Genomic DNA, 72,089 nt, shown 5'->3' with positions numbered 1-72,089 from the left:
GTCAGTGGAAAAGAGGAGGACCCTCAACAAGATGGATTGATACAGTAGCTGCAACAATGGGCTCAAACATAACGATTGTGAGCATGGTGCAGGACTGGGGAGTGTTTCATTGTGTTGTACAGAGGGTTGTTATAAGTCAGAAGCGACTCAAAGACACCTAAAAACAAATATATATATATGTATAAAGTACTCTTAGAAGTGAAAAATATGAGAGGAAATATAAAAAATCTTAATGGAAAGGCTGGAAAATTGGAATATAAAGTTGAAATAATGTTCCAGAAAGTAAAACAAACATGAAAAGATGGAAAATTAGAAATATTTTGAAAAATTAGAGAATCAATCCAAGAGGTCCAAGATCTGACTAAAATGGATTCTGGTGAGGAGAAGAAGGAGGAATGAAAACAGAGAAAATGGAATGAACAAAATTAACAACGGAAATTTCCCTGAAATTGAAGAGATTGATTTCCAGATTAAAAGGCCCACCAAGAGTCCACAATGAATACACACATCATGAAGATCCTAAAAGCACATCCTGAAGAACATAACTAGAAGATTCTAAAAATTTTCACAGAAGAATCAGGTCACCCACAGGGGATCAGGTTTCAGAGTGTAATTTGACTTTTCAACAGCAACACTGGATGATGTCTTCAAAATCCCAAGAGAAATTTATTTTTAGTCTAGAATTCTATACCTAGCCAAATTATCAATCAAAGCTATTGAAGGATGTGCTCTGCCAAAACAAGGAAATAAACAAAGAAAAAGAAAAGGCAAGGGATCCAGAGAATAGGATCCAACAGTGGAGAGGAAGAAGAGGGAGGCAAAGGAAATTCCCAGATGGTAACAGAGCAAAGACCCATTATGTACAACAGAATGAAACACTGCTGGTCCTGCGCCATCCTCGTGATCTTTTTTATGCTTGAGCCCACTGTTGTAGCCACTGTGTCAATCCATCTTGTTGAGGGTCTTCCTCTTTTTTCAATGACCCTGTACTTTACCAAGCATAATGTTCCTCTGCAGGGACTGATCCCTCCTGATAACATGGCCAAAGTGTGTGACACATAGTCTTGCCGTCCTTGCTTCTAAGGAGTTCTGGCTGTACTTCTTCCAAGACAGATTTGTTTGTTCTTTTGACAGTCCAACGTCATAATTCAAAGGCATCAATTCTTCTTCAGCCTTCCTTATTTATTGCCCAGCTTTTGTATGCATATAAAATGATAGAAAACACCACGGCTTTGGTCAGGCACACCTTAGTCCTTAAAGTGACATCTTTGCTTTTTAACACTTTAAAGAGGTCTTTTGCAGCAGATTTGCCCAAAGCAACACGTCTTTTGATTTCTTGACTGCTGCTTCCATGGGTGTTGATTGTGGATCCAAATAAAATGAAGTCCTTCACAGCTTCAATCTTTTCTCCATTTATCATGATGTTGCTTATTGGTCCACTTGTGAGGATCTTTGATTTCTCTATGTTGAGGTGTAATCCATTTACTAGATAACTAAGTTCCCAAAGATCCTTACCTCCTGGTAGTCATCCTGTGTATGGTCCTCTCCCACATTAAATAGGGCTGACCGATGATATTTGTATGTGACACAAAACTACAGTGTGTGATTTGCAAGGCTAGGACACCAAGGACATTGTGGCTTCTGTCTTATTGTCTCTTGGATTGCTCACTGTGGCAGAAGGCAGCTGCCAGGTCATCAGGATACTCGATCAGGCCTGTGAAGAAGAGCACATGGCAAGGAACTGAGGCCTCCTGCTAACAGCCAGCATCAATTCACCATCCATGTGAGTGGGCGGTCTTGGAAGTGGATCCTCCAACCCCAGTCAAGCCCAGCTTCCACCTCGACTGCAACCTCATGAGAGACCCTGAGGCAAAACCACCCTGCTAAGCTGCTCCCAAATTCCTGACCCACAGAAACTGTGGGATAATAAATGTTTATTGTTGTCTTATGTTGTTAAGCTTTGGATAATTTGTTTCTCAGAAAACAAAACTAATACAATCCTTAATCTGTCATACTGGTCCCAAAAGTCCTCTATGATGGCCCTTCACCTCAGCCTCCCTTTGAACCCCTCTCTGCCTACATCTTTTTGCCCTGGCCACGCAAGCCTCCTCCCAGGCTCTCAACCTCTGAGCACCTTCTTGCCTCAAGGCCTTTCCACATGCTGTTCTCTCTTGTCCCCATCCTTCCTTCTTCCTCATCTCCTAACCTACTCATCTTTCCAGCTAATGCTTCAATGTCACTGATTTGGGGAAATAGTTTCCTGACCCCTCCTGATTTCTCTTGTTCTTTCCCCTCAAAGTACCCTGGAAAGCATTTATCAGAATTGTGATCAATTAATTATTTGTGTAGTCATTTATTTAATGTCTGTGTCCTTCTACTCCAAAGACTCTGAGCCTTCCAAGGGCAGGAAATGCATCTGTCTTATACAGTGCAAATCCACAGAACCACGGACAGCGTCGGGAACATAATAGGTCCTCAAAAGATCGTTGTTGAACAGCTGAATAGACATGCTTCCGTCTTCTAACTCAGTTTGGATCATCCCCACTACAGGAAAAACAAAGCAAATCTCTAATTAGTAGCAGGTCAGTACATTATCCTTAAAGGAGAGCACATACACTTTAAAAAAAAAAATCACTTCCGACAGTGACTCATTTTGTGACCTTGGGCTACTTGCCTTTCCTCTCTGAAAAAGGCAGAGAGCAATTGGTATAATGCTTCTCTGGAAGGCTGGGAACGGTTTTATTTAGAGAGATCTTGGCAAGATTTTCAATGCTCTTAAAGTACAATTTTCTTAATATCCAGGTGGTTGTGAGTGATTATATAAGTGATGAATAGAAATGAACTATGATTTATTGTTTGATGTATCTCAGTTATAGGTGAGTGTGTGTGTGTGTAGGCCTGTTGGTGCTACATGGCTTTACATTTGTGTGTACATATTTTGTTTTATTTTTATTCTTTAAGTGGAAATTTGAAGATCAAGTCAATCTTTCATACAAAAATTTATACACACCTTGCTATATACTCCTAGTTCTCCTAATTAGACAGCTCACCCCTTCCTTCCACTCTCTATTTTTGTGCCAGCTTCTGACCCCCCTACCCTCTCATCTCCCATCCAGACAGGAGCCGCCCACATAGTCTCATGTATCTACTTTATACAAGAAGCTCACTCCTCATCAGTATCATTTTCTATCCCATAGTCCAGTCTAATCCCTGTCTGAAGAGTTGGCTTTGGGAATGGCTCCTGTCTTGGACTAACAGAAGGTCTGGGGACCAAGACCTCCTGGGTCCTTCTAGTCTCAGTCAGACCATTAAGCCTGGTCTTTTTATGGAATTTGAGGTCTGCATCCCACTGTTCTCCTGTTCCCTCAGGGGTTCTCTGTTGTGTTCCCTGTCACGGCAGTCATTGGTTGTAGCCAGGCACCATCTAGTTCTTCTGGTCTCAGGCTGATGTAGTCTCTGGTTTATGTGGCCCTTTCTGTCTCTTGGGCTCATAATTACCTTGTGTCTTTGGTGTTCGTCATTCTCTTCTGCTCCAGGTGGGTTGAGACCAATTAATGCATCTTAGATGGCTGCTTGTAGTGTTTAAGACCCCAGACACCACTCTCCAAAGTGGGATGCAGAATGTTTTCTTAATAGATTTTATTATGCCACTTGACCTAGATGTCCCCTGAAACCATGGCCCCCAGACCCCTGCCCCTGCTATGCTCGCCTTCGAAGCATTCAGTTTATTCAGAAAACTGCTTTTGGTTTAGTCCAGTTGTGCTGACCTCTCCTGTATTGTGGTTTTCTTTCCCTTCACCAAAAATAGTTCTTGTCTACTACCTAATTAGTGAATACCCCTCTCCCTCCCTCTTCCCCCACTCTCGTAACCATCAAAGAATATTTTCTTCTCTGTTTAAACTGTTTCTCGAGTTCTTATAATAGTGGTCTCATCCAATATTTGTCCTTTTGCAACTGACTAATTTCACTCAGCATAAGGCCTTCCAGATTCCTCCATGTTATGAAATGTTTCACGGATTCCTCATTGTTCTTTATCGATGCGTAGTACTCCATTGTGTGAATATACCATAATTTATTTAACCATTCATCCGTTGATGAGCACCTTGGTTGCTTCCATCTTTTTGCTATTGTAAACAGTGCTGCAGTGAACATGGGTGTGCATATATCTGTTCATGTAAAGGCTCTTGTATGTCTAGAATATATTCCAAGGAGTGGGATTGATGGATCATATGGTAGTTCTATTTCTAGCTTTTTAAGGAAGTACCATATCGATTTCCAAAGTGGTTGTACCGTTTTACATTTTCCACCAGCAGTGTAGAAGTGTTTTAGTCTCTCCACAACCTCTCCAACATTTATTATTTTGTGTTTTTTGGATTAATGCCAGCCTTGTTGTAGTTTTGATTTGCATTTCTTTAATGGCTAATGATAGTGAGCATTTCCTCATGTATCTGTTAGCTACCTGAATGTCTTCTTTAGTGAAGTGCCTGTACATGTCCTTTGCCCATTTTTTAATTGGGTTATTTGTCTTTTTGTAGTTGAGTTTTTGCAATATCATGTAGATTTTATAGACCAGATGCTGATCGGAAATGTCATAACTAAAAACGTTTTCCCAATCTGTAGGTAATCTTTTTACTCTTCTGGTAAAAACTAGTTTTAGGTAAAGTCTTTGGATGAGCATAGGTGTTTGTGTTTTAGGCACTCCCAGTTATCTGGTTTCTCTTCTGGTGTTTGTGCATTGTTAGTAGTGTTTTGTATACTGTTTATGCCATGTATTAGGTCTCCTAGCATTGTCCGTATTTTTTCTTCTATAATCTTTATAGTTTTAGATGTTAGATTTGGGTCTTTGATCCATTTTGAGTTAGTTTTTGTGCATGGTGTGAGGTATGGGTCTTGTTTCATTTTTTTTGCTGATGGATATCCAGTTATGCTGGCACCATTTGTTAAATAGAATGTCTTTGCCCCATTTAACTGACTTTGGGCCTTTGTCAAATATCAGCTGCTCATATGTGAATGGATTTATGTCTGGATTCTCAATTCTGTTCCATTGGTCTATGTATTCTGTTGTTGTACCAGTACCAGGCTGTTTTGACTACTGTGGCAGTGTAATAGGTTCTGGAATCAGGTAGAGTGAGGCCTCCACTTTGTTCTTCTTTTTCAGTAATGCTTTACTTATCCCGGGCCTTTCCCTTCCATATGAAGTTGGTGATTTGTTTCTCCATCTCATTAAAAAATGTCGTTGGAATTTAGATCAGGATTGCATTGTATCTATTGATTGCTTTTGGTAGAATAGACATTTTTACAATGTTAAATCTTCCTATCCATGAGCAAGGTATGTTTTTCCACTTATGTAGGTCTCTTTTGGTTTCTTGCAGTAGTATCTGTTAGTTTTCTTTGTATAAGTCTTTTACATCTCTGGTAAGATTTATTCCTAAGTGGGCTACTGTAAATGGTATTGATTTGGTGATTTCCTCTTCAATGTTCTTTTTGTTGGTGTACAGGAATCCAACTGATTTTTGTATGTTTATCTTGTATCCCAATACTCTGCCAAACTCTTCTATTAGTTTCAGTAGTTTTCTTGAGGATTTTTCAGGGTTTTCTGTATATAAGATCATGTCATCTGCAAACAGATACTTTTACTTCTTCCTTACCAATGTGGATGCCCTTTATTTCTTTATCTAGCCTAATTGCTCTGGCTAGGGCCTCCCAGCTGTGTATATATTTTTTTAAAGATGCATCTGTGTTTCTTTAGAATGCTTCTGAACATCCTAAATTCTGCTGCAGACCTGTTTGAAGTTGTAATTGTTTAACTATGTTTGAAGCTGTTTCATTTCTAATTCATTTAGCTGCATTCGTGTCCAATAATAAGAAACCAATACCTACTTAAAGCTTACTATGAAGCAAGGATGGTGAGACTTCGTCTCATGTACTTTGGACATGGTATCAAGACGGACCAGTCCCTGGAGAAAGACACCATGCTTGGTAAAGCAGAGGGTCAACAAAAAAGAGGAAGACCCTGGATGAGATGGATTGACAAAGTGGCTGCAACAGTGGGCTCAAACAGAGCGACCATTGTGAGGATGGCACAGGATTGGGCAGTGTTTTGTTCTGTTGTACATGGGGTCGCTATGAGTTGGAACTAACTCGATGGCACCTAACAACAACAACATATGCTAAGTATTATGCAAAATATTTTCCTTTGCCATAACCAATCCTCATGTTAACTTTGCGAGGTAAGAACTGTTATAGTCTTGATTTTACAAATGAAGGACCTCATGCTCAGAGAAGTTATAAAAGTTGCCCAAGGTTGCCTAACTAGTAAGTGACAGGAAAATAACTAAAATCTGTTTGGCGTGTTCTTAACCTTTGGTAAAATTGTGTGTGTGTATTTGTGATTAAGAAAATAAGGGAAAGTTGGAGGGTAACAAAAATCACTATTCACTCTGAAGGATTTTAAGTATAAAAGAGTCTTCAGAATAGCATTAGTCTACGATCAAATGCCCAAGTATTGAATGGTATGGATGTAGGGGGTTAGCAGAACTGATGAATGCAAATGTTACCTGTAGTGCACCTGTACTCATGAGATAAGCTCTTGGTGCGTCCATCAAATTACAGTCCAGTTCAAAGCCAAATTGTGTTTGCATAACAAACAACAGAACAGTGTAAACAAAGGCTGGTGTTGTGATACAGCTGATCTTAGTAAAGCAATAGTGTGGAGGCACCTGCTATTCATCAAGCCCTGAACCAGAGCATGTGGGATCAAAGACCTGGCCAGAGGAGGGGATTTTGAGGCTGGCCCCATCTCCTACTGATACTGACCTCCAAGCAATCCCTCCATTTGAGCCCCTAATTAACCACATATTGTTAGCTGCTGTCGGGTCAGTCCTTCACTCATAGCAACCCTACACAATGGGATTGGACTGTTTTGAGCCATTGGGTTTTTATTGTCTTGGTTTTCAGAAGTAGATTGCCCAGGCCTTTCTTCCTAGTCTGTCTTAGTCTGGAAGCTCTGCTGAAACCTATTCAGCATCATAGCAACACACAAGAGCCTCCACTGACAGACAAGTGGTGGCTGCCTATGAGGTGCACTGACCAAGAATTGAACCTGGCTTTCCTGCATGGAAGGTGAGAATTTTACCACTGAATCACCAGTGTCCCCAATCTAACCAAATGTGGTCACTATTAATTCACTCAATCAGTCATTCGGCAAATGATTTCTGAACCCTTGCTATGTGACAGGCATTGTGTAAAGCATGAAGGTACAGAGGAAAGCAAGGCAAATGGCCTCTACCATCACGGAGCTTACAGTCTTGTTTGGAAGAGGGATATGTGTCAGGGTGTCATAGATTGAACTGTGTCACCCCAAAAGATATGTTGAAGTCCTAACCCTTTTACCTGTGAATGTGACCTTGTTTGGAAATAGGGTCTTTGAAGATGTTATCAGTTAGGTTAACATAAGGTCATACTGGAGTAGGGTGGGTCCTAATCCTATATGACTGGTGTCCTTATGAAAGAGAATATACACAGACAGGGAGAAAGAGGAAGGATGTCATGTGATGCTGCAGCTGCAAGCCAAGGAATGCCTGGAGCTACCAAAAACTAAGAGAGAGGCATGGGACAATTTCTTTCAGCGTTCTTAGAAGGAATCAACATGATTTGGACTTCTGACCTTCAGAACTGGGAGACAATAATTTTCCATTCTTATAAGCCATCCAATTTGTGGTATTTGTTATGGCAGTTCTAGGAAAGGAAGATACACAGGAATATATATATATATACATACATACACACATATATATGAATATATATGCACATATATATACACACGTATATATATTAAACAAACTACTATGCTAATAATTAGTTACATGGCAAGAAGAACAGAGTGCAGTGAGGGGGCTTCTAATTTAGTCACGGGGACTAAGAGGCAACCTGTCAGAGGAAGTCATTTCACTTGCAACTTGGAGATGTTGCCAGAGAGGGGCTGTTTGAAAAACAAACTGATGTATTAGTTATCTACATGTAACAAATCACCCCAAAACTCAGTGGCTTAAAACAAAATAATCATTTAATTACCTCTCATGGTTTCTGTATGAGGCACTGGTGGCTCAGTGGTAGGATTCTCACCTTTCATGCAGGAGACCCCGATGTGGTTCCAGGGCAATGGTCCTCATCCACAGACACCACCCATCTGTCGGTGGAGGCTTATATGTTGCTATGATGCTGAATAGGTTTCAGCAGAGCTTTCAGACTAAGATGGACTAGGAAGAAAGGCTTGGTGATCTACTTCTGGAAAATCAGCCAGTGAAAACCCTATGGCTCGCAATGGTCCAGTCCACAATTAAATCATGTGGATGGTGCAAGACTGGGCAGTGTTTTGTTCTGGTATGCATGAGGTCACCACGACTCAACGGCAGCCAAGAACACGGTTTCTGTGGGGCAGGAATTTTGGAGCAGCTCAGCTGGGTGGCTCTGGCTCAGGGCCTCTCATCTGAAGGGTTGCCTAGGACTGGAGGATCCACTCCAACCTGGCTCACTCACATGGTTGGCAAATCAGCACTGGCTGTTGGCTGAGGTCTCAGCTGCTCTCCATGGGACTGCTTGAATTCCTTCACAGCATGGTGACAGATTTTCCCTAGATCAAATGACCCAAGAGGCCAAAATGGAAGCTGCAAAGCTGTTTATGACTAGCCTCAGAAATCACACTGTTACTCCACTGTATTCTGTATTCACACAAGGCCAACCCTGAATCAGTGTGAGAGGACACTACATATACTAGGAGTGTGGATCATTGGGAGCCATCTTGGAGGCTGGCTAAGAATTATAGACTGAGCAGTGTTTATAGCAGCCAAAAAGGAGGAAACAACCCACATGTCCATCAACAGATGAAAGGAACAACAAAATGTGGCATATACACACAACGGAATACTATTCAACCATAAAGAGAAATGAAATTCTGATACATGCTATGACATGGATGAATCTTGGGAACATTATACTGAGTGAAAAAGTCAGACATAAAGCTCAAATGTTGGATGATCCCAACTAAGTGAAATATCTAGAGGAGACAAATGAGTAGAGACAAAAGTTAAATAGTGGTTACCAGGGGCTGGGGTAGGGAAAATGGGGAATTGTTGCTTATAGGGCACTGAGTTTCTGTTCAGGGGTATGAAAAGCTTTTTAAAATAGATAGTGGTGATGGTTGCACAACATGGTGAATGTAATTAACATCACTGAATAGTACACTTAAAAGTGGCAATTTTTTTGTTATATATGTTTTGCCACAATAAAATTACAAAAAGAAAAAAGAATGTAAGACACTTCCATACTGTGTTTTCCTTGTAGCCTGTCAATGGATGGCTGGTTTCAGTCCCACACTCCTCAAACCACTGGACCTGGAGTGGAACAGATGTCCTTATTTGCTCCCTATTACTGCTAAAAATAAGGTTTAGACAATATTCTGCTGCTATTCATAAAGTTTTCACTGGCTAAATCTTTTCAGAAGTAGACTGTCAGGTCCTTCTTCCTGGTCTGTCTGCGTCCGGAAGCCCAGCTGAAACCTGTCCACCATGGGTGACCCTGCTGGTATATGAATACTGGTGGCGTAGCTTCCAGCATCACAGAAACACGCAAGTCCCCACAGTAGGACAAACTGACAGACACACGGGGGCTGTATGCTGAGCAATTAATCCGAGAAGCTGGACTATATGAAGGAGAGTGGGGCATCGGGATTGGAGGAAGACTCATTAACAACTTGCGTTATGCAGATGACACAACCTTGCTTGCTGAAAGTGTAGAGGACTTGAAGCACTTACTGATAAAGATCAAAGACCAGTATGGATTACATCTCAACACCTCAACATAAAGAAAACAAAAATCCTCACAACCGGACCAATAAGCAACATCATGATAAACAGAAAAGACTGAAGTTGTCAAGGATTTCATTTTACTGGATCCACAATCAACACCCAGGGAAGTAGCAGTCAAGAAATAAAAAGATGCATTGCATTGGGCAAATCTGCTGCAAAGGACCTCTTTAAAGTATTAGAAAGCAAAGATGTCACCTTGAAGACTAAGGTGCACCTGACCCAGGCCATGGTATTTTCAGTCACATCATATGCATGTGAAAGCTGGACAGTGAATAAGGAAGATGAAAGAATTGATGCCTTTGAATTGTGATGTTGGTGAAGAATACTGAATATACCATGGACTGCCAAAAGAACAAACAAATCTGTCTTGGAAGAAGTACAACCAGAATGCTCCTTAGAAGCAAGGATGGCAAGACTGCATCTTACATACTTTGGACATGTTGTCAGGACAAATCACTCCCTGGAGAAGGACATCATGCTTGGTAAAATAGTCAATGGAAAAGAGGAAGACTCTCAATGAGGTGGATTGACACAGTGGCTGCAACAATGGGCTCAAGTATAACAATTGTGAGCATCGCGCAGGACCAGGCAGTGTTTGGTTCTGTGGTATGTAGGGTTGATATGAGTTGGATTTGACTCAACGGCACCTAACAACACAACAACTGCTAAAAGTCAAAACCCTTCTTCCCTAAAAACTTTCATGTCATTGGACCACACCACTCATGGCTCCTCTTTGCTAGAGTCATCTATGAGCCCCAGGGACCTTCTTCTTCCCTAAAGATTTTAATTCCTGTTTCACTCTTCTCTCCAGCACCACACCAGTTGCCATGGGGTCAGTTCCAACTCATGGCGACTGCATGTGGGCAGCGTAGAACTGCACTCCATAGGGTTTTCAATGGCTGGTTTTTTGGAAGTATATTACCAGGCCTTTCTTCTGAGGCACCTCTGGGTGGGTTCAAATGACCAACCTTTTGGCTAGTAGTTGAGTACTTAACCGTTTGCACCACCCAGGACTCCAGTATCACTCCTGCTTAATTCTTGGTGATCTCAGTATCTACAAAAATGATTCTTCTAACAGTCTGGCCTCCCAGTTCCTCCTCTGAGGCTCGTATCTCCCATTCTACCTTATTTCCATTGTTTGACCTTACTATTATCAATAACTACAACCTGTTATGGATTGTATTTTGTCCCCAAAAAATATGTGTTGTAAATCCTAACCCCATACCTGTGGTTGTAATCCCATTTGGGAAGAGGGTTTCTTTCTTATGTTAATGCGGTCACATCAGTGTAGGGTATGCCTTAAACTAATCACTTTAAAAAAAAATTATTTTTTGTTCTTGTTAAGAATATACACAGCGAACATAGAGCAATTCAACAATTTCTACATGTACAATTCAGTGACATTGATTACATTATTCAAGTTGTGCAAACATTCTCACCCTCCTTTTCAGAATTGTTCCTCCTCCATTAACATAAACTCACTGCCCCCTAAGTTTCCTATCTAATCTTCGGAGTTGCTGTTGTCAATCTGATCCCATATAGATAGATTTTAAAAGAGCACAATGTTCAAGGTAGACATTCTTTACTAGTTAAGCTAAGCTATTGTTTGGTTTTCAGAAGACTTCAGGGGATATTTTTGGCTTAAGGTTTAAGGTTTAAAGGTTATCTCAGGGCAATAGTTTTAGGGGTACATATAGCCTCCAGGCTCCAGAAAGTCTGGATTCCATGGGAATTTGAAGTTCTATTCTGGCATTTTCTCCCTTTTGATAAGGATTCTTCTATAGAATCTTTGATTAAAACATCCAGTAACGGTAGCTGGGCACCATCCAGTTCTTCTGGTCTCATGCCAAAGGAGGCAGCTGTTCCTGGAGGCAATTAGCCACACACTCCATATCCTCCTCCTATTCCTGACTCTCCTTCTTCCTTGGTTGCTCCAGGTGAATAGAGACCAATTGTACTTTGGATGACTGCTTGCAAGCTTTTGAGACCCCAGGCACTACACAATGAACTAAGAGAACAGAAGTATTAAACATGATATTAGGTCAATTAATAGGGATGTCCCATGAAACCATGACCCTAAACTTCCAAACCAAGAAACCAAAATCCATGAGGTGTTTGGCTATGCAAATAACTTTTGAGATATAAAATAGCAGATTAGGCAAAGAAGATAGACACAGGGGGAAGACCAGCAGTATCTGAAGGTAGGGATACAATCTGTAAGACCAGTCTATAAGCCCAGGAACTCCAAGGATGGCTGGGTAGAGAAGCAGAGACAAGCATTTTTCCCCAAAGCCCACAGAGGAAGAGCCTTCCCATAGAGCTGGTGCCCTGAATTTGGACTTCTAGCTTCCTGAACTGTGAGAAAATAAATCTCTGTTTGTTAATCTCACCCACTTGTGGTATTTCTGTTATAGGACCACTAAGAAACTAAGACAAACCCCTTCTTAATATCAGTTTAAAACATCTCACAATATAAGCATTTACCTGGGTTTTATGCCATCTCCAGCAATTTTTTGACCCCACTGGGGCCTCTAATCCTTTGATCCTATCACATTTCCATCCTTGTCATTTTCCATCTTACTCTGTTTAAATTCCATTATTTCTTGTATTAAAAAAAAGCCAAACCCATTGCCGTCGAGTCGATTCCAACTCATAGTAACCCTAGAGGACAGAGTAGAATCACCGCATAGGGTATCCAAGGTTGTAATCTTTACAGAAGCAGACTGCCCACATCTTTCTCCAGTGGAGCAGCAGGTGGGTTCAAACTGCCCACCTTTTGGTTAGCAGTCGAGCACTGAACCGCTTGTGCCACCTGGACTCCTTTCTTTCTTATATATCCCTTGTTAAATGAAATAAAATAGAGTTGTGTTGTTGACTAAACGGTGTCAGAGGTCGAATGGACGGTGCCCCTAAGACTTGTCTTTCTTAAAATTTAAGCCTAGCTTTCCTATAAACCAAGCCACCCTCTTTGACCAATGAGATTTAGACGGTGCTTCCCCCTCCTGGACCAGTGAAATTCTGACAACACTTCAATAGTAAATCGTATAAACCCATCAGAAATAAGCTTCTTTGGCTTTCACGTTTTGTCGAGAAAAAGCCAGTCACTGCTGATACTCAGAGTACCTTTCCACATTCAATTGGGTGCTACCCAATTCGAGAATCATGTGTCGGAATAAACCTCATCTAATACATTGTGTTTTTCACTGACTCTTTTGACACCCTGTATTAGTTTCCTAAGGAGCCCTGGTGGCACAACTGTTAAGCACTTGGCAGCTAACTGAAAGGCTGGTGGTTCTAACCCCCACGGCGACTCCGTGGGAAAATGACCTGGCAATCTGCTCCCAAAGATTACAGCCAAGAAAAGTTTATGGGCAGTTCTGCTCTGTCACATGGGGTTGCTATAAATTGAAATAGAAATAGACTCAATGGCACCTACCAAAAGCAACATTAGTTTCCTATTGCTGCTGTAACAAATGGCCACAAACTTGGCAGCCTGAAACAACACAAATTTATCATTTCACAGTTCTAGAAGTCAGATGTCCTAGACAGGTCTCACTGGACTAAAATCAAGGTGTCGGCCAGCAGGGCTGCGTTCCTTCTGGAGGTTCTAGGGAAGAATCTGTTTCCTTGTCTTTTCCAGCTTCTGGAGCCTGCCCATATTCTTCAGCTCGTGGCTCCATTCCTTCGTCTTCAAAGTCAGCAAGTTCGAGCTGAATCTTTCTCACATTGCCGTTTCTCTGGTTTACTGCCTTTGCCTCCCTCTTCTACTTTGTAGGTGGAAGATTCTTTTGATTACATTGGGTCCACCCGGATAATCCAGAATCATCCCCACATCTCAAGCTGATTACTAGCCTTAATTCCACCTATGACCTTCATTCTAATTCCCCTTTGCCGTGTAAGGTAACATATTCACAGATTCCAGGGATGAGGGTATGGACATTTTGAGGGTATCTTCTGCCTCCCACAAGCCCCTCAAGTGTTTTGCCCCCTCTTGATTTATTTTATTAACCTGAGAACAACCTAAATCTCATTTAATCCACCCCTCCATCGACTCCAGGCCTGTACCTGCTCAGCCAGACACAGCTGGAGAAAGGCAGAAGCTATAGCTTACCCTCAATTCATGACCACTTGTCTCAAGTCAGTCCTTAAGATGGCTGGGTAATTCTACTATATCTCCCTACTCCATTCAGTCTCCCTCTCTCTGAGAGGATTTCACACCTCTCTCTTCAACCCCCACACTTCCTTCCCTGTCCTTACTCTCAGCTGATGCTCTTGCTTCTTCATTCCCCAAGAGAGGTAGACAATCAGAAGAGAACTTCCCCAGACTCAGTGCTGCATCCACCCACCGGCCCACATCTGTGCAGGCACAGGCTGCCCTCCCTCCCATCACTGTGCATAAAGGCAGCCCCTCCACTGCTGCCATCCCTGCTCCCCTCCCCAAGACATTGCTCCAGAGACTCTCTGCTCTTTCTTCTATGTTATCAGCTTCCCCCTTCCTCCTCTTTGTTCTCGTGTGCCTTTGAGTCGATTTTGACTCATAGAGACCTAATGTGACAGAGTAGAACTGCCCCACAGGGTTTTGTAGGCTGTAGTCTTTATGGGAGCAGATCGCCAGGTCTTTCTCCTGTGGAGCTGCTGGGTGAGTCTGAGCCATCACGGCAGCCTCTTGGTTAGCAGCCTAGAGCTTATCTTAACTGTTTTGCCACCAGGGTTTCTTCTCCTCTTTAGGATAACTTTTTTTGCTTGTTTTTGTTTTTAATTTTTTTATTGAGCTTTAGGTGAAAGTTTACAAATCAAGTCAGGCTCTCATACAAAAAGCCATACGCACCCTGCCGTGCACTCCCAGCTGCTCTCCCCTTAAAGAGACAGCACATTTCTCCTCTCCACCCTGTATTCCCTGTGTCTATTCAGCCAGGTCCTGTCCCCCTCTTCCTTCTCATCTTGCCACCAGACAGGAGTCTCCTGCATAGTCTCATGTGTCTACTTGAGTCACGAAGTTCACTCCTCACCAGCATCATTGTCTGTCTTATAGTCCAGGCCAATCCCTGTCTGTAGAGTTGGTTCCGGGAATGGTTCCAATCGTGGGCTATCAAAGGCTCTCGGGACCGTGACTGTCAGGGTCCCTCTGGTCTCAGACCATTAAACCTGATCTTTTTATGAGAATTTGAGATCTGCATCCCACTGTTCTCCTGTTCCATCAGGGATTCTCTGTTGGGTTCCCTGTCAGGACAGTCATTGGTGGTAGCCGGGCACCATCTGGTTCTTTGGGTCTCAGGCTGATGGTGTCTCTGGTTTATGTGGCCCTTTCTGTCTCCTGGGCTCATGTTTACCTCGTGTCTTTGGTGTTCTTCATTCTTCTTCACTCCATGTGGGTTGAGACAAATTTATGTATCTTAGATGGCCACTTGCTAGCATTTAAGACCCCAGATGCCTCTTACCAAAGTGGAATGCAGATCGTTTTCTTGATACATTTTGTCATGCCGATTGACCCAGATGTCCCCTGAAACCATGTTCCCAGACCCCTGTCCCTGCTACTCTGGCCTTCAAAGCTTTTGATTGTATTGAGAAAATTTCTTTGGGAAAATCTCTTTGCTTTTGGTTTAGTCCAGTTTTACTGACTATCCCTGTGTTATGTGTTGCCCTTCTCTTCACCTAAAAAAATTTTTGTCTACTCTCTAGTTAGTAAATATCCCTCTCCCTCCCTCTCCACCCTCGTAAGCATCAAGGAATATTTTCTTCTGTGTTTAAACTTTATCTAGAGTTCTTATAATAGTGGTCTCATACAATATTTGTCCTTTTGCAATTGACTAATTTCACTCAGCATAATGCCTTCTGGATTCCTCCATGTTATGAAATGTTTCACAGATTCATTGTTGTTCTTAATCGTTGTGTGAATATACCATAATTTCTTTATCCCTTCATCTGTTAATGGGCACCTTGGTTGCTTCCAAAGTTTTTCTATTGTAAACAGTGCTGCCATGAACATGAGTGTGCGTATATGTGTTCGTGTGAAGGCTCTTATTTCTTTAGAGTGTATTCCAAGGAGTGGAATTGCTGGGTTGTATGGTAGTTCTATTTCTAGCTTTTTAGGGAAGCACCAAATTGATTTCCAAAGTGGCTGTACCATTTTATATTCCCACACCACCAGCAGCATATAAGTGTTCCAGTCTTTCCACAACCTCTCCAATATTTATTATTTTGTGTTCTTTGGATTAATGCCAGCTTTGTTGGAGTGAGATGGAATCTCATTGTAGTTTTGATTTGCATTTCTCTAATGGCTAATGATCATATTTCCTCATGTGTCTGTTAGCAGTCTGAATGTCTTATTTGGTAAAGTGTCTGTTCATATCCTTTGCCCATTTTTTAATTGGGTTATTAGTCTTTTTGTTGTTGAGTTTTTGCCGTATCATGTAGATTTTAGAGATCAGACGCTGACCGGAAATATCATAGCTAAAAACTTTTTCCCAGTCTGTAGGTAGTCTTTTTACTCTTTTGGTAAAGTCTTTGGATGAGCATAGGTGTTTGACTTTTAGGAACTCCCAGTTATCTAATTTCTCTTTTGGTGTTTGTACAATGTTAGTAATGTTTTGTATACTGTTTATGCCATGTATTAGGGCTCCTAGTGTTGTCACTATTTTTTCTTCCATGATCTTTATCGTTTCAGATTTTATATTTAGGTCTTTGATCCATTTTGAGTTGGTTTTTGTGCATGGTGTGAGGTATGGGTCTTGTTTCATTTTTTTTCCTGACGGATATCCAGTTATGCCAGCACCGTTTATTAAAGAGACTGTCTTTTCCCCATTTAACTGACCTTGGGCCTTTGTCAAATATCAGCTGCTCATATGTGGATGAATTTATGTCTGGATTCTCAGTTCTGTCCCATTGGTCTATGTATTTGTTGTTGTACCAGTACCAGGCTGTTTTGGCTGCTGTGGCAGTATAAAATGTCCTGAAATCAGGCAGTGTGAGGCCTCCCATTTTGTTCTTGTTTTTCAGTAATGCTTTACTTATGTGGGGCCTCTTTTTTAGGATAACTTTTCCCATCAGCACACCAGCATGCTATGATTTCTTTCATCATACAAAAAACAAAACAATCAAAAAATCCAAATGAAACTCTACTTCTTTGTTTTTTATAGCAAAACTTTAATGTGGGTTCTCTGCTTGCTCACTCTCTTGGGTCTGCTCATACCTAGCCTTGCTCACTCTCTAGGATCCTCCTCGCTCACTCTCTTGGATCCACTCATATCCAGCCTTGGCTCCCACTGCTCTCCTCAAGGTCCACAGACTGACTCCTGTGGTCGATTCTCGGTCCTCACCTTGAGTTCTCCACAGCATTTGATACAGCTGGTCACTCCCTCCTTCTCAATGCACTTTCTTTACTTCCTCATTTGGGTTTCCTCCTCTCTCATTCCCTACTATCCCTCCTTACACCCTCCCCGCCGCCCAGCCCCATGGCGTCCTTCCTGTTTCTCTAACAGAACAGCCACACCCCCACCCGGTTGTCTTTGTGCCGTTCTTTCCTTGGATAGGAACGTTCTTCAGACAGACCACCACAGGTCTCACTAACTCCTTCCTTCACATCTTTGCTCAAATGCTACCTTCTGTGAGCAGCTTCCTGACCACCCCATTTAAAACTGCATCCTCCCCACCGTTGCGCCTATTTTCTGCTGTATTTTTCTCCCTAACACTTGTTACCATCCATATTATTTTCCTGTTGGGAGGTAACAAATTACCACCTAGTGGCTTAAAATACACAATTTATTAGCTTACAATTCAGGAAGTCAGAAATCTAAAATGGCTTTGTAGAGCTGTGCTCCTTCTGGAGGCTCTAGGGAGAATCTGTTTCCTTGTTTTTTCTAACTTCTAGAAAAGGCCACCTGCATTCCCGAGCTCATGGCTCCTTCCTCCTTCTTCAAAGCCAAGAGCATATCATCTTGTCTTTCTTACCACCTGCTTCCTTTTTATAAGGACCCTTGGAATTACATTGGGGCCAACCAGAAAATCCAAAATAACCTCCCCATCTCAAGAGCCTTGACTGAATCACATCTGGGAAGTCCTTTCTACCATGGAAAATAACATTTCCAGGTACCTTAGTTATCTAGTGCTGTTATAACAGAAATACCACAAAGGCGTGGCTTTAACAAACAGAAAATTATTCTCTCACAGTTTAGGAGGCTAGAAGTCTGAATTCAGGGCTACAGCTCCAGGAGAAAGCTTTCTTTCTTGGTCAGCACTGGGGGAAGGTCCTTGTCATCAATTTTCCTCTAGGTCTAGGAGTTTCTTAGCATAGGGACCCTGGGTCCAAAGGACGTGCTCCTCTCCTGGCTCTTCTTCCCTCTCTTCTCTGCTCACTCTGTCTTTTTTATGTCAAAAGGGACTGACTCAAGACACAACATAATCCTGTAGATCATGTCCTGCCTCATTAACATAACTGCCTCTAATTCTGCCTCATTAACATCATAGGAGTTAGGATTTACAACATACAGGGTAATTACATCAGATCATGAAATAGAAGATAGTCACACAGTACTGGAGACCATGGCCTAGCCAAGTTGACACACATTTTTGAGGGGCACAATTCAATCCGTAAAAGCAGATTCCAGGGATGAGGACACGGATGTCTTTTGGGGGCCATTATTCAGCCTACTGTACCTTCTTATAAACCATATTTTACTTCTTTATTTTTCATCTGTCTTGTTGAGGGTAAGATTTAGACCTCTCAGTGAGGATTTTGTCATGCATAGAACAATGCATGGCTAATAGTAGATGCTCAATACATTTTTTTTTTTTTTTGAATGAACGTTTGTTTCTTTGGCTGTGGCTGTGTCTGCCTGTTCTTGATATATGGGCTCCCAGCAACAGCAGCTACCATTTGAAAGCACCTGCCATCTATATGGTGGGCAGTGTCTGTGCCCTGGGTGGCTTCGAGGAGGGCCGTGGGCACCCTGACTAGGAGCTGCACTCCCCTCCCATCAGCCCTTTTTTCATAGACTGCTTCAATGCTTGTTGTTGTTGTTGTTAGGTAGCAGTGAGCCGGTTCTGACTCATAGCAACCCCATGTACAACAGAACAAAACACTGCCCGGTCCTGTGCCAACCTCACAATCGTTGCTATGCTTGAGCCCATTGTTGCAGCCACTGTGTCAGTCCATCTTGTTGAGAGTCTTCCTTTCTTTCACTGGCCCTCCACTTTGCCAGGGATCATGTCCTCCTCCAGTGAAGGGTCCCTCCTGATAACATGTCCAAAATACTTGAAACGAAGTCTCACCATCCTCGCTTCCAAGGAGCACTCCGACTGTATTTCTTGTTTCAGTGCGTTTCCCTTTAATTTCTCACTTTTTTTTAAGTCCCGAGATGGAAGGCTTGGTCCTGCCCCATCACTCCAGGAGATCTCTAGAAAGAGCCTCACCTCCCTCAGACTTGAGCCAGAGATTCATCTTCAGTCTCACAAACGGTATTTTGTTACCATGGCAACCGAACTTCTAAAAAAACCACTGCAAGTAACATGAGGATCCCAGTGCTCATGGCAACCGCCATTCTGCGTATTTTTGGGAGAAAATGTGTCTTGCCTTCTTCCTGCCTGTGAGTTGCGGGGTGGGGGGGAGGTGAGATTAGCAGGACCAGGTTTCCTTTCAGAATTGATGAAGCATGTACTGAGGTTTTTGGCAATAGCAGGGCTAGCAGCCAGACCTCCCCCAGATGTGAAAACAATTCTTTTCTACAAGGCCATGTAACCAGTGCCCTCCCCTTCACATAAAAGGTCTGTCTTCTGTCCTTCTGAAACAGGCTGCTCAGCCATATTGAAAACCCCAATCAACACTCCTTCCCCCCTCTCTTTGTCTTGCTAACTACAAGCTTGTTTTGAGCAGGAAGTCACAGCAGGCAGTGGCTCCATCCACTGACTAGCCCTAGTTACACCTTGAAGCATGCACAGATTGAAATCACATCCTTCAACTGACACCACCCCACCGCCCCCCCCACCGCCCCGGACCCCCAAATATGGGCATGGGAGGGCTAAAGGCAGAAAGTTCGGGGTACCAAACCCAAACCCCTGACGCTATTGGAAACAAAAAGCTCCCCAGCCCCCTTAGTCAGGAAGCACGTGGCCTTATGGTCGCTAGACTCCACGCGCTCCTTGTATGCGCAGACAATAAACTTGCCACTTCCTTTTTCCATTGCAATCAGTGTCCATCTTATTTCAATCGGCTAATAAGACAGGACAGGAACCCGAGTGGCGTTTGGTTATACCCCCTTCTCTGAAGCTGCCCAAGTTCTTGGAGACTTGCTTGGGTTCTATCAGGGACACAGATGAGGACAGACAGACAGACAGACAGACACACACCTGTGGGCTAAGGATCTGACAGATGTGGTTATCACTATCCATGCCCCTGTTCATCCATTCGCTCACCCAATGATTCATTCACGCATTCTCTCAGTAAACAGTCACTAAGCGCCTACTATGTTCTAGGCTCTGTGTTGGGGCCTCGGAGGCAAACAGGATGCGATTCAGAAGGGGGCCTCCACACTCCAGCCCAGAGTCTTACAGAGATAAGTAAACATAAATTACAAGCAGCTTGAAAGAAAGAGGCGTCTGTACAAGGCTCGGCAAGGAACAGCGTGATTAAGTCTGGAGGAGATGTGGGTGGGGAGTGGAGATCAGAAAACCCAGCCTTGTTTTCAGTTCTGTTAAGGAAATATTGGCCAAACTATATTCATTCGAGGAAGATTTAAAAAAGAGTCTGTAACCAGTTTCTCAAAGGCATCTGTGACGACTCTGTTTCTTCAGTTCAGATGCATATTTTCCCCATTTTCTTGTTTCTGAAGGAGTCCCCGGATGTGCAATGGTTAAGCACTGGACTACTTGCTGAAAGATTGGTGGTTCAAACCCACCCAGAGGCACCTCAGTAGTAAGGCCTGGTGATCTGCTTCCGAAAGGCCACAGCCTTGAAAATCCTGTGGAGCACACATGGAGCACCATGACTCAGAATCCACTTGACGGCACCAAACAACTAACAACAACAACAACGTTTCTGAAATCAGGATGTGTCTCTGAGCAATGTATATATTTAATGAAGTGTTTCTTCCCCCACCCACAATTAAATTGATGGTATTTGGAAATACCATCAGGAAAGACCAATCACTAGAAAAGGACATCATATTTGGTAAAGTAGAGGGTCAGTGAAAACGAGGGAACCCTCAGTGAGATGGATTGACACAGTAGCTGCCAACAACGAACTCGAACATAGCAGCCACCGTGAAGATGGCACAGGACCAGGCCGTGTGTCATGCTATGATACAATATGTAAGGTTGCCATGGGTTGTAGTTGACTTGACAGCAACTAACGACAGTATCTTACAATTAGTGGTGCCTAGAATCAACTTGGAGCCCTGGTGGCACAGTGGTTAAGAGCTTGGCTGCCATCGAAAAGGTTGGCAGTTTGAATCCACAAGCCACTCCTTGGAGACCCTATGGGGCAGTTCTACTCTGTCTATAGGGTCACTGTGAGTCAGAATTGACTCAATGGCAGCGGGTTTATTTATTTATTTAGAATCAACACAGGATTTCCCCCTTTTTGTCCCCAATATTCACTTAGTAACTAAACCTGAGACCTGAGAGAATCACCTTGGCCTTGGGCTCCTGATCACATTTCCTCCCTGAAGAAGTGCAGACTTCCTCACTAGAGACAGGCTATGATTCCTATCAGAGGATTTCGAGGGGCTTCTTGGCGTTTGGTGGCAGTTGTAGTTAGTGTTTAAGAGCGTGAGACCTGGAGTCAGAGGGCCGGTGTTCACATCCAGCCTCCCTCACTTTTTAGCCATGTGGCTCTGAACCTTAACGTCTTTGTCTGTAAGACCATAATGATACCTGCTTCTAGTGTTGGTTATCCTTCAATTCGTCCACTCAACAAACATTTATTGAGCTCCTGCCTACTGTGTGCCAGGCATGATTGAGGAGCTGCTGTTTTGCAGGGCAAGGGTAGAGGCAGGGAGCCCAGTCAGTCGTCAGACAAGAGATGTACACACTCCACGGAGTTTGGGCTACCTCATTAATTCATTCGTCAGACATTCATTGAATATCTACTTTACTCTTGGCTACTTGCCAGGGCTTCAATATAAACAGAAAACAGTTCTTTGCATTTGAGGAGTTTAAAGACTAGATACAAAGATCAAAGTACAGAAACAGGATAAGGGGTAGACCAGATGTGTGGACTAAGGAGAAGGAAGCATCTCACCACCTGGAGATTTAGCCGTGGGGTGACTTTTGGGTAGGGCCCATAGGATAAGAAAGACAGGAAGAGTATTCCAGATAGAGGGAAGTCACATGTTGGAGGCTGGTAGGAACACTGGGTGGAGGGAGTAAGCAGATGAGGTGGCAGAGGCGGGCTGGAGGCAGATGGTGCTGCGCTAAGGAGGTTGGACTTCTTCCTGCAGATGGTGGAAGGTTCTGAAGTAGTAGGGTGACGTGATCAGGTTAATTTTAAGGCAACTAAGTTTGATGGGAGTCGGGAGGACAGACTGGAGGAGGGGGTGCCTGGTAGAAGGGAGATGCATTAAGGAACTGTTCCAATTGTCTATACCAGGAGAAAGAGACTGGTGCTGAGGCCTGGAAGGAAGGGCGGAGAGGAGGCCAGAATGGAGAGACAGAGGTTGTGACTGATTTGATCTGGGGGTGAGAGTGGGCCAGGGATGACTCTGATGAAGCCCTGACAGCCTGGGTACCATGTCCCAAGTGATGCCATAGTGGGCGGGGCATGGGCATGTGCTCAGCAAGTGCTGGCCACTGGCTTCCAGTCCTGGGCTGCAGACCCAAGTCCTCTTCAGCAGGTGGGCATGGCTATCTGTCTTCCAGCGCTGAGGGATGAGGCCATATGGTTTGGCAGCTTGTCAAAGTGGTTTTTCTTGCTCTGCCATACCTCTGCTCAAAAACTCCTTGTTGCTTGCAGAAAAGAGTCCAAACTCCACAGCTCTTGGCATGTATTAGGCATTCAATACAAATTTATTAAGATAATGAATTAAAAGCCCTTTATTGCTACCATCTCTTCCTGACCTGAGGTAGAATCTGTTTTTCTGTAACTCAGTAGTTGCATTTCTAAGAAATCTCAGGTTATTAAACTCTATTATTTAAAAATAATTGTTGCAATAGAAAAAAATTAAGGGCTAGAGTGTTTCAGACTTAAAATAATCAGAGGTGTCTTTATCTGCCCATTGGGCCCTTCCCTTTTCTGGTCTCAGCCTCCAGCCTGGACCATAGTGGTGAATACTTGTCCTACACTGGGCAACCATATTACTACACCCCTTGACTACTGTGATTGGCCCAGAGATGAACATATGACACAAGACAGCCAATATGAGGCCTTCCCTGAGATTTTTCCTGGGTGAAATTATTGGGAAACTCTCCCAGTTTTTTCTCCCTTCCTTCTGCTTGGAAAGGAGCCCTGGAGGTATAGTGGTTAAGTGCTCAGCTGCTTACCGAAAGGTGGGCAATTTGAACCCACCAGACGCTCCATGGGACAAAGACGTGGCAGTCTGCTTCCATAAAGATTTACAGCCTTGGAAAGCCTATGGGGAAATTCTACTCTGTCCTATAAGCTCGTTGTGAGTCAGAATTGACTCGACAGCAATGAATTCGGCTTTTGGTTTTCTGCTTGGAAGATGAAGAGCTTCACCTGGCGTAACTTGCAACTATGATCTCATTGCAAGGAGAAAGACTAACGGTAGCAGATGGGACTGAAGCAAATAGGCAGAGGAAAGCAGAGGGGGAGGAAAGAGAGAGGGAGAGAGAAAGTGGAACATGAATGAATAAATACTGGTGTATTTGAGCCCAGGGTCCACATGCCTTAGAGGCCAGCTTTACCGCCTTCCATAGTTTAAACATTGAGCCTATACATTTTCCTTTTTGACTTAAGCTAGTTTGATTTGGGTCAGAGCTGGGACTAGAGTGAGGGAAGTGGGACCTAGGGTCCCAAATTTACGGAAGTATTGTATGAACCTGTGAGCAAACACCTTCTTAAACTGGACTCCCTGGGCACCTTGCTGGCTTCATCTTAGTCCTGGCCCTGAGTTGAGTTTCAGTGACTTGACTGAAAGAACTTTTTGCTAATATAAGCTCTACTTTTATTTTGTAATTATGAGTTAACAACACCATACTGGTTGATCAAATAGGACAAAACTACATCTAAATGTTAATGAGCAGTTCCAAAGAAAACAGAGAACGGGATCAAAGTCAGTGGGTTTCTAGACTAAGAAAGTAAACTGTAGCTCATGTTACAACTGCCAACAACTGACCTGGCTATAACATAAGTTGTTAACTAGGGAACATGATTTGTGATGGTTATAACAGTCAGATGTCATCTGTAACTTCTTCAGGACTCCTGTTACACTGACTTGTCTTATGGTTGGTGGAATGGAAACTGAAAATTCATTCCTTCTCCTTGGGGTAACAGTGCCTATAAGTGATCGTTGCATAGAGGGTACTCGATAGATATTTGCTGAATTGAACTGAACAGCACCCTTATATCTGATCATCCCTCAATCCATACACATCTAATAGTGGGTGCATCACTCATTCTTGGCTGTGGTCATTGTTCGTTGCCCTCCAGTCAGTTCTGACTCATAGTGACCTTATGTGTAACAGAAGAAACCTTGCCTGGTCCTATGCCATCCTCACAATTGTTACTGTTTCAGCCCATTGTTACAGCTACTGTGTCAACTCATTTCATTGAGGGTTTTCCTCTTTTTTGCTGATCCTGTACTTTATATATTGAATGTATCATCAACTGCAAAAAGAATGAACAAATCTGTCTTGGAAGAAGTACAACCAGAATGTTCCTTAGAAGCAAGGATGGCAATACTACATCTCATATACTTTGGACAGAAGGGATCAGTCCCTAGAAAAAGACATCATGCTTGGTAAAGTAGAGGGTCAGCAGAAAAGAGGAAGACCCCCAAAAAGATGGATTGACCCAGTGGCTGCAACAATGGGCTTACGCATAACAATGATTGTGAGGATGGTGCAGGACTGTGCACTGCTGCATTCTGTTGTACATAGGGTCACTATGAGTCGGAACCAACTTGACAGCAACTAACAACAACATAACAACGTACTTTACCAAGCATGATGTCTTTCTCCAGGTCCCTGCTGATAATGTGTCCAAAGGAAGTGAGACGAAGTCTCACCATCCTTGCTTCTAAGGAGCATTCTGGCTGTACTTCCTCCAAGACAGATTTTTTTTTGTTCTTCTGCAGTCCATAGTATACTCAGTATTCTTCACCAACACCAAAATTCAAATGGGTCAATTCTTCTTTGGTTTTCCTTTTTCATCATTAAACTTTTGCATGCATATGAGACCATTGGAAACACCACGACTTGGGTCAGGAGCACCTTAGTCATCAAAAGTGACACCTTTGCTTTTTAAGATTTTAAAGAGGTCTTTTGCAGCAGATTTGCCCAGTGCAATACGTAATTTGATTTCTTCATTGCTGCTTCCGTGGGCATTGATTGTTGATCCAAGTAAAATACAATCTGTGACAATTTCAATATTTTCTCCATTTATCATGATGTTGCTAATTGGTCCAGTTGTGCGGATTTTTATTTTCTTGGCTAGTCAGTGTTTTTCCTCCCCTGGCCTCAGTGATTAACTCAGGGATGGGTATGTGACCCAAGGCAGTCTATAAGTCCTTCTTGAAGCCCAAAGAAAATCCCTCTTCCCTATGGTTGCAAAGCTGTGAGGACCTAGGCCTGGGGCTTGCATTGGTCATTTTATGACCTCCTGGGGAGCTCTGGTGGTGCAGCAGTTAAGAGTTTGGCTGCTAACCAAAAGCTCAGCAGTTTGAATCCACCAGGTACTCCTTGGAAGCCCTGTGGGGCAGTTCTACTCTGTCCTATAGGATTGTTATGAGTCAGAATCGACTCTAGGGCAATGGGTTTGGTGTTTTGGGGGAGTGTCTACCGGAGAATGGAGCCAACAGAGTAGGCAGAGAAAGATGACTCCTGATGACATTATTCGAGCCCCTGGATCCAGCCAAGCCTGAACTTTTCAGTTATTTAAACGAACAAATTGTATTTGTTTGCTTAAGTGAGTTAGAGTTGGGCTACTGTACTCACCATTCATAAGAAAGTTTTTTTTTTTTTTAATCTGTATGCCGTTAGAATGCTCTTGGTGCTACTTATCAATGGCAAATTCACTTAGATTACACAATAAGAAGGTTTATTTTCTCACCAACAAGAAGGTCAGGGACAGAGCACCTTCAGGCACAGGTTGATTAAAGCCCCGGCTCCACTTCTCTATGATTCTGTAAGCTTTGCCCTTCTCCATGTATTGGTTTTGCCCCTCAGGTAGCAGCAAGATGGCTTTAACAGCATACCACATCCAGACACATCAGCCAGAGGCAGAAAAGAGACCATCTCTTCCAGTCAGTGCTTCTTAAGAGAAGACCTTTCCCTGAAGTCCCTCAGCAGATCTTCCCTCCCATCTCTTTGGCAAGAACTGGGTCATGTGCCCATCCCTAAGCCAGTCCCTGGAAAGGGGAATGGTATCACTATGATTGGCTAAGGCCAATCTCTTCTGCACATGGCCCCACAGTGGTGCCTACATTTATCCCTTCCTCTCCAGTGTCTACAGTCTGTTTTCTCTTTTGGTTCCATCCCATCTGCTTCGAACATAGACAACTTTCTTCCATCTTGAGGGAAAGCTCTTCATTTGCACCTTTCCAGCCACCACGATGTCTTTCTCTTTCTTTCCATTGGAGTTATGTGGGCTCAGGGCTGGAGGAACCAAAGGATGTTACTGAGTGTGCAGAAGGGCTCTATATTCAGTCTTTCCCTCAGAATAAACAAAGGCTCTGGATGGCAGAACTAGGGTGTCTTAGGCTGGGTTCTCTAGAGAAGCAAAACCAGTAAAACTTACAAATATATGTATATAGAGAGATTTATATCAAAGAAATGGTTCACGCAATTGTAGAGGCTGGAACATCCAAGTCTGTGGGTTAGGATAGAGGCTTCCCCGATTCACGTAGCTGCAGGAGATGGTCAACCCAAGATTGGCGAGTCAGAAAGCAGGGCTCTTGGTCACAGGCTGTAAAGATCGACGAATCCCGGGACTGGCAGGCAAAACTGCAAGGCTTCTCTTGATTCACATAGCTGCAGGGGCTGGTGAACCCAAGATTGGCAGGTTGGAGAGCAGGGCTGTGCCCTCAGGCTGTGAAGATTAATGAATCCCAAGATTAGCAGATAAACTGATAGCTCAACTCCCAAGAACCAGAAGTCAGGTGAATAGGAGGCAGCTCCAGGATACAGAGCAAGCAAAAAGTTAGGATGTCTGCTTATATTCAGATGCAGGCCACACCTGCAAGGAAACTCCCTTTCAAATGACTGGCTACTCTCAGCAGATTCCATCATGAGAGCGATCACATATAAACACTGAGAATCATGGCCCAGCCAAGTTGACACACAATCTTAACCATCACACAGGGCCAAGGAGGTGATGTGCCAGAGATACAAGATGGCTGACAACAGACTGCCTTATGAGGTACGAGTTTGCCACCAAGAGAAGTGTTCAAGCAAAGGCTGGATGACCCACTCTTAGTCATTGTAGCAGGGCTTCTCCTAGTGGAAGTTAGCTCATGTGTTCATTAGGTTTGCACTGAACTACTAACCTAAAGGTTGGTGGTTCAAACTTACCCAGCAGCACTGTGGAAGAAAGACCTGCCAATCTGCTTCTGTAAAGATTACAGCCAAAGAACATCCAGAAAGATGCTCAATAAAGATGCGGAAAATCTAAATGCCACAATCAAACAATTTGACCTCACAGACATATAAAGAACACTCCACCCAATGGGAGCCAAATATACTTTCTTTTCCAACCCACATGGAACATTCTCCAGAATAGACCACATATTAGGTCAAAAAGCAAGCCTTAACAGAACCCAAAACATCAAAATATTACAAAGCATCTTCTCTGACCATAAAAATTGTACTCTAACCAATTTGAAAACCTAGAGGAAATGAACAAATTTCTACAAACACGCTACCTACCTAAACTAACACAAACAGAAGTAGAACAACTAAATAAACTTATAACAAAAGAAGAGATTGAAAAGGTAATTAAAAAACTTCCAAGAAAAAAAAGCCCTGGCCCTGATGGCTTCACTAGAGGATTCTGCCAAACTTTCAGAGAAGAGTTAATACCACTGCTACTAATGGTATTTCAGAGCATAGATAAAGATGGAATACTCCCAAACTCATTCAATGAAGCCAGCATAACCCCTATACCAAAATCAGGTAAAGACACCACAAAAAAAGAAAACTACAGACCTATATCCCTCATGAACTTAGATGTAAAAATCCTCAACAAAATTCTAGCCAATAGAATTCAACAACATATCTAAAAAATAGTTCACCATGACCAAGTGGGATTCATACCAGGTATGCAGGGATGGTTCAACATTAGGAAAACAATTAATGTAGTCCACCACATAAATAAACCAAAAGACAAGAACCACATGATCTTATCAGTTGATGCAGAAAAGGCATTTGGCAAAGCTCAACACCCATTCATGATTAAGACTCTCAGCAAAATAGGGATAGAAGGGAAATTCCTCAACATAATAAAGGGCATTTATACAAACCTAACAGCCAACATCACCCTAAATGGAGAGAGTCTGAAAGCATTCCCCTTGAGAACAGAAACCAGACAAGGATACCCTTTATCACTACTCTTATTCAACATTGTGCTACAGGTCCTAGCCAGAGCAATTAGGCTAGAAAAAGAAATAAATGGCATCCAAATTGGTAAGGAAGGAGTAAAAGTATCTCTATTTGCAGATGATATGATCTTATACACAGAAAAGAATCCACAAGAAAACTACTGAAACTAATAGAATATTTCAGCAGAGTATTAGGATAGAAGATAAATATAAAAAAATCAGTTGGATTCCTCTACATCAAGAAAGAGAAAGTTGGAGAGGAAACTACCAAATCGATACCATTTACAATAGTCCCCAAGAGGATAAAATGTTGTTGTCGTTAGTTGCCGTTGAGTCAGTTCTGACTCATAGCGACCCTATGTACCACAGAATGAAACACTGCCCAGTCCTCCGCCATCCTCACAATCATTGTTATGCATGAGCCCACTGATACAGCCACTGGGTCAGTCCATCTCATTGAGGGTCTTCCTCTTTTCTGCTGACCCTGTATTTTACCGAGCATGATGTCCTTCTCCAGGGACTGATCCCTCCTGACAGCATGTCCACAGTACGTAAGATGCAGTCTCGCCATCCTTGCTTCTAAGGAGCATTCTGGTTGTACTTCTTCCAGTACAGACCTGTTCATTCTTTTGGCAGTCCGTGGTATATTCAATATTCTTCGCCAATGCCACAATTCAAAGGTGTCAATTCTTCTTCAGTCTTCCTTATTCATTGTCCAGCTTTCACATGCATATGATACGATTGAAAATACCATGGCTTGGGTCAGGCACACCTTAGTCTTCAAGGTGACATCTTTGCTTTTCAACGCTTTAAAGAGGTGCTTTGCAGCAGATTGCCCAATGCAGTGTGTCTTTTGATTTCTTGACTGCTGCTTCCATGGGTGTTGATTGTGGATCCAAGTAAAATGAAATCCTTGACAACTTCAATCTTTTCACTGTTTATCATGATGTTGCTTATTGGTCTAGTTGTGAGGATTTTTGTTTTATGCTGAGGTGTAATCCATACTGAAGGCTGTGGTCTTTGATCTTCATCAGTAAGTGCTTCAAGTCCTCCTCAGTTTCAGCAAGCAAGGTTGTGTCATCTGCAAAGGGTGGGTTGTTAATGAGTATTCCTCCAATCCTGATGCCCGTTCTTCTTCATATAGTCCAGCTTCTTGGATTATTTGCTCACCATATAGATTTAATAGGTATGGCGAAAGGATTCAACTCTGACTCACACTTTTCCTGACTTGAAACCACACAGTATCCCCTTGTTCTGTTCAAACAAGTGCCTCTTGATCTATGTACAGGGTCCTCATGAGCACAATTAGGTGCTCTGGAGTTCCCATTCTTTGCAATATTATCCATAATTTGTTATGATCCACACAGTCGAATGCCTTTGGATAGTCAATAAAACACAGGTAAACATCCTTCTGGTGTTCTCTGCTTTCAGCCAGGATCCATCTGACATCAGCAATGATATCTCTGGTTCCGCGTCCTCTTCTGAATCCAGCCTGAATTTCTGGCAGTTCCCTGTCGATATACTGCTGCAATCGCTTTTGAATGATCTTCAGCAAAATTTTGCTTGCGTGTGATATTAATGACATTGTTTGAAATTTCCTCATTCAATTGGATCACCTTTCTTGTGAATAGGCATGAATATGGGTCTCTTCCAGTCAGTTGGCCAGGTAGCTGTCTTCCAAATTTCTTGGCATAGATGAGTGAGCACTTCCAGTGCTGCATCCGTCTGCTGAAACATTTCAATTGATATTCTGTCAATTCCTGGAGCCTTGTTTTTCTCCAGTGCCTTCAGTGCAGCTTGGACTTCTTCTTTCAGTACCATCAGTTCCTGACCATATGCTACCTCTTGAAATGGTTTAACATCGACCAATTCCTTTTGGTATGACTCTGTGTATTCCTTCTATCTTCTTTTGATGCTTCCTGCATCATTTAATACTTTCCCATAGAATCCTTCACTCTTGCAACTCGAGGCTTCAATTTTTTCTTCAGGGCTTTCTGCTTGAGAAATGCCGAGCATGTTCTTCCTTTTGGTTTTCAATCTCAGAGCTGGAGATAGAAGAAGATAAAATACTTAGGAATAAATCTAACCAGAGACGTAAAAGACCTATACAAAGAAAACTACAAGACACTACTGCAAAAAACCAAAACAGACTTACATAAATGGAAAAATATACCTTGTTCATGGATAGGAAGACTCGACATTGTGAAAATGTCTATTCTACCCAGAGTTCTTTACAGATACAATGCAATCCTGATCCAAATTCCAATGGCATTTTTTTAATGAGATGGAGAAACAAATCACCAACTTCATATTGAAAGGGAAGAGGCCCTGAATAAGTAAAAGCATTACTGAAAAAGAAGAACAAAGTGGGAGGCCTCACACTACCTGATTTTAGAACTTATTATACCGCCACAGTAGTCAAAACAGCCTGGTACTGGTACAACAACAGATCCATAGACCAATGGGACAGAATTGAGAATCCAGACTTAAATTCATCCACCTATGAGCAGCTGATATTTGACGAAGGCCCAAAGTCAGTTAAATGGGGGAAAAGACAGACTGTTTAACAAATGGTGCTGGCATAACTGGATACCCATCTGCAAAAAAATGAAACAAGATGCACACCTCACACCATGCACAAAAACTAACTCCAAATGGATCAAAGACCTACATATAAAATCTAAAATGATAAAGATCATGGAAGAAAAAAATAAGGACAATGCTAGGAGCCCTTATACATGGCATAAACAGTATACAAAACATTACTAACAATGGACAAACACCAGAAGAGAAACTAGATAAGTAGGAGCTCCTAAAAATTAAACACTTATGCTCATCCAAAGATTTCATCAAAAGAGTAAAAAGACAACCTACAGACTGGGAAAAAATTTTTGGCTATGACAAATTCCATCAGTGTCTAATCTCTAAAATCTACAAGATACTACAAAACCTCAACAACAAAAAGACAACCCAATTAAAAAAAGGGCAAAGGATATGAATAAGCACTTCACCAGAGAAGAGATTCAGGCGGCTAACAGATACATGAGGAAATACTCATGATCATTAACCATTAGAGAAATGCAAATCAAAACTACAATGAGATTCCATCTCACCTCCCGCTAGGCTGGCATTAATCCAAAAAACACAAAATAATAAATGTTGGAGAGGTTGTAGAGAGACTGGAACACTTATACTCTGCTGGTGGGAATGTTAAATGGTACAGCCACTTTGGAAATTGATTTGCCACTTTCTTAAAAAACTAGAACTAGAAATACCATACGATCCTGCAATCCCACTCCTCGGAATATACTCTAAAGAAATAAGAACCTTCCCAGGAATAGATATATGCACACCCATGTTCATTGCAATACTGTTTACAATAGCAAAAAGATGGAAACAACCAAGGTGCCCATCAATGGATGAATGGATAAACAAATTGTGGTATATTTACACAAGGGAATACTATGCAAGGATAAAGAACAACCATGAATCCGTGAAACATGTCATAACATGGAAGAATCTGGAAAGCATTATGCTGAGTGAAATTAGTCATGAAAGGACAAATATTGTATGAGACCACTATTATAAGAACTCAAGAAAAGGTTTAAACAGAAGAAATCATTCTTTGATGGTTACGAGGGTGGGGAGGGAGGAAGAAGGGTATTCACTAATAGAGAAGAATTATTTTAGGTAAATGGAAGCACAACACACAATACAGGGGAAGTCAGCACAACTGGACTAATCCAAAAGCTAAGAATACAACCAAACACTTGGAGGGACAGAGTAGCAGGGACAGAGATCTGGGGATCATGGTTTCAGGGGACATCTAGGTCAATTGGCGTAACAAAGTGTATTAAGAAAACATTCTGCATCCCACTTTGATAGGTGGTGTCTGGGGTCTTAAAAGCTAGCAAGTGGCCCATCTAAGATGCATCAATTGGTCTCAACCCACCTGGAGAAAAGAAGAATGAAGAACATGAAAGTCACAAGGAAAATATGAGCCCAAGAGAAAGAAAGGGCCACATAAACCAGAGACTACATCAGCATGAGACTGGAAGAACTGGATGGTGCCCGGCTACCACCAATGACTGCCCTGACAGGGAACACAACAGAGAATCCCTGATGGTGCAGGAGAAAAGTGGGATGCAGACCTCAAATTCTAGTAAAAAGACCAGACTTAGTGGTCTGACTGAGACTGGAGGGATCGCAGAGGATATGGCCCCAAGACTCTCTGTTAGCCCATAACTAAAACCATTCCTGAAGCCAACTCTTCAAAGATTAAAAAAAACAAACAAACAAAGATTAGAGTAGACATTAAATGATAATGGTGAGATGTGTGCTTCTTAGCTCAAGTGGACACATGAGACTATGTGGGCAGCTCCTGTCCGGAGGCAAGATGAGAAGGCAGAGGGGGACAGGAGCTGGTTGAATGGACACGGGAAATACAGGGTGGAGAGAAGGGGTGTGCTGTCACATTGTAGGGAGAGCAACTAGGGTCATATAACAATGTTAGTGTAAGTTTTCATATGAGAGACTGACTTGATTTGTAAACTTTCACTTAAAGCACAATTAAAAAAAAAAAAAGATTATTGTCAAGAAAACCCTATGGAGCAGTTCTACTCTGTAACACATGGGATTGCCAGGAGTCAGAATTGACTCAATGGCAATTAACAACAACTATATACCAACAGTCCCTGGGTGGTGCAAACAGTTGAAGTGTTCGGCTGCTAAGTGAAAAGATTGGAGGTTTGAGTCCACCCAGAGGCACATTGGAAGAAAGGCCTGGAAATCTATTTCCAAAAAATCAGCCATTGAAAATCCTGTGGAGCACAGGCCTACTCTGCTACACATAGGGTTGCCATAAGTTGGAGTTTACTTGATCACAACTGGTTGCTATATACCAGGTATTGTACTTAACATCAGTGATACGGCAGTTAACAAGGCAGACACAGTTCCTGGGCTCATTCAGCTTGGAGTTTAGCAGGGGAGACGGGCCTTAAACAAATATACACATGAATATATAATTACAGGCATGGAAGAATGAGGGGTCCCTGGGTAACACAAGTTGTCAAGGACTTGACTACTAGCTGCAAGGCTGGCGGTTCAAACCCACTAAGAGGTGCCTCGGAAGACAGGCCTGGAGATCTGCTTCTGAAAGGTTAGTTACAGCCTTGAAAACCCTATGGAGCAGTTCTACTCTGCACACATGGGGTTGCCATGACTCGGAATCAACTCACCAGTAACCAACAACAAGAAAACGATAATAGATTGAGACCAAATGGTCAACATTTACCCAAAAGCAAAGATGAGAAAGCAAGGAGGGGAAGGGAAGCTAGATCAATGGGAACAGAACAAACAGAATGGAAACACTGAGAATGCTAACACATTGTGAAAAATGTAACCCATGTCACAGAACAATTGGAATAAAAACTGTTAAATGGGAATCTAATTTGCTGTGTAAACTTTCACCTAAAACACAATACGTAAAATATTTAAAAAAAAAAAAGGAGGAATGACCTCCAAAGGCTCTTCTAGTCAAAGATTTATGACTACCTGAAATGTTTACCTCTGCGCCTGGCATACAGGTGTTCAGTAAATGTTACTGGGATTTCTATTTCCCTAAACACAGAGGTCTATGGTGTTGTTTCCTTCCTCTTAACGTCTATTTGTTTTTTCTGTGTTAATCATTTGCTATTCAGCCACATTATTTTATTATTAACTTTTGTTTATTTTCTAACTACTGGAAATATTTTTTCCCAGTTCTACAATATTAATCTACCCAATGACAATGAGCAACACAACTGCTTAAAAAACAAGAATTGTTCAAATTCATTAACTGCCTTGCCTATGCTTTGTAAGCCACGAACACAAATAACGATTAAAAGGAGAATTCCTAACACGTCTACAGAAATCTTCCACATGTTAGGTCATCTGTACCTCCAGCAGTCCTGTGCAGAAAGCTAGGATATCAGGCCCTTTTTCCAGTTAAGGAAACCAAGGCTCCGCCGGTGAAACGGTTTACCCAGTACCTGGAGAGGAGAACATGTTTCTTTCTCCAGTTTCCAGGTGGCTTGAATAGAATCCTATCTGGAAGACACCTGGGGGAATCATCTATTTCTATCTCCCCATTTTATAGATGAGAAACTGAGACTTTGGGAGGTGATGGGACTTCCCAGAGATCACTGGCGTAGTAAATGGTACAGCCAGCCCTTCTAGGACTCATTTGTCTGACTCCAAAGCCTGTGCTAACTCACCTTCTGCCAACACACAGGCTGCTGGTGCCTCCCCACCAACCATGCTGTAATAACAATGGGGTTCCTGCACTTTCCAGGTGAGGCTGGACGTCAAGGTAGTAAGAGGTGACAGGGTCTGGTGGCAAATAGCTAGACTGAGGCCCCTGGACACAGCCTATTGTGGGGCCACCGTTAGCCTCAGTACCCTCCTTACATCGGGAGATCTTCCTTCCTTCCTCATCTTTCTTCCTCAGACCCCAGACCCTCCTTCCTCCTTTACTAGGTTTCTGTGTCCTGTGCTTCTGGCGCCTCCTTGTGGCTAAAAGCATCTACTGCAACAATGGCTGCACTAGACAGTTCTGGGAAAATCCCGAAGACCGCAGAATGTAGAGATTGAAGGATCTTTATACATTATTTTCACAAATAATTTGCATTTTTCCCAGCAGTGAAACAAACCTGGGTCTGTGTTTGAACCTAGGAATCTTGGTTTCCAGACCAGATCCCCAAATGTGCTGTTGTTGACTAAATCTTTGAATGGGAGTAACCTGTGTCATTCAGGATAGGAAATTAACTCAATCAGCCACCAAGTTGTTTTTTGGGCTAACACCATCAACTAAATAGAAGTCACTATAGCTTCTATGTTAAAGCATACAGGTCTGGAGAGAGAAGGAGTGGGATAAATCCTGGAACTTCACCTTGCTAGGCCTCAGTTTCCTCACCTGTAAAATGGTCTGAAACTATTTTATAGGGACAATGTGAGGACAGAATGAGATAGTACATGTAAAGCATAGTGCCTGGCATGCTGTTTGCAAAAATTCACTCCAAGTGGATCATAGGAATACATGTAAGAGCTGAAATTATAAAACTTGGGGAAGAAAACATAGAAAATCTTTATGATCTTAGGTTAGGCAAAGATTTCTATTTATTTATTATTGTGCTTTAAGTGAAAGTTTACAATTCAAGTCAGTTTCTCATACAAAAACTTATACATACATGTTATGTGACCCTGGTTGTTTTCCCCACAATGTGACAGCACACTCCTCTTCTCCACCCAATACTTCCCATGTCCATTCAACCAGCTCCTGTCCCCCTCTGCCTACTCATCCTTCCTCCAGACAGGAGCTGCCCACATAGTCTTCACGTGTCTACTTGAGCTAAGAAGCACACTCCTCACCAGCATCATTTTATGTCTTATAGTCCAGTCTAATCTTTGTCTGAAGAGTTGGCTTCGGGAATGGTTTTAGTAGTGGGCCAAGAGAGAGTCTTGGGGCCATATCCTCTGGGGTCTCTCCAGTCTCAGTCTGGTCTTTTTACTAGAATTTGAGGTCTGCACCCCACTTTTTTCCTGCTCCATCAGGGCCTCTGTGTTGTGTTCCCTGTCAGGGCAGTCATTGGTGGTACCTGGGCGCCATCTAGTTCTTGCAATCTCAGGCTGGTGTAGTCTCTGGTTTATGTGGCCATTTCTGTCCCTTGGGCTAATATTCTCGTTGTGTCTTTGGTGTTCTTCATTCTCCTCTGCTCCAGATGAGTTGGGGCCAATTGATGCATCTTAGATGGCAGCTTGCTAGCTTTTAAGACCCCAGACACCACTCACCAAAGTGGGATGCAGAACATTTTCTTAATAACCTTTGTTATAGGCAACAATTTCTTAGCTGCAACACCGAAAGCATGATCCTTAAAAGAAAAAAATTGATAAATTGGACTTCATCAATATTAAGAACTTCCGCTCTTCAAAAGACAGTTAAGAGAATGAAAATTTAAGCTACAGACTTGAAGAAATGTTTGCAAATCATATATCTGATAAAGGGCTTGTATCCAGAGTGGACAAAGAACTCTCAATAACCAGAAAACAAAACAACCCAATTTCAAAAATGGGTAAAAGATTTGGACACATACCTGAAGATATACGGATAGCAAATATGCTCATGAAAAGATGCTCAACATCACTAGCCATCAGACAAATGCAAATTAAAACCATAAAGGGATACTATTACACACCCACTAGAATATTTTTTGTTTGTTTCTGCCAAGATTTATTTTTTTTCCTTATTTATTTATTTTTTTATTAACTTTTATTGAGCTTCAAGTGAACGTTTACAAATCAAGTCAGTCTGTCACATATAAGTTTACATACATCCTACTCTGTACTCCCACTTGCTCTACCCCTAATGAGTCAGCCCTTCCAGTCTCTCCTTTCGTGACAATTTTGCCAGCTTCCAACTCTCTCTATCCTCCCATCCCCCCTCCAGACAGGAGATGCCAACACAATCTGAAGTGTCCACCTGATATAATTAGCTCACTCTTCATCAGCATCTCTCTCCCACCCACTGTCCAGTCCCTTTCATGTCTGATGAGTTGTCTTCGGGGATGGTTCCTGTCCTGTGCCAACAGAAGGTCTAGGGACCATGGCCGCCGGGATTCCTCTAGTCTCGGTCAGACCATTAAGTATGGTCTTTTTATGAGAATTTGGGGTCTGCATCCCACTGATCTCCTGCTCCCTCAGGGGTTCTCTGTTGTGCTCCCTGTCAGGGCAGTCATCGATTGTGGCCAGGCACCAACTAGTTCTTCTGGTCTCAGGATGATGTAAGTCTCTGGTTCATGTGGCCCTTTCTGTCTCTCGGGCTCTTAGTTGTCGTGTGACCTTGGTGTTCTTCATTCTCCTTTGATCCAGGTGAGTTGAGACCAATTGATGCATCTTAGATGGCCGCTTGTTAGCATTTAAGACCCCAGACGCCACATTTCAAAGTGGGATGCAGAATGTTTTCATAATAGAATTATTTTGCCAATTGACTTAGAAGTCCCCTTAAACCATGGTCCCCAAACCCCTGCCCTTGCTCCGCTGACCTTTGAAGCATTCATTTTATCCCAGAAACTTCTTTGCTTTTGGTCCAGTCCAATTGAGCTGACCTTCCATGTATTGAGTGTTGTCTTTCCCTTCACCTAAAGCAGTTCTTATCTACTAATTAATCAATAAAAAACCCTCTCCCTCCCTCCATCCCCTCCTCGTAACCACAAAAGTATGCGTTCTTCTCAGTTTTTACTATTTCTCAAGATCTTATAATAGTGGTCTTATACAATATTTGTGCTTTTGCCTCTGACTAATTTCGCTCAGCATAATGCCTTCCAGGTTCCTCCATGTTATGAAATGTTTCACAGATTCCTCACTGATCTTTATCGATGCATAGTATTCCATTGTGTGAATATACCACAATTTATTTAACCATTCATCTGTTGATGGACACCTTGGTTGCTTCCAGCTTTTTGCTATTGTAAACAGAGCTGCAATAAACATGGGTGTGCATATATCTGTTTGTGTGAAGGCTGTTGTTTCTCTAGGGTATATTCCGAGGAGTGGGATTTCTGGGTTGTATGGTAGTTCTATTTCTAACTGTTTAAGATAACGCCAGATACATTTCCAAAGTGGTTGTACCATTTTACATTCCCACCAGCAGCGTATAAGAGTTCCAATCTCTCCGCAGCCTCTCCAACATTTATTGTTTTGTGTTTTTTGGATTAATGCCAGCCTTGTTGGAGTGAGATGGAATCTCATCGTAGTTTTAATTTGCATTTCTCTAATGGCTAATGATCGAGAGCATTTTCTCATGTATCTGTTAGCTGCCTGAATATCTTCTTTAGTGAAGTGTGTGTTCATATCCTTTGCCCACTTCTTGATTGGGTTGTTTGTCTTTTTGTGGTTGAGTTTTGACAGAATCATGTAGATTTTAGAGATCAGGCGCTGGTCAGAGATGTCATAGCTGAAAATTCTTTCCCAGTCTGTAGGTGGTCTTTTTACTCTTTTGGTGAAGTCTTTAGATGAGCATAGGTGTTTGATTTTTAGGAGCTCCCAGTTATCGGGTTTCTCTTCGTCAGTTTTGTATTCTGTTTATGCCTTGTATTAGGGCTCCTAGAGTTGTCCCTATTTTTTCTTCCATGATCTTTATCGTTTTAGTCTTTATGTTTAGGTCTTTGATCCACTTGGAGTTAGTTTTTGTGCATGGTGTGAGGTATGGGTTCTGTTTCATTTTTTTGCAAATGGATATCCAGTTATGCCAGCACCATTTGTTAAAAAGACTATCTTTTCCCCAATTAACGGACACTGGGCCTTTGTCAAATATCAGCCGCTCATACGTGGATGGATTTATATCTGGGTTCTCAATTCTGTTCCACTGGTCTATGTGCCTGTTGTTGTACCAGTACCAGGCTGTTTTGACTACCGTGGCTGTATAATAGCTTCTGAAATCAGGTAGAGTGAGGCCTCCCACTTTCTTCTTCTTTTTCAGTAATGCTTTGCTTATTTGAGGCTTCTCTCCCTTCCATATGAAATTGGTGATTTGTTTCTCTATCACCTTAAAAAATGACATTGGAATTTGGATCGGAAGTGCATTATATGTATAGATGGCTTTTGGTAGAATAGACATTTTTACTATGTTAAGTCTTCCTATCCATGAGCAAGGTATGTTTTTCCACTTAAAGTATGTCCTTTTTAATTTCTTATAGTAGAGCTTTGTAGTTTTCTTTGTGTAGGTCTTTTACATCTTTGGTAAGATTTATTCCTAAGTATTTTATCTTCTTGGGGGCTACTGTGAATGGTATTGATTTGGTTATTTCCTCTTCGGTGTTCTTTTTGTTGATGTAGAGGAATCCAAGTGATTTTTGTATGTTTATTTTATAACCTGAGACTCTGCCAAACTCTTCTATTAGTTTCAGTAGTTTTCTGGAGGATTCCTTAGGGTTTTCTGTGTATAAGATCATGTCATCTGCAATAGGGATAATTTTACTTCCTCCTTGCCAATCCGGATGCCTTTTATTTCTTTGTCTAGCCTAATTGCCCTGGCTAGGACTTCTAGCACGATGTTGAATAAGAGTGGTGATAAAGGGCATCCTTGTCTGGTTCCCGTTCTCAAGGGAAATGCTTTCAGGCTCTCTCCATTTAGAGTGATATTGGCTGTTGGCTTTGCATAGATGCCCTTTATTATGTTGAGGAATTTTCCTTCAATTCCTATTTTGGTAAGAGTTTTTATCATAAATGGGTGTTGGACTTTGTCAAATGCCTTTTCTACATCAATTGGTAAGATCATGTGGTTTTTGTCTTTTATTTATGTGATGGATTACATTAATGGTTTTTCTGATATTAAACCAGCCTTGCATACCTGGTATAAATCCCACTTGATCGTGGTGCATCATTTTTTTGATATGTTGTTGAATTCTATTGGCTAGAATTTTGTTGAGGATTTTTGCATCTATGTTCATGAGGGATATAGGTCTGAAATTTTCTTTTTTTGTAATGTCTTTACCTGGTTTTGGTATCAGGGAGATGGTGGCTTCATAGAATGAGTTGGGTAGTATTCCGTCATTTTCTATGCTTTGAAATACCTTCAGTAGTAGTGGGGTTAACTCTTCTCTGAAAGTTTGGTAGAACTCTGCAGTGAAGCCGTCCGGGCCAGGGCTTTTTTTTGTTGGGAGTTTTTTGATTACCGTTTCAATCTCTTTTTTTGTTATGGGTCTATTTAGTTGTTCTACTTCTGAATGTGTTAGTTTAGGTAGGTAGTGTTTTTCCAGGAATTCATCCATTTCTTCTAGGTTTGCAAATTTGTTAGAGTACAATTTTTCGTAATAATCTGATATGATTCTTTTAATTTCATTTGGTTCTGTTGTGATGTGGTCCTTCTCGTTTCTTATTCGGGTTATTTGTTTCCTTTCCTGTATTTCTTTAGTCAGTCTAGCCAATGGTTTACCAATTTTGTGAATTTTTTCAAAGAACCAGCTTTTGGCTTTGTTAATTCTTTCAATTGTTTTTCTGTTCTCTAATTCATTTAGTTCAGCTCTAATTTTTATTATTTGTTTTCTTCTGGTGCCTGATGGATTCTTTTGTTGCTCACTTTCTATTTGTTCAAGTTGTGGGGACAGTTCTCTGAAATTGGCTCTTTCTTCTTTTTGTATGTGTGCATTTATCGATATAAATTGGCCTGTGAGGACTGCTTTTGCTGTGTCCCAGAGGTTTTGATAGGCAGTATTTTCATTCTCGTTGCATTCTATGAATTTCCTTATTCCCTCCTTGATGTCTTCTATAACCCAGTCTTTTTTCAGGAGGGTATTGTTCAGTTTCCAAGTATTTGATTTCTTCTCCCTAGTTTTTCTGTTATTGATTTCTAGTTTTATTGCCTTGTGGTCTGAGAAGATGCTTTGTAATATTTCAATGTTTTGGACTCTGCAAAGGTTTGTTTTATGACCTAAAATGTGGTCTATTCTAGAGAATGTTCCATGTGCGCTAGAAAAAAAAGTATACTTTGCAGCAGTTGGGTGGAGAGTTCTGTATAAGTCAATGAGGTCAAGTTGGTTGAGTGTTGTAATTAGGTCTTCCGTGTCTCTATGGAGCTTCTTACTGGATGTCCTGTCCTTCTCCAAAAGTGGTGTGTTGAAGTCTCCTACTATAATTGTGGAGGTGTCTATCTCACTTTTCAATTCTGTTAAAATTTGATTTATGTATCTTGCAGCCCTGTCATTGGGTGCATAAATATTTAATATGGTTATGTCTTCCTGATCAATTGCCCCTTTTATCATTATGTAGTGTCCTTCTTTATCCTTTGTGGTGGATTTAAGTCTAAAGTCTATTTTGTCAGAAATTAATATTGCTACTCCCCTTCTTTTTTGCTTATTGTTTGCTTGATATATTTTTTTCCATCCTTTGAGTTTTAGTTTGTTTGTGTCTCTAAGTCTAAGGTGTGTCTCTTGTAGGCAGCATATAGATGGATCGTGTTTCTTTATCCAGTCCGAGACTCTCTGTCTCTTAATTGGTGCATTTAGTCCATTTACATTCAGCGTAATTATAGATAAATAAGTGTTTAGTGTTGTCATTTTGATGCCTTTTTATGTGTGTTGTTGACAATTTCATTTTTCCACATACTTTTTTGTGCTGAGACGTTTTTCTTATTGAATTGTGAGATCCTCATTTTCGTAGTGTTTGACTTTATGTTTGTTGAGTCGTTACGTTTTTCTTGGCTTTTATCTTGAGTTATGGAGTTGTTATACCTCTTTGTGGTTACCTTAATATTTACCCCTATTTTTCTAAGTAAAAGCCTAACTTGTATTGTTCTATATCGCCTTGTATCACTTTCCATATGACAGTTCTATGCCTCCTGTATTTAGTCCCTCTTTTTGATTATTGTGATCTTTTACATATTGACTTCCGTGATTCCCTGTTATTAATATATTTTTTTAATTAATCTTAATTTGTTTTTGTGATTTCCCTCTTTGAGTTGATATCAGGATGTTCTGTTTTGTGACCTTGTGTTGTGCTGGTATCTGATAGTATTGGTTTTCTGCCCAAACAATATCCTTTAGTATTTCTTGTAGCTTTGGTTTGGTTTTTGCAAATTCTCTAAACTTGTGTTTATCTGTAAATATCTTAATTTCGCCTTCATATTTCAGAGAGAGTTTTGCTGAATATATGATCCTTGGCTGGCAGTTTTTCTCCTTCAGTGCTCTGTATATGTCGTCCCATTCCCTTCTTGCCTGCATGGTTTCTGCTGAGTAGTCTGAACTTATTGATTCTCCCTTGAAGGAGACCTTTCTTTTCTCCCTGGCTGCTTTTAAAATTTTCTGTTTATCTTTGGTTTTGGCAAGTTTGATGATAATATGTCTTGGTGTTTTTCTTCTTGGATCAGTCTTAAATGGGGTTCGATGAGCATCTTGGATAGATATCCTTTCGTCTTTCATGATGTCAGGGAAGTTTTCTATCAGGAGTTCTTCAACTATTTTCTCTGTGTTTTCTGTCCTCCCTCCCTGTTCTGGGACTCCAATCACACGCAAGTTATCCTTCTTGATAGAGTCCCACATGATTCTTAGGGTTTCTTCATTTTTTTTAATTCTTTTATCTGATTTTTTTTCAGCTATGTTGGTGTTAATTCCCTGGTCCTCCAGATGTCCCAGTCTGCATTCTAATTGCTCGAGTCTGCTCCTCTGACTTCCTATTGTATTGTCTAATTCTGTAATTTTATTGTTAATCTTTTGGATTTCTACATGCTGTCTCTCTATGGATTCTTGCAACTTATTAATTTTTCCAGTATGTTCTTGAATAATCTTTTTGAGTTCTTCAACAGTTTTATCAGTGTGTTCCTTGGATTTTTCTGCAGTTTGCCTTATTTCGTTTGTGATGTCTTGAAGCATTCTTTAAGTTAGTTTTTTATATTCTGTATCTGATAATTCCAGGATTGTATCTTCATTTGGGAAAGATTTTGATTCTTTTGTTTGGGGGGTTGTAGAAGCTGTCATGGTCTGCTTCTTTATGTGGTTTGATATGGACTGCTGTCTCCGAGCCATCACTGGGAAACTAGTTTTTCCAGAAAATCCGCTAAAAACAAATGCAGTCAGATCCCTATCAGAATTGCCTTTGAATTATAACTGCCACCTTGTTCCCTGTAAGGATGAAAGTCTGAGATTTGGATCATATATGCTTGGCTGTAGCTGGTTCTGTGTTTTTAGTCCTATTAGGGGTGGACTTTTGGTCCCTGGGTTTTTTGTTGTTGTTGTTGTTCCTTCTCTCAGGCCGAAAGAGTGGGTTAGGAAAAGACCAAAAGAAAAAAAAAGGGGGGAAAGCAAAGCCGCCACGGAGCCGGAGCCAGAGCCGTTCTCCCTCTGGCTCAGGCAACTCCAATGTTAATGAAGCCGCCTGGGAAAGGTGGGGGAGGGATCAGAGAGATAGGGGAGTAGCACCTCAGAATATAGCCAGAGTTGCTTGTCTTGCTTGGAATGACTATTATATCTGAGATTCCTGCGGGGCGTGTCGCCTATGTGTGCTGGCTGTGTGGAGATTGCCCCCGGGGGTCTGGCCCTCTGAAGCCACCCGCTGCCAGCGTCAAGGTTCCCCTGCTGGAATGCTTTACTCCAGGCTCCAAAATCAGTCGCTGCCTCCCGGGGACTTCTCGTCCCGCCAGCCGAGTTGCCGCGCCGCCCCCGCGGACTGGCTGGGCCCCCTCCCGGGGTTAGTTCAGGGGAGTGGAGCAGCTCTCCATGCTTGTGCCGTGCCAGCGCCCAGTCAAAATCCCGGCGGGACGGCTCCCCGGCTGGGACGCTGCTCTCCCAGCTCCAAGACATGTCACTGCCTCCGGGGGACTTCTCCCACCGGCTGCGTCGCCATGCCGCCGGCGCGAACCGGCTGGGCCTCCTCCTGGGGTGAGTTCGGGGGGTAGGGCTGGGCCCCTTGTTTGCTCTGTCAGCTCCCCTGGGCACTGCCCTAAATCAGGCGTCAAAGGTTACCTGACTGGGACGCTGGCTCCAGGCTCCGAAAACAATCGCCGCTTCCCCGTATTTGTTCGTTTTCCGTCTCTAAATCTGTGTTTGTTGTTCAGGGTTCGTAGATTGTTATGTACTTGATCGATTCACTTGTTTTTCCGAGTCTTTGTTGCAAGAGGGATCCGAGGTAGCGTCTACCTAGTCTGCCATCTTGGCCCCCACCTCCCATTAGAATATTTAAAAACCAAAAGCTGACCATACCAAGTGTAGGTGAGGATGTGGAGGAACTGGAGCCCTCATACATTTCTTTTGGAAACACAAAATGGTACAACCATTTTGGGAAACTGTTCAGCAGCTTCTTTAAATATACATTGACCAAACGTACATGTAACCCAGCCATTCCAGTCCTGGGAATTTATTCAAGAGGAATGAAAACGTATGTCCATACAAAGACTTGTAAATGAATGTTCACAGCAGCTTTATTTGTAATAGTTAAGAACTGGAAAAAAAAAAACCCAAACATCCAACAGGTGAATAGATAAACAAATTGTGGTACCCACCCAAACTCATTGCCCTCTAGTCGATTCCAACTCAGCGACCCTATAGTTCAGAATAGAACTGCCCCATACGGTTTCCAAGGAGCGGCTGGTTGATTCAAACTGCCAATCTTCGGTTAGCAACCAAGCTCTGAACCACTGCGCCACCAGGGCTCCAGTTGTGGTATAGTGTGTTAAAATTAAACAACTTCCCAGAAGCCTGGACAGTGCTCCAAGGACTTCTGGGCATCTTATCATTAAATATCCCCCTGCAAACCAACCTCATTAATCTCTTTTGTTTTCCCAAGGACTTTGCTGACTTTGAGGTAACAGATGGTAGGTGTTTAACCTAGAAGTTTCTTTTCGCCAAGACCTGCGTCTCTAGGATTTTGTGTATTTCGCATGAGTTGTTCTTCTGCACTACTGTATAATCTTCAAAGAACCAACTGTACATTCTTTCTTATATCACAAGATTGTAAATGGCATATAAGTGAAAAAAAAATCAGTTCGAGATAGACGAAGTAGTTTCTCTGGAACTGACTGCTCATTTGAAAACGCGTTTCCCTCTCTCTCTTAATAAATAGTTGATCTCTTTAATTGTCATAATCTTATTATTTTTAACAGTTCATACAATGGCATACTATTCATCAATAAAAAAGGAACAAATGAACTATTGATACATGTAACAACATGGATAAATCTGACAATAATTCTTAGTAGTATGTCAATAAATCTGCCTATAAAAGAAAAGCACAGTGCCTGGCCATAACTCACATACGTAGTTGTGTGTTGCCTATTTTTGTGTTCTCAGTTTATAAATCCCTGGGCAACCGTGTCAAAGAGTTTCAAAGTGTGAGAATGCCTCGTCAGTCCCCATCAGAGGCCGGTCCTTTTCCTGATGTTTGTGGTGCTGGTGAGGCTTAGACCCACAGCTCCATCCTCACGGACCATTTTGCTTTCCATCTTTGCCACTGGAACCTTTTTCCTGTCAATTGTAAGTAGGTCCCACTGGTCCAATGGAGACTGAGAAAGTGACCCCAATGGGCGTCACTTATTTGGGAAGGGAAATCCTCAAAGCCCACACCCTTCTATGAGCTTCTGGCAGCATCCTCAGGGCTGGACAGTTGACCAGCTCGCTGACCTGTAGGCAACTTTGATCCCTCCTTGCTCTTCAGACCCTTTCACAAACTGCCTTGAATAGTAATCTTTCGGGTCCTTGCCCCCGTTCTCTACTAAACTGTACTCCAATGCACTTCCTTTTTGCTATAGCTATTGAGGAGCTCAAATTTGGTGCCAAATGCAATGACTGGAGTTCCTGGTTGGTGCAAATCGTTAACATGCTTGGCTGCTAACTGAAAGGGTGGAAGCTTAAGTTCACCCAGAGCTGCTTCAGAAAAAACGGCCCGGTGATCTACTTCCGGAAAATCAGCCATGGAAAACCCTATGGAGCACAGTTTACTCTGATACCCGTGGAGTCACCCTGAGTTGGAATCGGCCCAATGGCAACCGGCACCGGTACTTGTAGGTGACTAGCACAGGGTAGTTTCTTGCTCCATTTAGCTGGTTGTTGTTTACTCCTTATTTTTGATATTTTGTTTTACAATGTGTTACATTTTATAAGGTCATCTCAGATTCTTTTCATAAATAGATGGGGTTTAAATTCTTTTTAAAAAAGAAACAAGCTCCCCTATACTCTCTGTGAGTCACAGGGACACCGTTATCCCTGTGTCCCCACTGTGCACCCCGGATAGTATGTTGCATGGAATAAATGCTCATTAAAAATATGCTGAATACATTAAATAATTTTAGTCATTATTTTTATGTTCGGGGTTCTCCCAAGAGAAAGTTCTGCAAGGCAACTGAGTGACAATCTCCCGTCATCATTAACATCTTTTCTATTTCCTGTTTCCCGTAATGTTAGTGCAGGAGCTAAGACGCCTGCTCTCATATTGACTTGTGACACTGTTGTCACACTGGCTGGACAGCTGAAGCGGGCATTTACCCAGGGGCTCGCAGGGAGATTGTCCCCCTCTGAGGGGAAATCAAGTCCGGAGCTCAATGTTTCCAGTGGTGGCATTGTCCTCAGTGGTCCTGTCTCTCCCAGGTTTGCCCTTCACCCTCTAGAATCTCCTGGTGCCTTAGGAATTTACCCCCCTTTCTCCAAGTCAGAGGCTCATCTTTAGCTGGTGACTCAATGAGGACAGCCATTTTGAGCTGGGAATGGTTCCCGAGGGACACCTGGCTGCAGCTGAAATTGCCCATCTTTCATGGCTCCTAACAAGGTCCACAGGACTTAAATTCCAAAGTGTTCCGATAGGACCCTGCTCAGCATGCCTAACGAAGGATTTCAGCCTTTGGCAAGAAAAAAAAAAAAAAAAAAGGTAGGGCTGGTTAAAACCAAACTGTCTCATTTCAGAGTAATGGTCTTTTAACAAGCTCCCAAGGAACCCGTAACAGGGCTGAACCAAAGAAAGCAGAGGGCCCAAAATAGTCAGATGCTGTGAATGAGAACCCCTAACCTATTTGCTGTGGAGATACCTCAGAGTTTTCAGTTTTATGACTCCCCTTTTGTTCTATCTCTCACTCTGATCTAAGGACATAAGAATTTTGATGATGAAAAAATGGGTTAGATCATGCCCTGCTGGTCCTCAAAAACGTTTATTAGCTCCCATCCCCAAAATGATGAAGTTTAAAGTTTTGAATTGGCGTAGGATCTGGCCCCAACCCTCCTTTTCAATTGCTCCCTGCTCTGTCTCACACACCCTGGTCTCTGGCTATCCTGGCCAACTCTGGGTAGCTGTGCATCTTTTGCTCATCTTGTTCCTTCTGCATGAAGTCTTTCCTATCCTATCCTGGCCCTCCTTTCCACCCTCCATTCTGTTTCCAGTTACTGGCTAGTCAATTCCGACTCATGGAGATGCCACATGTATCAGAGTAGAACTGTGCTCCATACGGTTTTCAATGGCAGACTTTTGGAAGTAGATTGCCAGGCCTTTCTTCTGAGGCACCTCTGGGTGGACTGAAGCCTATAGCCTTTCAGTTAGCAGCTAGCACATTAACTGTTTGCACCACCCAGGGACACCCCATTCTGTTTACAGCGCTCGAATTCTCTCGTCTTCCGCAAATTTGGACACGCTGGTGATGTAGTGGTTAAGAGCTATAGCTGCTAACCAAAAGGTCAGCAGTTCAAATCCACCAGGCGCTCCTTGGAAACCCTATGGGGCAGTTCTACTTTGTACTATAGGGTCCGACTGTGGGTCAGAATTGACTCAGTGGCAACAGGTTTGGCTTTCTTTGTTTTGATGAGAATAAATAGCTCGCTCTACCACCTGTCAATGGCACTTTGGTTGCCCTAATTACATTTAGCCTGGAATAGGTAACTTGGAGCCCTGGTCGGGCAGTGCTTAAGAGCTATGGCTGCTAACCAAAAGGTTGGCAGTTTGAATCCACCAGCCTCTCCTTGGAAATCCTATGGGGCAGTTCTACTCTGAACTATAGGGTTGCTATGGATCGGAATCGCCTCGATGGCAATGGGTTAATAGGTAACCCGGCCCATTTCTGCATCCCCACGGGACCAATCAGAGGGCAGAGCCTATATATGGTACCTCCTAGTGTGAGTCAGAATTGACTCAATGGCAATGGTTATTATTATTAAAGCTCAGCCCAGAGCCTGGGACCCAGAAGACAATTGTTGGTTGTGGTGTAGCTGGAGTTTTTTTTTTTTTTAATTCAAGTTTTATTAAAACTTATTAAAGTTTTATTGAAATATACCATACATTCACACTCAAAAAGTACAGAAGAGTGAGAAGTCACCCTCACTGTTCTCTAGCCACCCAGTTCCCTTCCATGGAAAGAACCAATATTATCATTTTTGGGGGGAATCTTTCCAGAGATATGCAACCAAACACATATATTGGCCCCCCTCCTTTTGAAAATAAATACCACCACATTCAAACTGTTTTGCAGTTTGCTTTTTTTCACTTTAAGATGCACACATACATATATATTTTAAAATTTTTTTATTGTGCTTTAAGTGAAAGTTTACAAATCAAGTCAGTCTCTCATAGAAAAAATTTATATACACCTTGCTATATACGCCCATACATATTTTTAATTTAACCAACTTTTTAACCAAGTGATTATTGATAACATTTAGGTTGTTTTTATTAAAAATGATATTAAAATGAATAACATTTTACATCTGTTATTTTCTTATGTGAGTATTTATGTAGGAAGAATTCCTAGAAGTGGACTTGCTAGGTGGACGGGTGTGGGTACTTTTAATCTTGATTAACATGGCCCAGTTGTTCTCCATAAAGAATGTCCAGTTTTATACCCACAAGCAATGTATGGGAGTCTGCTTCCCCACACCTTTGTGTTATCAAACTTTATAACAAGTTCCAATAAAAAAAATTAAAGGTAGACTTCATTTTAAATTTGTGTGTGTGTGTGTGTGTGTTTTAAACATCACTGATACACTGGGGTGTTGACAATCTAGGGATTATAACCCCATGGTCATAGAACGTAATTCTTGACTCCAAGCACATTTAAGGAATGGGGTAGAAAAATGTCATGGATATCCAGCAGCTTTAGTAAAGAGATTTTACTTTTGTGAGGCAATCTGCAGTTTTTAGACACTTTTTAGCATATTTGGTCAACGGATACATCCTACACTTTCAAGAATTTCAAGCATAACCTGTATGACAGCTCAGTGAACATATGCTTTGCAGGCCTGATGTTTTGGATACAATTTGGGGGTACCTCTGATTATTTCAGGAATGAGATGCACTAGAGAGGTCAGAGAAATGGTCAGGACAAAATATGTATTAACGCACCTGGGTTTGAAGCCTGTCTCTATCACTTTCAGCTGTGTAACTCTGGGCAAATTATTTAACCTGAGTCTCAGGTTCTGTAATCTGCCTCATAGTATTGAGACAATTAAATGGGATGATGCCTATAAAACTTTTTGGCGTACTACCTGATATATAAGGGGCATTCTATAAAAGTAGCTGTAATTATTACTTAGCGAACAATACGTGGTTATATGTGGTGGTGGCAGATTAAGGGGCTACTGTGGTGATATAAATTTCTCTTCACCAGAGTTAAGGACTTTGGTGTGGGGTAAATCCCTAACATTCGCTAGCACTATGGCTTTGAATAAGTTACCTAGCCTCTCTGACCTCAGTTGTCTCATCTGTAAAGTGGACAGAATAAAATTCAAGTCTTAAGGTTTGCCCTGAAGCTTAAATGTGTAATACCAAGCCCACGTAAGTATTGAGGCATCAAACAACCCAGTAACTCCAGGAAACCAGAGGGACGGAGGCCAGGGCGACGCGGGCGAATCGGGCTGTGGCTGGTGAGCCCCGGGTCGGAGAGAAAAAGGTCACGAACTGCCAGGCGACCTATCAGCTCTTCAAAACCATCCCTCTAAGACCTAAGTCTGGAAACTCCACCTCTCGGGGTGGGGTGGGGTGGGGGGCGGGGGGTCGCAGCAGAGCGGCGGTCACCTTGGCAACCCCGTCTTCCGGCCCTCTTTGCCCCGCCTCCGCTTCCGGTTCTGATGTACGTGTCATCGTCGCGCGACGGGTTATGGGTTTTCGGGAAGTGCCCTGGGGGTGGGGGGGTGAGGTCCCGAGTGGAGGAAAGTGGCCGGCGGAGGTGGCGGGCCCAGACTCTGCCTCTCGGACTGCATCCAGACCTCGGCGCAGCCATGGAGAGTGGAGGGCGGCCTTCGCTGTCCCAGTTCATCCTCCTGGGCACCAGTTCCGTCGTCACTGCTGTCCTGTACTCCGTATACCGGCAGAAGGCCCAGGTCTCCCATGAACTGAAGGTCAGTGATGGGGCACGACTGGCCTCAGCCGGGTCATCTCTGCGCCCGGTAAAGATGAGCCCACGACTCTCCTAGGGCCGCTCCACAGCCAGAAACTACAAAAGAGGAAACAGGCTTTTAGAGAGTGTCACCCGCTCAGCAAATGGAGGAGCTAGGATCAGAATCCAGGTCTCATGATAACAGGTTCATGCCCATTTTCTCTTAAGTTCCTCTCATTACTCATAATGAATCTTGACTTCATTAATTTGTTCGACAAATATTTACTGAACACCTAATATGCGCCAGGCTCTGAGAATATAGCGATGAGTAGAACAGACGAAAGTCCCTGCCCTCCTGGAGATTCCATTTTAGTACAGGCAGACAGACAAAAGCAAGTAAATCATTTGGTACGACAGATCGTGATAAATGCTATAGAGTAATGGAGGGGAAAGGGAGTACTAGAGAAAGGAGGTTTGCTGTTTTAATTAAGGTAACATTAGCCCAGGATCCCGGAAGAGATGAGGGAGTGGGCCATGCACATTCCTAGCAGGAGAGTACATTCTGGACCTTGGACCATGCCCAGTTATTTAACCACTCAGCTCCTTGCTACTTCGAAACCTTCCTTTTTATGTGATAGCTGTTTTTAAAATAATTCTGTTTTTGGACTGCATTTTATAGTTTACAAAACACATTTCCATCTTGGTTTTAATTTTTTCTTCTTAATAACTTCTCGGGTTAGATGAAATGACGATTACCTCCAGATTGCAAATTGAGACTTAGAGGAAAGGTCTGACAACTAGTCAGCCTGGAAGTGAAGCTTAGGTCTTTTGATTCCAAGTGTAGGGTTTTGTTTTTTTTTTTTGCTTGACCACATTGGTTTATTGTGACTGTCTGACTGGCCCATGAGAGATGGACCTGTTTAGGTCAGGGGCGGGATCTTATTTGTCTTTCTTCTTTCCCTCTAGGTTCTAATTTGGTGCTTGGCAAGTGGTAGATGCTCAGTAAATGTTTGTGGATTTGTTTTGGCTGAAATGTCACAGTACAGCAGTTAAGACCCTAATTGTCATTTATATGAAAGATGAAGCCCTAAACTTGATCGATCACATTATCACATTCTTTTCAGTAGGGGCTTAGAAACAAATATGTGAAATTGCTGCTATGAGGGAAGTTATTTATTTATTTTTTTATTGAACTTGAGGTGAAGGTTTAGAGAACAAACCGGTTCCTCATCAAACAGTACATACATTGTTGTATGACGTTGGTTAGCAACCCCACAACATGTCAGCACTCTCCATTCTCAACCCTGCGTTCTCTATTACCAGCTTTCCTGTTCCCTCCTACTTTCCAGTCCCAACCCCAGGGCTGGTGTGCCTTTTCAGTCTTGTTTTGTTCCATGAGCCTGTTCAATCTTTAGCTGAAGGGTGAACCTCAGGAGTGACCTCACTACTGAGCCAAAAGGGTGTCTGGGGGCCATATTCTCAGGGTTTCTCCAGTCTCTGTCAGGCTTAATTGTGCTCATGAGGAACCTTTACATAGATCAGGAGGCAATTGTTGGAACAGAACAAGGGGATACTGATTGGTTTAAAGGCAGGAAAAGTGTACGTCAGGGTTGTATTCTTTCACCATACCTATTCAGTCTGTATGCTGAACAAATAATCTGAGAAGCTGGACTGTATGAAGAAGAATGGGGCATCAGGATTGGCGGAACACTCATTAACAGCCTGCGTTATGCAGATGACACAACCTTGCTTGCTGACAGTGAAAAGAACTTGAAGCACTTACTAATAAAGATCAAAGACCACAGCCTTCAGGATGGATTGCACCTCAACATAAAGAAAACAGAAATCCTCACAACTGGACCAATGAGCAACATCATGATAAATGGAGAAAAGATTGAAGTTGTCAAGGATTTCATTTTACTTGGATCCACAATCAACAGCCATGGAAGCAGCAGTCAGGAAATCAAAAGACGCATTGCATTGGGTAAATCTGCTGCAAAGGACCTCTTTAAAGTGTGGAAGAGCAAAGATGTCACCTTGAAGACTAAGGTGCGCCTGACCCAAGCCATGGTATTTTCAGTTGCATCATATGCATGTGAAAGCTGGACAGTGGATAAGGAAGACTGAAGAATTGACGCCTTTGGATTGTGGTATTGGTGAAGAATATTGAACATACCGTGGACTGCCAAAAGAGTGAACAAATCTGTCTTGGAAGAAGTACAGCCAGAATGCTCCTCAGAAGCAAGGATGGCGAGACTGTGTCTAACATACTTTGGACATGTTGTCAGGACAGTCCCTGGAGAAGGACATCATGCTTGGCAGAGTACAGGGTCAGCGTAAAAGAGGAAGACCCTCAACAAGGTGGATTGACACAGTGGCTGCAACAATGAGTTCAAGCATAACAACGATCGTAAGGATGGCGTGGGACCAGGCAGTGTTGCGTTCTGTTGTGCATAGGGTCGCTATGAGCCAGAACCGACTTGACGCACCTAACAACAACAATAACTGTCAGGCCAGCAAGACTGGTCTTTATTTTTGAGTTAGAATTTTGTTCTACATTTTTCTCCAGCTTTGTCCGGGACCCTCTATTGTGATCTCTGTCAGAGCAGTCAGTGGTGGTAGCCAGGCACCATCTCAGTCTGGTGGAGGCTGTGGTAGATGTAGTTCATGGACTAATCTTTCCCTTGTGTCTTTAGTTTTCCTTATTCTTCCTTGCTCCCGAAGGGATGAGACCAGTGGAATGTCCTACATGGCTGTTCACAGGCTTTTAATACCACAGATGCTACTCACCAAAGTAGAATGTAGAACATTTTCTTTGTAAATTCTGTTATGCCAATTGAGCTAGATGTTCCCTGAGACCATGGTCCCCACAGCCCTCAGTCCAGCAATTCAGTCCCTGTGAGGGGAGTTTTGGAATCTCTCAGGAATGAGCCAAATTCCCAGGCAATTGGATTTGTGGTGTCAGTGGCATCCTAGTGAGATTCCTGCTGTCTGCTCGTTTGCCTAGTTAAATAACCATGTGATTGGCTATGAGTGTAGCTGGTATTTCACTTTCTGACTCTTTGAAATCAATTTGGCCTCAAGTTGGCTAGATGTGGAATTCTCTGAAGAGGTGGACTCTCCAGAGCCCATGTTTGGGCGACCTTAAAAACCTTTCCAGTTAGTAACCAAATAAGGATGAAATAGCCCCTTCCTGGAAAAAGAGTTGGGACTGTGATATTTTAGATTTTATTTCCTCAACCAAATTACAAAACTTCCAGAGTAGGGTACTTGTCTTATCCTTGTGCATCGCTCATAGTGATGGGAATGCATTTTTGTGCCAGCCTCTGGGCTGGATCCCGTCATCCCTCAAGGCTCATTTCATCTGTGTAAAAATCCTGTGAGCTTGTGTTCTCCTCCTCCTTTACAGCTCTGGGAGCTGAGACTCAGGTACGTTAAGTTACCCAAAGTCACAAAGCTTGATTGTAAAGCTCTATTAAAACTAAGGTCTTTCTGACCGTACCACTCTCCTTCCTTTAAAAAAAATTCTGATCAGCCATCCTGTGGTGGATACTTTACCAGCTGTGGGACTTTGGCCAATCACTTCATCTCTCTGAGCCTCAGTTCCCTTATCTGAAATTGGAGCTAATCATAATGCCTACCTTATAGGAATGTTAGGGGCAATAAATGCATTTAAAGTGCGTAGCATAGTGTCAGGTACATAGTATATCTAAATGTTTATTTATTCATTAATTTATTCATCAAACATTTATTGAGTGCCTTCTACGTGTCAGGCCATGTTCTTGGCACGAGGAGTACAGCAGCGACCAAGGCAAAACAAGGTCCTAGCCCTCCTAGTCCAGTGGAGGGAAACAGATAATAAACAAGTAAATGATTTGTAAGTGTTAGTTGTTATCTTACTGTCTTTTCAGTATGGGCGGTTAGTAAGTTTTTATTGACCTTGCTCCTGTCATTTACTGGGTAGCAGTAACTTAAACTTGTTATCTTTTGACTCATAGTGACCCGTGTGACAGAGTAGAGCTGCCCCATAGGGTTTTCTTGGTTGTAATCTTAATGGAAGCGGGTCGGCAGGTCTTTCTCCTGTGGAGCTACTGGGTGGGTTCGAACCAGCAACCTTGCGGTTAGCAGCCAAACGCTTTACACGTTACGCTACTAGGGCTTCTTAACTTACAGTGACCTCAATGTGTCCAGCACGTCATCACTTCTTAGAGGTTACTTATCTGGCGTTCTTAAGACTTGCTGACGGGAATACAGGGAATCCCAGCACCCAGCACAGTGCCTAGTATGGAGATGCTCAGGAAATGTGTGTCAAATTTATTATTTATTTTGGTTGTCTGGTTTCCCAAGCAGAACCCTGGTGGCGCAGTGGTTAAGAGCTTGGCTGCTAACAAAAGGTCAGCAGTTGGAATCCACCAGCCTCTCCTTGGAAACCCTATGGGGTAGTTCTGCTCTGTCCTGTAGGGTCCCTATGAGTTGGAATCGACCCAGTGGCAGCGGGTTTGGGTTCTTTTTTTTTTTTTTTTTTTTTGGCTTCCCAAGCACAACAGGTTGGAAGCTATGAATTGCTGGGGGTGAGGGAACGACGGCTTGTTAGAGGACAACAGCAACAGAGGTGACCTTGTTTACTTGATTATGAGTGGGAAGAAGGACAAGTGAAAAAGTAAAAGAAGAAATTGTCTGGCTCCAGTTAACAGAGACTTGCCCTAACAAAGCAAAGATATTCCTTCATTAATAATGCAGAGCATTAATTCACAAAGGTGGTGGTGATAATAATACCCACTGGTTCCCAAGCCCTTGCCATGTATTAGGCACTAAATTAGGTGCTGTATACACAAATCCTTTGGCTCTATGGCTCTCTTTTATCAACAAGAGGTGAAATTATGTTCCATCTGCAGTATGAAGATAGCAAATTGATTAGTACCTTTCATATTTTCATTAAAAAAAAGGTTAACATTAAGAGGAGTGTGTGTTTGCTTAGCTGGAGAAAGAGTGGATGTGGCAGCCTGGTTCTCCAGTGATGCCAGAGAGCCGAGCCGAGCCTCCGCCCTGTGCCTGCTGAGGCTTTACCACTTGGAGGACACAGCTTTGGAATCTGAGTTTCCATAGTCTCCTTCCTGCCTGATTTCTTCATTTTCTCAACATGAAAAAAGTTAGCAGTCTTTTTTCTTTTTTGTCTCTCCCTTTTTCTTCTAGCTTTATTTTTTTAATTGTGCTTTAGGAGAAAGTTTACAAAGCAAATTAGTTTCTCATTAAACAATTAATAGACAAATTGTTTTGTGACATTGGTTGCCAACCCTGCGATGTGTCCACACTCTCCCATTCCCCACCCTGGGTTCCCGGTTTCCGTTCGTCCAGTTTTCTGGTCCCTTCCTGCCTTCTCATCTTTGCTCCTGGGCTGGTGTGCCCTTTAATCTCATGCACAATTGGACTACAAAGCATGTTCCTCACGTGTGTTATTGGTTGGCCCTATAGACTGGTCTGGGAACCTTGGTGGCATAGTGGTTAACTGCTGCGGCTGCTAACCAAAAGGCTGCTGGTTCGAATCCACCAGATGCTCCTTGGAAACTCTATGGGGCAGTTCTGCTCTGTTCTATAGGGTTGCTATGAGTCAGAATTGACGCAACGGGTTTGGTTTTGGTTTTTATAGACCTAAGATTTGGCTGAAGGGTGAACCTCAGGAGTGTGACTTCAGCAGTGAGTTAAAAGGGTGTCTGGGGGCATACTCTCCAGTCTCTGACAGACCAGCAAGGCTGGCCTTTTTTTGTGTGTGTGTGAATTTGAATTTTGTTCTACATTTTTCTCCCACTCTATTGCAAACCCTGCCAGAACAGTTGGTGGTGGTAACTGGGTGCCATCTAGCTATTCTGGGCTCAGTCTGGTGGAGGTTGTGGTAGTTGTGGTCCATTAGTCCTTTGGACTCATCTTTCCCTCGTGTCTTTGATCTTCTTCATTCTCCTTTGCTCCGGTCCGGATGGGACCACTAGATATATCTTAGATGACCACTCACAGGCTTTTAAGACCCCAGAGTCTACTCATCACCATCAGATATAGAACATTTTCTTTATAGACTGTTATGCCATTTGAGCTAGATGTTCCCCAAGACCATGATCCCCAGCCCTCAGCCCAGTAGCTTGGTCCCTCAGGGCATTTGTATGTGTCTGTGAAGCTTCTGTGACTTTGCCCTGGTCAAGTTGTACTGACTTTTCCAGTATTGTGTACTGTCTTACCCCTCGCCAGAGTTATTACCACTTACCTACTATTTAGTTAGTATTTTCCCTCTCCACCCCTCCTATCCTTTGTAACCATCAAAGATTGTTTCTTTCTGTGTGGAAACATTTTCGTGTGTTTTTATAATGGTGGCCTCTTACATTATTTATCCTTTTTTGCGACTGACGTATTTCACTGAGCAGAATGCTCTACAGATTCATTGATGTTGTGAGATGTTTTGTGGATTTGTCATTGTTCTTTGTTATTTCGTAGTATTCCACTGTGTGTATGTGCCATAGTTTGTCCCTGTAACTACTGAAGGGCACTTAGGTTTTTTCCACCTTTTTGCTATTGTGAATAATGCTACAGTGAACATGGGTGTACATACGTCTATTCGTGTGAAGGCTCTTATTTCTCTAGGATCTATTCCTAGGAGTGGAATTGCTGGATCATACGGTATTTCTATTTCTAGCTTTGGAAGGAAGCGCCATATCATTTTCCAAAATGGTTGTACCATTTTGCATTCCCACCAGCAGTGTGTAAGAGTTCCAGTTTCCCTGCAGCCTTGCCAACATCTGTTATTTTCTGTTTTTTTTTTATTCGTGTCAGTAATGTTGGGGTGAAATGGTATCTCATTGTAGTTTTGATTTGTCTTTTTTGCCCTTTAAGTTTGATTGAGCATGTCAGTACTCAACAGTTAATTTAATATGCTATTTGCGTTTAGGGAGCTAAAAAAATCCACTTGGGTGAAGATCTAAAGAGTATTCTTTTGGAAGCTCCAGGAAAATGTGTGCCTTATGCTGTTATTGAAGGTATGTTTATTTATTGGTAAAATAAAAACCCATCCCTTCTTCCAAAAGTTTGATAAAGATCTGCTTGACTGACACTAAGGGTCTTTTGTGGCAATGTGGCAGTGGTCCAGAACATGGGATTTGGGGTCAGAGAGACCTGGGTTATTTGCTGTGTGGTCTTGGGGAAACTACCAAACCTTTCTGAACCACTGTTTCCCCATCTCTAAAATAATACCTACCTTATGGAGTTGTAAGACTTAAATGATGCAATCTGTAAAGTGCTTAGCAGTTGTTGTTATTATTAGGTGCCGTCAAGTCGGTTCCAACTCATAGAGACCCTGTGTACAACAGTACGTCACACTGCCTGGTCCTGCACCATGCTCACAATCGTTATGGTCGAGCCCATTACTGCAGCCACTGTGTCAATCCGTATGCTCAGCAGAGTACCCCACAAAATGTAACTTAAAAAAAAAAACAAAAACCCACTGCCATCGAGTCGATTCCGACTCATAGCGACCCTATAGGACAGGGTAGAACTGCCCGATAGAGTTTCCAAGGAGTGCCTGGCGGATTTGAACTGCCGACCTCTTGGTTAGCAGCTGTAGTGCTTAACCACTGTGCCACCAGGGTTTCCAATGTAACTTATGATGATAAAAATTTCATCATTGTTAATAAACTAACTCAAGCTAAAATCACAATTTTAATTACTTTAAAGGGGAGGGCAGAGACATTCTTCAGAAATAACACAATTTGTTTCTACTTAGGAGCTGTGCGATCTGTTAAAGAAACGCTCAACAGCCAGTTTGTGGAAAATTGCAAGGGGGTAATTCAGCGTCTCACACTTCAGGAGCACAAGATGGTGTGGAATCGAACAACTCACCTTTGGTAAGTATTCTTTCTCCACTGACCGAAAAACTCACAGCTGGCCGTTCAAATGCTGGCGTCCTGGATCTGGTTTCTGTGTTTTCAGCCTCACCTGAAGCAAGTTGTAGACCAGTCCCTCTATGCTGATAATATTCTTCATGTGTGGTCCGTGGACCTCCTACATTAGAAACACCTAGGCACCTTCTGAAAATGCATGTTCCTGGGCTCCATTCCAGACCTACAGAATCCGAATTTCTAGGACGGGGCACCCAGAACCTGTGTTTTTCACAATATCTCTGTTGATTCTTATGCCCTTTAAAGTTTGAGAACCATTGATTTATGAATTTATTAAAAATAATTTTGTGCCGTTACAGGAAGTACCATTTTTCTAACTGATCCTAGTGGTTTTGTTTTGGATATTGATTGTATAGTGGCAAAAGGAAATAAATGGTACAGGCCATTTATGACGGTATTTGTCGTCCCACTGATACCACTTGAGGACCTAAAAATTGTTGTTGTTAGGTCATGTTGAGTCGGTTCCGACTCATAGCAACCCTGTGTACAACAGAAAGAAGCGTTGCCCGGTCCTGTGCCATCCTCACAGTTGTGCTTGAGCCCATTGTTGCAGCCGTTGTGTCAGTCCATCTCATCGAGCGCCTTCCTCTCTTCCACTGACCCTCTGCTTTACCAAGCATGATGTCCTTCTCCAGGGACTGGTCTCTCCCGCTGATATGTCCTTAGCACATGAGATGAAGTCTCGCCATCCCCGCTTCCAAGGAATACTGTCGCTATACTTCTTCCAAGACAGATTTGTTCCTTCTTCTGGCAGTCCATGGCATAGTCAGTATTCTTCACCAACACCGTCATTCAAAGGCATCAGCTCTTTGGTCTTCTTATTTGTCGTCCAGCTTTTGCATGCATATGAAGTGATGGAAAATATGGTTTGGGTCAGGGGCACCTTAGTCCTGAAGGTGACGTCTTTGCTTTGGAACAATTTAAAGAAGTCTTTTGCAGCAGGTTTGCCCAGTGCAATGTGTCCTTTAATTCCTGATTGCTGCTTTCATGGGCGTTGATTGTGGATCAAAGTTAAATGAATTCCTTGACAACGTCAATCTTTTCTCCATTTATCATGATGTTGCTCATTGGTCCAGTTGTGAGGATCTTTGTTTTCTTTATGTTGAGGTGTAATCCATACGGAAGGCTGTGGTCTTTGATCTTTAGTAAGTGCTTCAAGTCCTCTTCACTTTCAGCAAGTAAGGTTGTGTCATCTGCATATCGCAGGTTGTTAATGAGTCTTCTACCAATCCTGTTGCCCCGTTCTTCTTCATACAGTCCAGCTTCCTGGATTATTTGCACAGCATACAGATTGAATAAGAACAGTGAAAGAATGCAGCCCCGATGCACACGTTTCTTGATTTTAAACCATGTAGTATAACCTTGCTCTGTATGAATGACAGCTTCTTGGTCTATGTACAGGTTCCACATGAGCACAGTTAAGCATTCTGGAATTCCCATTCTGTGTAGTGTTATGCATAATTTGTTATGATCTACACAGTTGGATGCCTTTGGATAGTCAGTAATACACAGGTAAACATGTTTCTAGTATTCCCTGCTTTTAGCCACGATCCATCTGACATCAGCAGTGATACCCCTTGTTTCACGTCCTCTTCTGAATCCGGCTTGAACTTCTGGCAGTCCCCTGTCAGTGTTCCCTGTCAATGTCACTGTCAGTGTTGGAATCGACTCGATGGTACTGGGTGTTTTTCCTGTCAATGTGCTGCTGCAATTGCTTTCGAATGATATTCAGGAAAATTTTACTTACATGTGATATTAATGATATTGTTCAATAATTTCTGCATTCCCTTGGATCACCTTTCTTTGAAATGGGTACAATATGGATCTCTTCCAGTCAGTTGGCCAGGTAGCTGTCTTCCAAATTTCTTGGCATAGATGAGTGAGCACTTCCAGCACTGCATCCGTAGTTTGAAATGTATCAATTGGTATTCGTCCATTCCTGGAGCCTTGTTTTTCACCAGTGCCTTCAGTGCAGCTTGGACTTCTTTCTTCAGTACCATCAGTTCTTGATTATATGCTACTTCCTGAAATGGTTGAACATCAACCAGTTCTTTTTGGTACAGTGACTGTGTTCCGTCCATCTTCTTACAATGCTTCCTGAGTTGTTCAGTATCGCCCGTAGAATCCTTCCGTGTTGCATCTCAAGGCTTGGATTTTTTCTTCAGTTCTTTCAGCTTGAGAAATGCCAAGCGTGTTCTTCTCTTTTGGCTTTCTAACTCCAGGTCTTCCTACATTTCATTGTAATATCCTGTCTTCTCGAGCTGCCCTTTCGAAAGCCTCTGTTCAGCTCTTTTATTTCATCATTTCTTCCATACACTTCAGCTATTCTGCGCCCAAGAGCAGGTTTCAGAGTCTCTTCTGACATCCATTTTGGCCTATTCTTTCTTTCCTGTCTTTTTAACGGCCTTTTGCTTTGTTCATGCGTAATGTCCTTGATGTCCTTGCACAAGTCACCTGGTTTTCAGTCATTAGTGTTCAATGCATCTATTCTTGAGATGGTCTCCAAATTCAAGTGGGATATACTCAAGGGCGTATTTTGGCTCTCGTGGACTTGTTTTCATTTTCTTCAGTTTCAACTTGAATTTGCATAGGAGCAATTGATGGTCTGTTCTGCAGTTGGCCCCTGGCCTTGTTCTGACTGATGATACTGAGCTTTTCCATTGCCTCTTTCCACAGATGTAGTTGATTGATTCCTATGTATTCCATCTGGTGAGGTCCAAGTGTATAGTCACCATTATGTTGTTGAAAAACGGTATTTGCAATGAAGAAGTCGTTGGTCTTGCAAAATTCTATCATTCGATCTCCAATGTCTTTTCTATCACCAAGGCCATGTTTTCCAGCTACCAATACTTCTTCATTTCCAGCTTTTGCATTCCAATCACCAGTAATTCCGAATGCATCTTGATTGCATGTTTGATCAATTTCAGACTGCAGAAGCTGGTAAAAAATCTTCAGTTGCCTCATAAAATTGAGAGGCAGCTGGATAATAGTGATTTCTTTTGTGTGTGTGTGTTTTTTTAAAGTTACTCCAGACTTTATTCTGTCCTCCTGGCATTTGGGTGATCTCAACTCTGCCTGGGTGTATATGATCTCTTGTTTTATCTGAGTTCTCTTCTACTCTTAGGAATGACTATTCAAAGATCATCCACCAGAGAACCAATACGGTGCCATTTGACCTGGTGCCCCATGAAGACGGTGTGGATGTGGCTGTCCGAGTGCTGAAGCCCCTGGACTCGGTGGATCTGGGCCTGGAGACCGTGTATGAGAAGTTCCACCCCTCGATCCAGTCCTTCACTGATGTCATCGGCCACTACATCAGCGGTGAGCGGCCTAAAGGCATCCAGGAGACAGAGGAGATGCTGAAGGTTGGGGCCACCCTCACAGGGGTGGGTGAACTGGTCCTGGACAACAACTCTGTCCGCCTCCAGCCCCCCAAGCAGGGCATGCAGTACTACCTGAGCAGCCAGGACTTTGACAGCCTGCTGCAGAGGCAGGAGTCAAGTGTCCGACTGTGGAAGATCCTGACACTGCTCTTTGGCTTTGCCGCCTGTGCCACCCTCTTCTTCATCCTCCGAAAGCAGTACCTGCAGCGGCAGGAGCGACTGCGCCTCAAGCAGATGCAGGAGGAATTCCGAGAGCGCGAGGCCCAGCTGCTGAGCCGAGCCACACCCGAGGACAGGGAGAATCTGAAGAGTGCCTGTGTGGTGTGTCTGAGCAACTTCAAGTCCTGTGTCTTCTTGGAGTGTGGCCATGTCTGTTCCTGCACCGAGTGTTACCGCGCCTTGCCAGAGCCCAAGAGCTGCCCCATCTGCAGACAGGAGATCACCCGCGTGGTCCCCTTGTACAATAGCTGACTGTCCTGAAGCTGCAGCAGACCTGGAAGTAACCCTCCCTTCCAGGGATTCTTATCTCCACACCTTTAAGAAAGCAGTGTTGGAGGGTGACCATCAATCTCCAGGTGTGACTGAGGGGTGGAGGAGAGCAGAGAAGGAACCTGCCTGATCCCACACATCCAGCCCAGGATGTGGCCCCCCTACCCAGCTTGAGGGGAGCCTTTCCACAGGGAGCATGAGAATTGGAGACCCACCCTGGGAAGATGTGGTGGCATGGTGGCGCTTCCAAGGAACCAGATAAGTGTGTCTGTAGTTGGAAACACCTCATCTCTTAAGTGCTAAAGCCAGTGATCTTCAGACCCTGTGTTGCCGTGTCTGGTCCTTTGTGGTGAACTGTTGATTCCTGTGGACTCGTAATAGGACTTGACCTGGGCCCAGGCTTGAATGACTCGGCCAGAATGGGAGGAAAACGGGATCTGAGGCAGTGTGTGCCTTGAGAGCCGTCTCTGAAGACACTGTCTTAGTTTCTCTTCCTTTTGCTTATAACGCGGGAAAAAGTCTTTATTCACAGTTGTCAGGCGAGCCGTGTGAGTTGTATCCCTTCCCCTCACCTGCCTTCTCCTTAATGTGTGCACGTGTGTGTGGAGGACAAGAGAGAGAAATCCAGCACATTGGCCTTCTACCTGATGCGTGTCACACCAGTCAGCAGGGTGAGGAGCGGTCACTTGAGGGGGCAGTTGGAATAATAGTCAGTGAGCACATCCCAGCTTGGCTGCAGCCCTCCCCCGTCTCTGCTGACCTAAGGGACTGACCTCAAGGCAGGGTCACCAGAGCACACACCTCTGGCCCTGACTTGGAACTCTTCTGGCATCTGGGTGCCAAGGGCTGGCTGCTGGTTGTCTCCGCCTGAGGATGGGCTGGAAAAGCTTCACCACCTCCAGGAAGCAGTCCGGACACGGCTGCCCTCACCTGCTTTTGCAGTGTCTTTCCAAGGCTGTCTGTTACCAAGGGAAGTATCCAGCCAGCATCCTGATCACAGAGCCTTCTCAAAGCCCTCCCCTAACCCCCGCCCAGCTGAAGAGTTAACATCCCATGGGTGTGATCACATCGCCCTTCCTGCATTACCGCACCCCCCATCTGCCCTTCTTGAGCTTGCTAGTGCCAGAGTGGTGGGGAAGCCTCCCTCACCACCTCCAGGTAGTCAGAGGCCACGTGCACAGTTCTTTTTCACTTCCCTTCCCCATCTTTGAATATTCACCCCTCTGGTCCTCCTTTGTGTGGGGGAGGAGGGGGTGCTCTCAGGGGGCTGCACCAGTACTATGCAGTGTCCAGTGTGGACAGCACAAATTAAACTCTCCCAAACCAAGTGTTAGCCTGTTGCTTTATTGGTAACAGTTAAATGGCTAGGCTGATGCTCCCCAGGTGGATTGAGTCCCTTCCCTGACAGAATTAAAACGGGGGGCTCTGAGGCCTCCGTGCTTTCTCTCTTTGGCCATAAGGTCATTTTGGTCTTCCTCAGATGGTGTGCAGGCTGAGGCTGGGGTGCTTGTCACCATGGCGAGACATCTCTGGCCAGCCTGAGAGGGGGCTGTCCTCGAGAGCCAGCCCAGAGGCCACACCTGGCCTTTCTGCTAGTCATCTTTCAAGAAGTCTGTCCTGACATGCTGAACCCGAGGGCAGTGAGATTTCACCTGTTGAGAGAATGGGTTGGGGTGAGGTGTTGGGGACAACAAGGAGGAAGCTAAGTTAGTAACTACTGCATACCACATGCTGTTTCAAACTTTGAGTTAGTTCTCACATTGAGCCTGCGGGATTGGTCATGGTGCGTCCGTCTTACAGATGAGGAAGTAGGCCCACAGAGGATATGTTCATTGGGCTGAGGTCACCTAGCTAGTAAGTGTTGAGGTCAGAACTTAAACTCCAGGCTGTTCCCAAAGCTCCTTATTCTCTGCCCACCAATAGTGGAGCTGATCAGTTCCCACTGTGGGAAGAGCATATCCCAAAGAAAGCTCGGTTCTCAGGTCAGTGGAGGAGGACTGGTGGCCACACTTCGGAAGAACAGGAACACTTAGGGTGAGAACCTCCCCACTGAGGGGTGAGTTGTGTCCAGTGAGGTGTTAAAAAACCAAACCTGTTGCTGAGTTGCTTCTGACTCATGGTGACCCCATGTGTTTCAAAGTAGAAGTGTACTCCATAGGGTTTTCAGTGGCTGTACTCTTTCAGAAGTAGATCATCAGACTTTTCTTTCATAGTGCACTGGGTGGATTTGAACCACTAATCTTTTGATTAGCAGCTGAGTGCAAACTGCTACCCAAGGACCTAATGAGGTATTAGGGCCCTGGTATTACATATAGGTGCCTGGGGGCGGTCAGGGTGAGAGGATGACTTACGGGAATTACTGCTCTGATCATCTCCAAAGCATCTGCCTCTTTTCCTTGTCCCTTTGGCAGTTACTTTGTAAGAGGGTCTGGGGTTTGGATGGAGAATGAATGAAGTGCCTGAGGTGGGTTTACATGGTAATTTATCAGAGTTCAGCCCTTGGAATAGATTTAATAAGTCTGATCCAAGAGATTGAAAAAGAAGTGGAAGGGCAGCCTGCCCTATCCCAGCCCAATAGAAATCCTGGGCAAATTTTAATTCTTCCACCCTTCAGCCCTGTGAGCAGAGCCAAGTTACCCACCTGGGGCACAGGAGTGATACACAGTCCCTGCCTCAGGAAGCTGACACCTGGCTGGAAAAGGGACACTCACAAACCAGACTCTGGATTTGAGGCCCGCACTTGGTCCTCACCCATCTGGGGCCGAGACGCTCTCCTGCTTGTATTGCAGCCATCATCTGTGGCAGCTCCCGCTGTTTGTTTGAGGAGCCTCATCTCTAGGAGGGTTGAATGGGGCCTAAGCTGGTGGGACCGAGGCTGCGGGTGGAGGGTGACAGAGAGAAGGGGAGCTGGGGTCTCGTTCTGAACTGCCTGTGGCCTTGTTGTGAATTAGGATTCTTTGCTAAGCCCAACCCTTGTGCTCTTTCGCTTTAGCCCTCAAAGGCAGCACTAGGCAGGGGTCACCTTGAGTACCCACTACTGGTTCTTTGGGTGTCGTGCTATGCCCTTTATATGCATTAATGCTTGTGGTCCTACAAAATAGATATTGTTACCCCTGTTTGACAAGTGAGAAAAGTGAGGCACAGTGGGGTTACATTTTGCCAATGGCCACACATGACCATGAGCTCTTACAGGTACTGTTTCTGTTACTCATGGCAAATGGGCAAATGGCAAGTCCTACTTCCCCCTTTTACAGGTTATGTGATTTGCCCAAGGCTGCCAAGGTCTGACTTCAAAGCCTGCACCCTAGGCCTTTTATGACATTAACCTAGAGTGGCTATAAAAGGAGGGTTGTCCAAGAGACAACAGGTAGTGTCGTAGACACAGCATCTTCCAAGCCAATCAGCACCAGCCACACTTGTGGTTTTATGCAGATGGCAGGTCAAGGCATTGTGGTGCCTCAGCTCATCCTACTTGAGCAGGGGCTGGAAGAGAGGTCTCTGGAACATTCATTCAGAGTACCACATGAAAAAATTAAAAATCAATCAACCACAACAATCTTGAGGCCAATCGTGATGCACTTTACAACTCTGGGCCTGGGTGTGAAAACTCCAGCTGAGTAATGGCTCTGATGTTGATGATCCCAGAGGGCCTCTGGAATGCCCAAAGGAAGAGCCAGGCAAGTTCAGTATCCTAGATGGGCACGTACTCACTTAACATTTGCTGAGGGTGTATTTTGTGCCTGGAGATGCAAAAATGGTAAGGTGGTCTCTGTCCTCCAAGGACTCAGGGTTATGCTTTAATGTGTCTTAATTGCATGCAAGTAAAATTATGCTGAAGATAATTAAAAAATGGTAGCAGCAGTACATTGACCAGGAACTGCCAGTAATTCAAGCCAAATTCAGAAGAGGACGTGGAATGACGGATATCATTCTTGATGTCAGATGGATCTTGGCTGAAAGCAGAGGATACTAGAAAAATGTTTACTGTGTTTTAATGACTATGTAAAGGCATGAGACTGTGTGGATCATAACAAATTATGGATAAGATTGTGAAGAATGGGAATTCCAGAACACTTAATTGTGCTCATGTGGAACCTGTACGTAGACCAAGAGCCAATTGTTCAGTTAGAACAAAGGGATACTGCGTGGTTTAAAATCAGAAAAGATGTGTGTCAGGGATGTATCCTTTCGCCATGCTTACCCAGTCTGTATGCTGAGCAAATAATCTGAGAAGTTGAGCTATATGAAGAAGAATGTGGCATCAGCATTGGAGGAAGACTCATTAACAAACTGCAATATGCACATGGCACAACCTTGCTTGCTGAAGGCGAGGACTTGAAGCACCTACTGATGAAGATCAAAGACTACAGCCTTCAATATGGATTGCACCTTAATGTAAAGAAAACAAAAATCCTCACAACTGGACCAATAAGCAACATGGTAAATGGAGAAAAGACTGAAGTTGTCAAGGATTTTATTTTACTTGGATCCACAATCAACACCCATGGAAGCAGCAGTCAGGAAATCAAATGACATTGCGTTGGGCAAATCTGCTGCAAAAGACTTTTTTAAAGGGTTGAAAAGCAAAGATGTCACCTTGAGAACTAAGATGTGCTTGACCTAAGCCATGGTGTTTTCAGTCACCTCATATGCATGCGAAAGCTGGGCAATGAATAAGGAAGACTGGAGAACTGATGCTTTTGAATTATGGTTTTGCTGAAGAATATGGAATATACCATGAACTGTCAGAAGAACAAACAAATCTGTCTTGGAAGAAGTGCAGCCAGAATGCTCTTTAGAAGCGAGGATGGCAAAACTTCGTCTCACATACTTTAGACATGCTACTCGGAGGGACCAGTCCCTGGAGAAGGATATCAAGCTTGGTAATGTAGAGGGTCACCGAAAAAGAGGAAGACTATCAATGAGATGGACTGACAGTTGTTGTAACAATGGGCTCAAATATAGCAACGGTTGTGAGGATGGCACAAGACTGGGCAGTGTTTCGTTCTGTTGTTCGTAGGGTAGGTATGAGTTGGAACCAGCTCAATGGCACTCAGTAACAACAATAACAAAAATTGAAAAGGAGTAAACCCCACGGAGCCCTGGTGGCCCAGTGGTTAAGAGTGGTTAAGAGCCGCTCTTTGGAATCCCTATGGGACAGTTCTACTCTGTCCTATAGGGTTGCTATGAGTCGGAGTCAACTCAGTGGCAATGGGCTTGTTTCTTTGGGTTTAAACCCCACTTGACAGACATGGAGACTCAGTTGTTAGAGATATTTGTGGTTCACAGAATATTGTAGCTGGAAGAGGCCTTTGAGACTGGCCTGGGTAAAGCAAACTCCTTAACCATTCAAAGTGACTAAGGTCAGTGTCATTACTGAAGGGAATCCAAGCACAGAGAACACATCCCACAGCGCCTAGAAGGATCTTTATAAACACCATCCTGATCATGTCCCTCCTCTGCTTCAAGCCCTTCCACAGGCTTCCTGTCAGCACAGGAAGCCCTGCACAACCCAGCTCTTGGCCCCTTGCCAAGCCCCATGGCACAGCCCTCTATCTCACTTGTGGTCCCAGTAACACCGAGCCGTTGAGGTTCTTTAAACACCATGCTCTTCCCTGTCTCCTACCTAGCCTTTACTCATGCTGACTCCTCCCCCTGGAATGCTGGTTTATCTCTCTTCACCTTGCTAATGCCTGTTGTTGTTAGCTGCTGTCTAGTTCATTTTACTCATAACAACCGCATTTGACAGAGTACAACTGCTCCATAGAGTTCCCTAGGCTGTAATCTTTACAGGAGCAGATCAACAGATCTTTCTCCCAAGGAGCAGCTGGTGGGTTTGAACCACAGACCTTTCAGTTAGTAGCCAAACACTTAACCATTGCACCACCTAATGCCTACTCACCCTTTAAAAGTCAGCTTTAGGTATCTCCTCCAGAAGAACTCCCCTGACCTTCCCCACCTACGCCGGGTTAGGTGCCTCTCCTCTGAGATAACATAATACATTATGTATAGCTCTATTCCTGCTCTTAATCATATTGTTTGTATCTTGGGCAGGGACTGCATCTTTTTTGTTTTCCTTCTTCAGCACATTTTTTAGGTGAGATATATATATATATAGATGGAAACCCTAGCGTAGTTTTGAAGGTCGGCAGTTCTAATCCATCAGGCTTTCTTTGGAAACCGTATGGGGCAGTTCTACTCTGTCCTTTAGGGTTGCTATGAGTTGGAATCAACTCGACCGCAATGGGTTTGGTTTTATATATCACATACTAAGGACCCCCTGGTGGTGCAGTAGTTAAGCGCTTGGCTGTGAACCAAAAGGTTGGTGGTTCAAACCCATCTGCTGCCCCATGGGAGACAGATGCGGCAGTCTATTTCCTTAAAGATCTGCAGCCTTGAAAACCCTGTGAGGGCAGTTCTACTCTGTCCTATGAGGTCATTGTGAGTCAGAATCGACTCAGGAACAATGGGTATATATATATATACACACACACACTAATTAGGGCTAACGTTAGGGCTTGTGCTCTTTGCTAGGTACCCTGCCAAATGTTTTACATGATCTCCTTGCATCATCGTATGAAGTGTGTGCTAGTATTATTCTTCCTTTAAGAAAAAAAGAAACTGAAGCCCAGATATGTCGAGTATATTGCCCACAGTCATCAGCTAGCGTATGAGACAGGCTTTAAGCCCAGGCAGTCTGACTCCAGAGCCCAAGCTCTCAATCACTGAATGCACGTGGAATGAGTAATCAGTGGATGAAATAGGTGTGGGGGAAGCAATCCTGGAAGGCTGCCTGTGGAAGTTGGTTTTTGAAGATGAAGGCCATGACTTGGTTGTGAGGAGTGAATGGAGGGGCTCTCTTAGGGCCTGGGAGCCAAGACAGATGAATTGTGTAGGAGGAACACCAAGTCCAGCGGCCTGGCCAGAGCTTTGAGGACTCCACAAGGAAGGTCAGGAAATGTCATTGCATGGTGGTAAATGGTCTAGACTGGGAGCCCAAAGGCTGGCTTTCTCTCTGGTCCTGGCTGTCTTGCTGTGTGATGTTGATCAAGCGATTTAACCTCTCTGGGCCTTACTCAGTTCTGTCTATAAAAGGAGCCAGTTGGATTAGATCTCCAAGGCTCCATTCAGCTCTGGCATTTTGCACATCTACAAGATGGAGAGTGGGCAAGGGACTGTGTGTGTGTGTGTGTGGCAGTTTTGAGGCCCTCTTCCAGGGCTGCTGGCCTGAGAGATATGCGGCCCCTCTTCAGGCTAGCTGCCCGTCACAGCCTCGGCGTTACATTCTCAGAAAGCCGCGGAGATGAGCACATTTCTCTCTAATTAGGTAGCGTTAGCTTATCAATTTTGAATAAGTCTCCATGCATGATGTCCTGGATTGCTCCCTGAAGTGCTCATTAGTCACTTCCCCTGCAGCTGCCTTATTGTTTTCCAGATGCCAGCCGGGGACCTGACATTTCCCTTCCCTGACACTGGGGCATGTGAGGCCGAGCCAGTGACATTGGTATTGGCCAGAGGGGCTGACCAGGCCTGTGTGAGGGCCTGTCTGGTGAAATAACACAGGCCCTTCATTCCTTGCCCTTTATCCTCAGTCCCTGCTGGAGCCAGCTACATCACATCGTTGTTAGTTGTCATCAAGTCAGCCCCCAACTCATGGTGACGCCATGCACAATGGAATGAAGCACTGCCTGGTCCTGTGCCTGGTCTGTCAATTGTGGATCAGACCATTGTGATCCACAGGCCTTTCAATGACTGAAGTACATCAGCCTTTCTTCCGAGTCTATCTAATCTGGAAGGGCCACTGAAACCTGTTCAGCATCACAGCAACACACAAGCCTTCAGTGACAGGTGGTGGCTGTGCATGAGGTCTGCTGGCTGGGAATTGAACCGGGGTCTCCTGCATGGAAGGCGAGAATTCTACCACTGAACCACCAATGCCTCACTTGCATCACATTCAACCAAAAAACAAGCCTGTGGCTGTTGAGTCAATTCCAACTCAGCGACCATATAGGACAGGGTGGGTAGAACTGCTCCATAGGGTTTCCAAGGAGCAGCTGGCGGATTCGAACTGCTGACCTTTTGGTTAGCAGCCGTAGCACTTAACCACTACGCCACCAGGGCTCTGGGGTTGGGACATGACTTTATAGGACCACAGCTGAACTTCACGTTTATTAAGCACCAACTATGTGCCTTTTATGTGCCAGTCACCTTGCATTTGTAACCTGAATGTTCCCTAGGCCTGGGAGATACACATGAGGTCATACTAATATTATTGTACAACTTACCATAGCTTCAGGCCACAACTGCCTCAGAGTCTTCTGTGTGGGGCTTCATGCATGCCCCACAATAAGTTGGTTTAGAGCCTTCATTTCTTCTTACCCTTACCTGGTTCAGAAGTAGATCTCCAGGCCTTTCTTCTGAGGCACTCTGGGTGGACTTGAACCTCCAACCTTAGCAGCTGAGTGTATTAACCGTTTGTACCACTGAGAGACTCCCCAGGACTCACACCACTGCCTTTATGATGGGTATCCTTCCTAATGCTGGAATTTCTACTATGACCTCCAGGTGGCGCTGTGTCCCTATGGTATGGTTGAGGCAGGAGGGAGAAATCGAAGTTCTGCTTCCAAAGACCTGTGCAGTTTTCTCTTCCCTGAGGGGTGGGAACAAATCTTCAAGCCTGAGAGCAGTGGCTGAGGAGGACGCTGGGCTGCTGACCGCAGGACGAGCTGGGTACTGTCTGGTAAGGGCAGACAACCAGGAAGCTGGCTGCAGTTGCGAAAGTTTAGAGAAACCCAGAAAATTCAGGGGGAAAAACATCCCACATTTCTCCCCCTATAATTTCCCAGGCATTCACATCTCTAAATGTATTATTATCAGGTGCCGTTGAGTCGGTTCCGACTCATAGTGACCCTGTGTACAACAAAGCAAAACACTGCCCGGTCCTGTGCCGTCCTCACAATTGTTGCTATGTTTGAGACCATTGTTGCAGCCACTGTGTCAGTCCATCTCGTTGATGGTCTTCCTCTTTTTCACTGACCCTCTCCTTTACCAAGCATGATATCCTTCTCTAAATATACTAACCATGATGTCTTTAAACAAAAGCAAGTTATGCGCCACGTATTGCATGTTCTTAAAATACCCAAAGTGACTTCACACTGGTAAAGGGTGCTTAGCAAAATAGTACGGCATAGACTGTGATTTCCCTGCAGAAGATTTTCCTTGGTGGGGCCGTTCTGCGTCTCCCTCTCTCCTTGCTCTCACCTCTTCTGTCTTGCTGTTGCCTTCTGCTCATTCTCTTGTGTGTCAGGCTTCTCTGTCCCTGTCCTCTCTCTGTGTCTGTCCCCCACCTTTGCATCCCTGTCTCTTGCCTGCCCGCTTGGCCTCTTGCCTCTGAGTGGATAAGAGTCTCTTTTTCTGTATGTGGGTCTGTCTTTCTTGCTGAGGTTTTTGTAGCCTCTTGGAAGGACCCTGGTGGCACAGTGGTTAAGCACTCAGCTGCTAACTGAAAGGTTGGCAGTTCGAATCAACCAGCCACTCCATGGGAGAAAGATGTGGCATTCAGCTTCCATAAAGATTACAGCCTCGGAAACCCTATGGAACAGTTCTACTCTGTCCTATAGGGTCGCTATGAGTCAGAATTGACTCAATGGCACACAACAACAACAAAAATGAATTCTATTTCTGTGGGTCTGACACTTCTCAGGTCTTTCTCAGGTCAGCACCTACCCTCCCAGGTCAGATCCCCCTCTTTCCTGACCCCCTGCTCAGCCCAGGGTCTGGTAGCAGCAGGGCGGGGAGGGTCTCTGTGACCACGAAGTGGCTGCTCTCTCGCCTTCCATCCTCCCTATTACACAGGAAACTCACTCTCTAGGAAGAAAAGACCCTTCTGTCCCCCCTGCAGG

General features: G+C 43.5%; 1 protein-coding gene across 1 annotated transcript; it reads left to right on the top strand.

The window, feature by feature from the left end:
* Positions 1-50,174: 50,174 nt before the first annotated feature.
* MUL1 (mitochondrial E3 ubiquitin protein ligase 1) lies at positions 50,175-63,585 on the top strand. The gene is made up of 4 exons (XM_049878153.1): positions 50,175-50,400; positions 57,310-57,397; positions 58,141-58,261; positions 61,440-63,585. The coding sequence occupies exons 1-4, from the start codon at positions 50,281-50,283 to the stop codon at positions 62,167-62,169; spliced, it is 1,059 nt and encodes a 352-aa protein (XP_049734110.1). The 5' UTR covers positions 50,175-50,280; the 3' UTR covers positions 62,170-63,585.
* The last annotated feature ends 8,504 nt before the right edge of the window (positions 63,586-72,089 follow it).

Source organism: Elephas maximus, chromosome 3, assembly GCF_024166365.1.
Source record: "Elephas maximus indicus isolate mEleMax1 chromosome 3, mEleMax1 primary haplotype, whole genome shotgun sequence".
NCBI classification, from domain to species: Eukaryota; Metazoa; Chordata; class Mammalia; order Proboscidea; family Elephantidae; genus Elephas; species Elephas maximus.
This window is presented reverse-complemented; position numbering and strand designations above follow the sequence as displayed.

Bases quoted from the DNA above. Each gene is read 5' to 3' on its own strand.
- MUL1 (XM_049878153.1), top strand. From the start codon at position 50,281: ATGGAGAGTGGAGGGCGGCCTTCGCTGTCCCAGTTCATCCTCCTGGGC. The intron at 50,401-57,309 runs GTCAGTGATGGG...ATTTGCGTTTAG, and splicing joins AGGTCTCCCATGAACTGAAG to GGAGCTAAAAAAATCCACTT. The intron at 58,262-61,439 runs GTAAGTATTCTT...TTCTACTCTTAG, and splicing joins AATCGAACAACTCACCTTTG to GAATGACTATTCAAAGATCA.